General features: G+C 47.3%; 1 protein-coding gene across 3 annotated transcripts; it reads left to right on the top strand.

Annotated features, from left to right (window-relative positions):
• Positions 1-560: 560 nt before the first annotated feature.
• LOC310756989 (G-protein coupled receptor 22-like) lies at positions 561-47,106 on the top strand. 3 transcript variants are annotated; one of them, XR_014545007.1, is made up of 3 exons: positions 561-668; positions 42,729-44,706; positions 44,739-47,106. XR_014545007.1 is itself a non-coding variant. In XM_083602043.1 (2 exons), exon 2 carries the CDS (start codon positions 42,802-42,804, stop codon positions 44,092-44,094), a length of 1,293 nt encoding a protein of 430 aa, XP_083458169.1. In that variant the 5' UTR covers positions 562-1,022; positions 42,729-42,801; the 3' UTR covers positions 44,095-47,106. The 3 variants fall into 3 exon arrangements, 1 of the variants encoding a protein (XP_083458169.1); XR_014545008.1 differs by lacking the exon at positions 561-668 and adding an exon at positions 705-1,022; XM_083602043.1 differs by having other exon boundaries at positions 562-1,022; positions 42,729-47,106.
• Positions 47,107-71,751: the final 24,645 nt, after the last annotated feature.

Here is a 71,751-nt window from a genome sequence, read left to right on the forward strand (position 1 = left end):
GAAGCTGTACGCCGGCTCCCTCGGCCAGTAAAGCGAGATGAGCGCCGCAACCCCAGAGTCGGCCATGACTGGACCTAGTGGTCAGGGGTCCCTTTACCTTTACCTACTGCATGTACAGTCCGCTACTTCTCCAAGGAGTTCCAGACCAGGTTCTCAGCCACCCTGTGAGGTAGGCTTGGCGAGCGACAAGTCAAGCGGCCCAGGGTTCGGGGGGGGGGGAGCTTCAGACCTCTCCACTCCTTCTAGGGCGCAGCGCTGAATTGCTTCGGCGGGAGAAGAGCGGGGACTTTTCTGCTGAGTTGCTCAAGGGGGTCACACTTCCTTTCGCTCCCTACCGGAAAGAAGGCCTTAGAGGGCCGCTCGCGGGTCTGCGGCCAAGCGCCCCACGGAGCAGCAATTAAGAATGGCTGTCCAGGGGTCAGTTTCATATATCCGCGAGCGCACCCTGCAGGTGGAGAGGGCGGCGGAGCAGCGCCCTTGGGCCCTCCCTCGCCCTGTGGCTGCGCGGAGAGGGCAGGAGCTCGCGAGGAGCAGCAGCAGCAGCAGCAGCACGTGCCAAGCCCCTCCTTCCCTCGCGCTGCTGCGCGCCATCCAGCCCGGACCGTGGGAGCTGCCGGCTGTTGGCAAGAGAGGCGCGAGGCTCTCTGCGGCGGCGACGGCGCGCCCGGGTTCGTCCTGCTGCGAAGCGCGAAGGAGGTTTTTTGCGCGCGCGCGCGCTTGCTTTTTAATGTTTTGCGCTCTCTCTCGCGCAGCTCTCCAGATGTGCAGGCAGGCAGCGGCGCGCGGCGCGGCCACGAGCCCGTCGCCGGCTGCACAGGCTGGGCCAGGAGGGAGAGAAAGCAGCGGAGCCCGGCGAGCTGGAGGGTGGCGCTGGGGGGAGGAAGAGGAGGAGGAGGCGAAGCGGCAGTGCTGCTGACGGGGATGATGGCGAGCGGCAGCTCCTGGGCAGCCGCACGGAGATGCCGCAGCCGGGCTTGCGCCTTCGCCTCCGCCGCCGCTGAGACACGAGCCGTCGGCCCCAGGTGAGCGCCCCCGCTGCTCCGGGGACGGGCGAGGGAGGCAGCAGGGATGTCCGCGGCCGCAAAGGCGGGCCAGGCCGGGGCTGCAAATCCCCAAGAGTTCCAGACGGGATAACGAGCCCGGTTGGAGGGTGGAAGGTGGCCGGGAGAGAAGGAGGGCGCTCCCCCACCCCGGGCTGGCTTAAGAGAAAGGCAGGGGGTCAGCGCGCAAGGAACGTCCCTCGTCAGGAGGCTGCTTTCTTCTGGGGGGGACGTGCCTAGGCGGGAGGAGAACGGTGCCCGTTGGAGAGAGACGCCTTCTGCACATGCTCCGAGGCACCGTGGCCTCGGGGCGAGCCTCGTGTTTGTAAACAGGTGCCCGAGCTCAGGCGAAGTCTTGCCCTTGCGCAAAGAGCGGGGGGCAGACGCCGCTGCCCCCTCTGCCCGCCACCCACCCACCTGCTGTCCCCCTTTTGGCGCCAAGCTGGCCTCGTCGTCGGGGCTTCCCAGCAAAGCTCTGGCTTTCCTCCGTCGCGGAGGGTCGAGGGAGTAGCCCGGGAAGGCGAGGAGCTGCGGGCCGGCTGGCAGCAGTCCTGGCCGGGAAGCAGCTCTGGGCTTCTTCCCCGCTGACCTTGGGAAGCGACCTGCGGCTGCGGCTTTCTGCGCGAGCGGGGAGGGCAGCCGGGCAGGTTGGGCAGCAGGAGGGGGGGCGGCGCGTTGCCCTCTAAGGTGGCTCCGTCCGGGCTGGGCCGGCGACGGGCACTCGGGAGTTATGAGGGTGGATGGAGGAGAGGGGGGAGCCCGCCCGCGCTTTTTGCTTGTTTGTTTGCCTGGAAGGAGGAAGGGGCGGGTTAAAAAGCCGGGACCGAGGAGAGAGGGGAGGCGGTGGGGGTGTCACGACTTCAGGGCAGTCGAGGGGGCGGAGTGGCAGCTTAGCTGGGCCTCCTCTGGAAGGGATGGGAGAAGGTAGGTTTGGAGCGAGCCGGGTCTCCTTCGAAGGAAGTAGCAGCCTGGATACTTGGGGAGATGCTCCCCTATAAAATTGATGGGCATTGCCATTCAAACGGTGTGGATGCACCCCATCATGTGCTCGATTACGCAGGGCGGGGTTTACCTGCCCCCTCCCCAATATTATTTATCCAAGTTGGCACCCCTGGCTGTGGGGCAATCTCAGAATCCTTTAATTTTTGAGGTGGAGAGATTTCCACTCTTTGAGGGAGGAGGGAAATGGGGGCCAATGAGACTCCCTCATCCTCTGAAGGGAGCAGGTGAGGATTGGATTGGAGGTGCCAGACTAGCTGGAAACCCCTTGCAAACCTCTGCTGGCCTGCCACCTTATGGGTGCCAGCTGCCCCATAGTCCTTGCCATTCCCCCCTCCATGCAGGGGCCAAGATTCTGACCAGGGGTTGTGCCACGTGGAACAGGGAAGGGTGGGCAAATGAACCAGGGACAGACGCCAGCTATGCTTCCACTCCGCCATTGCAAGCTAGGTCACAGAATCATAGGGTTGGGAGGGGACCATGAGGGTCATCTAGTCCAACCCCCTGCAATGCAGGAATATTTTGCCCAAGGTGGGGTTCAAACCCATGATCCTGGCCTTAAAAGTCTCATGCTCTGCCAACTGAGCCATCCCAGTTCCGCTTCAGCCATTACATATTTATCCCTCTCATCAAAGGTGCTTTTCTGGGTCCCAAAAGGCCCGCCATCCCAGGGTGGGTGGGAGGTAACCAGAGGGGGAAATAGCACCTTTTTGGTTGTGGCTCCCAGTCTGTATAATTCCTACTTGATTGGAGCCAGTCCAGGACCAAGCAAAGATTCCCCACCACCACTACCACCAAGTTGCCTGAACATTTCAGCATGTTCTGTATTTTTGTTCTATGGTATAGTTTTGCTGGATTGTATTGGGTTTCTGGTTGCTTATCTCTGTACTTTAATCTTCGTCATTTCTTTGTTTTGTAATCTTAATAGGTTGTGTGGCACCAAGGGAGTTTTATATACCGAAGCCTCCTTTAGCATCTTACGATTTAGGTGCATGGTGTACACTCTGAGCGGCTTAAAAGTCTACACCTAAATTGCAAGATGTGGATGCAATAGACATGTTTGCAAACAGGCATATGCTAGTCAGGGGTACGTGGTTGGCTGCATCTGCCTGTTGAGCGTGCGTTCACTGAGCAATGTGTGAAACGTACCTTGGGGCACCAGGCATGGCTGTGCTTGTGTTTGACTCGGAGAGACACTAGAACACAATGTGCCTGTGTCTAGGATCCTCCGTTGGCTGGCTGTAAGAAGAGATTATCTATAGGCAATTGAGAGGTGATCTACATACAGTATAGCTTTTTCCTGTGTGGGAAGTGTTTCTCTGCCCTGAGAAGTGCAATGTGCGAAACAACCCCCTTGGATCTCTGAAACAGAAATCGGCCTTAGTGTGCACATTTCGATATATGTATTGGGCACCTGTAATTTCCCAAAAGTGGGTTTTAAGGCATAGATGGTGGGAGGACAGGGAATAGGATTTGGGGCTTCCGTTTGTCTCTTTTTGTCTTAGTATTTGACTTAGGAAATGTCTTTGGGTGAGGAAAGGGGAATATGTAGGGAGTTAGGAGTCCAGATTTTAGTCTTCTGTGAGTAAAAAGTGTGTTCTGTCGAGTATATGTGTGTGTTTTTTGGAGGGGGGGGAGTTGACTGTCTTTGATTTATTATTGCTTGCAACTCTAGAGCAGACTCATTTTTCCAACGTGGCCAAGTCAATCTCACTCTGTGCCTCACTTATAAAATGAAGATAATGATGTTTCTTTGCCAAGCTGCAGGGCTTGGGAGGATAACTGATTGGTTGGGAGGTGCCCTGATACTGTGTTAGCATTGATGTTGCGGTTCTGTGGCTGCCAGGCTCCTGGTCTTCCTTTGTAGCCCACTGCCGCGCATGTTAATGGAGAGGGGAGAAGGGGGAAATGTTTATTTTTGGAGTCAGTCCAGCCTTGAGCATAAGGATAGCTTTTACCATTTTGCCGTCTCCTCCCTGAATTATTCTACAGGTTTCGGTAGTCAAGATTCTGAATATTTAATGCGCTTTAATCCTCCCTACCATTCTCACAGTTGAAGTGTTACATGGCTGGCATTTCTCCCCAACCTTTCAATGTGGTCTTATGGACTAGGAAATGGGGATTCTAGTCCACATTATTTTATTTATTTACTTATATATTAAAAATATTTCTATACCACTATCTATTAAAAAATAATAATTAGAGTGGTTTACAAACAATTACATATAAATAAAGCCATACGACTGAAAGGTTAAAAAACAGAAATCAGCTAAGTATTGCAAAAAGATTGTATACTTAATTGCCTGCAAAAACCTGACAATCACTTTAGAGATTGCACCAGAAGCGGTTTAGTCCTGCTGGCCACATGACCTGGAAAGCTGTCTGTGGACAAATGCAGGCTCCCTCAGCCTGAAAGCGAGATGAGCGCCACAACCCCATAGTCGCCTTCGATTGGATGTAACTGTCCCAGGATCCTTTACCCTTTTTTTAAGGGTAGGTGGGTAGGTTTGGGTAGGTGATCCAGGCAATTGCCTGAGTAGGGTGGCCCAGACATGAAGGCTGGTGTGCGTATATCCCTGTCTCATGCTATCAATCCAGTACAGTACCAACATCAGGCATTGCTTCCTGGGAGAATTCAAGATGGCGGCGGCTTGCCACAAAACAGGGCTAAGTGGCAGCTCATTGGCAATAAAAAAAAGTGTTGCTGGGTTAACACATACGTGAGTAACTGCTGAGTGAGTGAGTGACTGGCAGCCAGCAGCCATACTGCATGGGGACTTTGATGGGAAGGGCACTGTCAACAGCACTGGGCAGGGAGCCATAACTGGGGAATCTTTTAAAGTCTGGCCCTGGCAGTCAGGGTTCTCAGTTGTGCCAGAAGCCTACACACAAGCTAGCCCAATGTTTCCCAAACTTGGGCCTCCAGCTGTTTTTGTACTATAGTTCCCATCATCCTTGCCCACGGGTCCTGCTAGCTAGGGATTATGGGAGTTCTGGTCCAAAAACAGGAGCAGACCCAAGTCTGGGAAACACTGCACTAGCCTCTCTGATTCAGACCTTCTCCAAAGTGTAGCTGCTGACGAGAGACACAATGGCAGGAGGAAGGCCAGTGAGCGCACCTTGCGCTCTTCCCCTTGCACGATGCTCATTGCACAAAGGGGGTCTGGCTGAATTGAGCTATACTGACTGACCCAAGGAGTTTCGTGGCTGGGATTTGAACACAGGTCTTCTCCCAGCAAAAGTCTGATGCTGTTCTCAATACATGCAGCTGTCTCTCTCTGTCCCTCCCTCTCTCTCAATTTTTTTCTTCACCTCTTCCAGGGTTAAGCCCTGGGATTTAAGCTAGGGAGACACCCTGTCTTAATGGGTGTACAGTGGTACCTCTGGTTACGAACTTAATTCGTTCCGGAGGTCTGTTCTTCACCTGAAACCATTCTTAACCTGAGGTACCACTTTAGCTAATGGGGCCTGCTGTGCTGCCGGCGCGCAATTTCTGTTTTCATCCTGAGGTAAAGTTCTTAACCTGAGGTACTACTTCCAGGTTAGTGGAGTCTGTAACCCGAAGTATTTGTAACCTGAGGTGTTTGTAACCAGTGGCGTAGCGTGGGTTGTCAGCACCCGGGGCAAGGCAAGTAATTTGCGCCCCCTAACCCGTGGATTTGCGCCCCCTAACCCATGGATTTGCCCTAACCCCAGATGTTGCGCCCGGTGCGGCCGGCCCCCCCTGCATCCCCCACGCTACGCCACTGTTTGTAACCTGAGGTACCACTGTATAGGGTTATGTAGCAGTTACATTCCTGCTGTCCAAACTCTACAGGGATTCATATGTATTTTGTAACTGGATTAGGAACTGGGAAAGTGGGACCGTGAGGTAATAATAATAATACCTTTATTGTCAATGTGCAACCTGTGTACAATGAAATTAACCAAGCCTCCCCCCCCCCCAACACTCAATCTCATTGCACTCTGTGTGCTTGTCGCACAACAGACCAACCCCGAAAGTCAGTTGCACTGGATGCTGTTATGGTTCTCCCCCCCCCCACACGCAGAGATATGTACTTGGACAGCTCAAGTGGTGGTGGTCTAACTAGACAGATTTCATCATCTTCACAGCAGATCATCTTCTCTTGTGGTTCGGTCTATGAGACTCCGCGGGCAGCATGGGGGTTAATGGGCCGTGCAGAGCGGTGCTTGGCATCCTTATTTCATAAGTCTGTGTCTATGCCCAGGGGTCATTCGGCACATTAGCCGAGTGCCCATAAAGCGCACACACACAGTGCAGCTCGCGCACGGACCCTAAATGGTACATATTGGTTTCATAGTTCATTCCAAGTAACAGAGAGATTTGGGGGCGGGGGGTTGGATGGCTTGACAGATCTCTCTCCTTTTCCTGGAGTGTAGGGCTGGGGCAGAGGGCAGTAGAGTTTGAGGGTCCACAACAGGGAAATCTTGCATGTTTCTGATAAGAACCAGGCATTGTGTGGGATGCATCGCAGATGATGCTGCTTACCAATATAACACAGCAAGTCTTCGCTCCCGTCTTTCTCCCGCTCTGTCTCATCTCTGTCACTTCAACACCCGTTAATAGTTGGTCTCCTTCCACTTGCTGGGGGCGAAGAATGGAATTTTCAGATACTGAGTGATTGACAGCTTGCTGCATTGCATCCCCTGAAGCCTACTTCACGGCCCCTCCCCCTCCAATTTACATAGGATGCGCTCAGTCAAATTTCATTCGCTTTTCTGCATAAGAGTCCCATAACTTTAGACCATGGGTAGGCAAATTAAAGCCCAGGGGCTGGATCCGGCCCAATCACCTTCTAAATCTGGCCTGCTGATCTGGGAATCAACGTGTTTTTACATGAGTAGATTGTGTCCTTTTATTTAAAATGCATCTCTGGATTATTTTGGGGGCATAGGAATTCGTTCATTCCCCCCCCAAAAAAAATATAGTCCAGCCCCCCACATGGTCTGAGGGACAGTGGACCCAACCCCCTGCTGAAAAAGTTTGCTGACCCCGTCTTAGACGATGGTCTATACAGTATGCAGTTTCATACTAACCCAGCTGAAAGCCCTTTCCTTTTCACTGTGTTAATTGCACACTGGGTCAAAGGGGGTGTGCTCAAGAGCACCATCCACCAAATGGTTTTCACTGTAAAGAGACAGTGTGGTATACTGGCTAGAGTGTCAGACCAGCAGCTGGGAGAGACCAGGGTTCAAATCCCCACATGGCTCTGGCGCTCGCTGGGTGACCTTGACCCAGACACGGCCTCTCAGCCCGTCCTACTTCACAGGGTTGTTGTGAACATTAAATGAGGAGGATTGGGGGGGTTGGGAACTATGCACGTTTCTTTGAGCTCCTTGGAGGAAAAGGTGAAGTATAAATGCAATCAGTGAATGTTTGCTGCAGAAGCCCAGCTGTGTCCCAGAGCTTTCCCATAACAAAATTCTGCAACAGAAACCTGTGAAAAGTGGGTTGTGGGGTTCTTGGTCTTGGTGCAGCTGGCATATGAATACTTTCTAGAAACCCCTTCCAGCACCACCACGCCAATCCTGGCCCATCATCAAGCACTGGAAGACTGTGCAACACATTTGCACCTTGAATAGGGAGATGGGAAGTTGCCTTACAATGAATCAGATGAGAGCCAGTATGGTGTAGTGGTTAGGAGCGGTAGACTCGTAATCTGGGGAACCGGGTTCGCTTCCCCGCTCCTCCACATGTAGCTGCTGGGTGACCTTGGGCTAGTCACACTTCTCTGAAGTCACTCAGCCCCACTCACCTCCCAGAGTGTTTGTTGTGGGGGAGGAAGGGAAAGGAGTTTGTGAGCCACTTTGAGACTCCTTCAGGTAGTGATAAAGCGGGATATCAAATCAAAACTCTTCTTATTCTTCAGTCCACCCAGCTCAGTGCTGTCTGAACTGACTGGCAGCAACCCTCCAGAGCTTCATGCCCCCAGCCTTGCCTGAGGAAGATGCCATGTCTTGAATCTGGAACCTTCTGCATGCAAAGCCGGTGCTGTCCCCCTGAGCTACGTCCATTTTGGCACTCGCTGCCCAACAGCTTGTCTGTTTCTCATTGAGGGCAGCGAGTTTCCTACCCCGGCCCTGAATTAGGTCAAGAAAGCCGGTCCACTCGTCACAAGCCATACTGTGCCTTTCAGTCACCTGCAGGCTGGTCTTTTTTTCCGGAACGGAAAGGTATTGAACGGTGACCTTGGCTGCGCAAGAACAAGAGCGCAACACTTTTGTGCAGAAACGTTGGCCCCCACCCCTTCCATCTCTCACAAAGTGCTGCCTTGTTCGAAGGATTAAAGAAGAAAAGTCATTGCTGATGAAATCTCTGCGCATGTAATTGTTTTGGTTAAATTAAAACTCTGCTTATTCCTTCCCACCCCCCGCCAGCCTGTGCACACCTTGCTGCCTTTGCCTTGCGCTGTTTCTGTCATGCTCAGTTGCGCAACATGAAAGGCAAGGGATTGACTGGTGTCCTAAATGGGGGAGAGGCAGGCGCTCAAGTGCAGCCATCGTTGTTAACCCTTGTTTAGCAACCTGGATGTTCTTTTCAACAAGAGAGCAGCCTAGGCCACTCTCAAAAAAAAGTTGGGCTCCAAGCCAGATCATTTCATGGCCCGTGCAAAGGATGATATACCGTTTTCATTTTGGATTAGCCTGGAATATTAACTGCAGTGTCCCTGTTCCATGCTTGCAGCGCTGCAACCGTCATTGAGCCAGTGCAGAGAGTAGCAGGACAGAGTATTGTTTGGCTTGGTGTGGAAAGGCTTCTCCCCAAAGCCATGGTGGGGGAACTGGAGTGCTTGGTATTTTTTAATTTATTTAATCGTTTTTTTCAATACAAACAACAACCACAAAAAACACATACAACAAAAACCGCAATAACACAATTTAACATTTCAGATTTGAGTACTGGTATACAGTGGTACCTTGGGTTACATACGCTTCAGGTTATATACGCTTCAGGTGACAGACTCCGCTAACCCAGAAATAATGCTTCAGGTTAAGAACGTTGCTTCAGGATGAGAACAGAAATCGTGCTCTTGTGGCGTGGCGGCAGCAGGAGGTCCCATTAGCTAAAGTAGTGCTTCAGGTTAAGAACAGTTTCAGGTTAAGAACAGACCTCCGGAACGAATTAAGTACTTATCCCGAGGTACCACTGTACCTATGACTACACCTTTTAAACAATATTTCCCCACCTCTCATCCCCCTACTTCCCACCACCGTCCGCCTTATCGCTTAAATATTCCTTCCAGATTTCTTCATATTTATCCATTCTTAATTTGCGTCGACATGTAATTCGTTCGTATGTGGCTAGTTCTTATTGTCAATCCATGTGCTCAGTGGAATCTTTTTGCGGCTCTTCCAATTCATCAGAACAAGTTTTTTTGCTTCTAATATGGCACAGTGCATCCATTTTTTTTGACGAACTGGAGTGCTTGGTACGAAATGAGACGACTGGAATAGTGGGCATATTGGGAACCTGGCAGAACACAGAATAAGTTTAGTACAGGATTATCCAAAGGAGAAAGTGGTTTAATAATGGGCAATAGCAACTATCTTGCCACATGGAACACAAATTTTTGAGATAGCAACTAACTCTGTCACATCGCTTGGATAAATATACACAGCTTTTCCAGATAGTTTAAATGACTGCTACTGTGGACCATCTGGCTAAGGAAATTATTAGATAACCTAAGGAGAGCTTTGCCCACATAGCAGTCTGCTCCCACGGTGGCCAACTTGATGCCTCTGGGAGGCCTACCCCCCCCCAAAAAAAAGAAATTGGGGGGTGGCATTCTACCTCTCCAAATTCCCAGAAACTGATTTTCAACGAAGTATACAGCCTCTGACCCTGGGTGCAGTACAGTGGCACCTTGGTTCTAAAATTTAATCCGTTCCGGAAGACTTGTTCCAAAACCAAGGCACACTTTCCCATAGAAAGTAATGCAAAATGGATTAATCCGTTCCAGACTTTTAGAAACAACCCCTAAAACAGCAATTTAACATGAATTTCACTATCTAACGAGACCACTGATCCATAAAATGAAACCAATAATCAATGTACTATACTATAAATAAAACAGTATTGTAGATTATAAAAATTAATATTTTTTTTCTTACCTGCACTGATGATAGTCATTGTTTGGATGGGGGGCTTTTATCCATTTCCACAGTCAGTCAATCAATCAATCAATCAATCAATCAGTAGCTGAACTGTGATCCGCACAATCACAAAAACAAATTAACTGAAAATGCCTCAAAACAAAAAATGCAAAATAAATAGCAAAAACAAAAGCACCAAATATAAACTCCAAATATCACCTCAGAACACTGCAATCAGAAACAGAAAGCTTGAATTACAATGGGGGGGGGGGACTCAAATTAGCAGCACAACAGGAAACACGGGAGGGGGGGAATCAAAATGGAGCACATTCGGCTTCTGAAAAAAACTTTGATAACCAGAACACCTACTTCCGGTTTTGCAGCGTTCAGGTTCCAAGTTGTTATTGGACTAAGCTGTTCGAAAACCGAGGTGCCACTGTATTGATATTATGAGCTATCTTTCAAGGGCTGTCCCATGGAAGATGGAGCAAGCTTGTTTTCTCCAGCTCTGGAGGGTAGGATTCGAACCAATGGCTTCACGTTACAGTAAAGGAGATTCTGAACTAAACGTCAGGAATAACTTTCTGGCAGTAAGAGCTGTTTGACAGTGAAATGGACTCCCTCGGGAGGTTGTGGACTCTCTTTCTCTGGAGGTTTTAAAGCAAAGGTTGGATGGCCACCTATTGGGGATGCTTTAGCTGAGATTCCTACACCGCAGGGGGCTGGACTAGATGACCCTCAGTGGACCCTTCTGACTCATAATTCTGTGAAATGTTTAATACAGTACAGAAACTCAATTTGTTCAGGAGACCTATGTACCTTTTACAGTGCTGTGCTTTCAAAATTCATTGTACACGGCAAGGCTTCTTTACCGATTCATGAGATGTAAATCACTACTAAGGGGGCGGGGGGAACTCCCTCAGGTAATTAGTAGGCCTGTCACTAAAGAAAACTTAGTTGATTAATCTTATAAGTTGCAGCTGATTAACTGATTAATCAAAATATTTCTGAATTTGCATATGGGGGGGAACCAAAACTAATGAAACAATGCATACTTCTTTTGCTTCCAAATGATGTGTGTGTGTGTGTGCATGCATCACGAAGACATCTGAAGGCAACCCTGTTTAGGGAAGTTTTAAATGTTTGACGTTTTACCGCGTTTTTAATATTCTGTTGGGAGCTGCCCAGAGAGGCTGGGGAAACCCAGCCAGATGGGCAGGGTATAAGTAATAAATTTATTATTAATAATAATAATAATTACAGGGAACCAGGCAGAGGGCCTTCTCGGTAGTAGCACCCGCCCTGTGGAACGCCCTCCCACCAGATGTCAAATAGAACAACAACTACCAGACTTTTAGAAGACATTTGAAGGCAGCCCTGTTTAGGGAAGCTTTTAATGTTTGATGCATTACTGTATTTTAATATTTTGTTGGAAGCCACCCAGAGTGGCTGGGGAAACCCAGCCAGATGGGTGGGGTATAAATAAATTATTATTATTATCATTATCATTATCACTATTATACCTTCATAGAAACACACACACCCTTTTGCACACAATGCAAATAAAACGCCTCCAATAAGAATTGCCTTTCAACTCATGCCTTGCCATTTTCTCTCTTATATACCTGCCAGCTAAGATTCCACTTCATGGATCTGACAAAGGAATCTTGAATCCCTGAAAGCTTATGCCACGATGAATTTCTTAGCTTTTAAGGTGCCACCAGATCCTTTGTACTTGTTGCTGCAAGAGACTTAACGCTAACAAAGATGCTTGTTTGAGACTAACGAGAGACTAATTTCCTCTCTGGAAATGCTAATAAGACAGGGTTTGTTTGCCATCTTCAGTTTTTGTACGCACTTGTATTTAAAAATAAATCAAAATCCCCTGCTGATTATTTGGTCTTTTCTAGTCAATGAAATCGCAGCTGATTAATTGAATATTGCACTCTTAATAGTTCGGCTCAGTCTGTGGAAACGCAGCCTCCTGCACAGTTCCCAGCTCTTTCTAACTTCCCCCTTGCTGGTTCTGCAGTTGGATTTCTTCATCTTAAAAGGCACAAGTAGCAAATATTCATCTCTCTGGGGAAAGCTGGCATTTGACTCACTGGAGATGTGCTAGTGTCCACCATCTCTTACCAGCATCTAAGTGCTGTTTTGTAAAATAATAATAATAACAATAATAATAATATCTCACATCCTTCCATGTATTAATCCCCATCTTTTCGATATTTTAAGATGAAATGGATTTCCCTTTTCTTGCAGGGGGCTCTGTCAGGGTTCCTCCGCATTGTGAGCTTTGCAGCATATGATTTCCCTCTCTAAATTGCATGGGATATAAAACTCCCTTTCCCCAGGGAAATGAAGAGTAGACAATCATCCCTCTCCTTCCTTGGGTCCGGGCGGGCTTTATTTGCCCAGCCCTCGAGGCATGTGTGTCACAGTACACTGTCTTGCCTCATGAGCGGCTGCTGAGCTCGTTATCCTTGAAGCAGACACAGTTGACATTGCTTCATTAGCCTCATTAGCAGGTTGCTGTGGTGCCAGGCTTTGAAGGCTTTGTATTAATTTACATGCAAACACATATTGGGGAGGGTGAGTTGACACTGCGTCCTGGAATGGGGGAAAGAAGCTGGGGGTATGCTTCGTTTAACCTTAAAAGCAGAGGCCCTTGCAGCTCTGTGCTAAGGCATTCGGAAATTCTGCAACCACAAAGCCCCTAATCACACCATGGTAAGGAGCGAATGTTACTGTATGCATAATACAGTTCATTCTTTTTTAAAAAATGGCATTCAGATTTTATTTTATTTTACGGTGGTACCTCAGGTTACAGACGTGGACTTCAGGTTACAGACTCCACTAACCCAGAAATAGTACCTTGGGTTAAGAACTTTGCTTCAGGATGAGAACAGAAATTGTGCCACTGCGGCAGCGGGAGGCCTGATTAGCTAAAGTGGTACCTCAGGTTAAGAACAGTTTCAGGTTAAGAACGGACCTCCAGAATGAATTAAGTTCTTAACCTGAGGTATCACTGTATTTTTATAAATGGCTGGAGCAGGGAGTGCTGGGATTTAACAGAAAATCATGATGTCGGAGGATGAGTGTACAAGAAGAGGAGAGGAACAGAATCCATTTTGGAAGTCCGTTCGACTTCTGAAACGCTCGGAAACAAAAGCACGGCTTCTGATAGGATGCTCCTGCAGCCAACTGGAAGCCGCAGAAGCCCTGTCAGATGTTCGGCTTCCAAAAGAACGTTTGAAAACTGGAACACTCACTTCCAGTTTTCGATTGTTCGGGAGCCGGAACATTCGACTCCCAAGGTGTTCTGGTGCCGAGGTACGACTGTACTCCCTGGCTGTGGGAAATCCCATCCTAAAGTCTCAGTGGTTTTCCAGGGCTGCAATCCTATGCATACTTTTTTATAAAGCCCTACATGGCTTGCGTCCAAGCTATTTAAAATACTATATTTCCCTCATACAAACCTACCTGAGATCTTTGGGGAGGCCCTTCCCTTGGTCCCACCACCCTTACAGGGTGGGGATGCAGGACAGGGCCTTCTCAGTGGCTGCTCCCAGACTGCAGTACTTCTTCCCTAGTGAAGCTAGACTGGTTCCCTCCATGTTGTTCTTCCACCGACAAGTCAAGATTATTTTTGTTCCAACAGGATTTTGGGAACTGACTGCTTTTAATTAAAGGGCTGATGCCAGGCTGTTTTTATAGAAATGATTTGTTATGTTATAAATATACGATGATGGTGATGATAATTGGGAGTAAACCCTACTAAATATGAACAAGGTTGCAGCCTTTTTTCTTTTCTTTTCTTTTTAAAGTAATAGACAAGTTTGTTTGGTCCTCAGCCATTACCTACCACTTATTTGGTTTTTTGCATCCTTTAAATATGCAAATTATTTCACAATCCTTTTCTTATCTGGGGGTTACCAGATTTTCAACTGGCCAGTGTGCAGTTAACAGTTGCTTGGTGTGCAGACAGACAAACTGTGAAAAATGATGCCTGCTGGTTTCTGCACCTCATTGTTGCTGTTAAAAGAAAGCAGGAGAAGAGGTTAGAACATGTTATCCTAAAACAACAGCCCTGCAAGATAGATCACGTGTGTTTATTTAAAGAGACATGCATGCAGGTATGTTTCCTATGCCCATGGAGCAAATTTCAGCTTTAGAGAGATAATTTAAGCGAGGAGAATAAAGATAAAGGTACCCCTGACCATTAGGTCCAGTCGTGGCCGACTCTGGGGTTGCGGCGCTCATCTCGCTTTATTGGCTGAGGTAGCCGGCGTACAGCTTCCGGCTCATGTGGCCAGCATGACTAAGCCGCTTCTGGCAAACCAGAGCAGCGCACGGAAACGCCGTTTACCTTCCCGCCGGAGCGGTACCATACTGAAAGGTTTCTCTGGAACTTTAGGTGCATTCTGATTCCGCTCTCCCTTGGGCCACTATAATTTATTTATTTCTTTTCAAAAATGAGATTCTGATCCGTCACATCTAGCAGCTTGTGCCCTTCTTCCGCATTGTTCAGGAAGGAAATGCAAGCTGCGAGAGTGTTTTCTTCCTCAAGGCCATCTTGTAAATTCATGGCTGAGCAAGGATTTGAGTCCATTTCGATCTCCCAACTTACTGGACCATAAGGGAGAGACTGCCTCTTCGTCTCTGGATTCTTCACACTCTGCTTGAGAGACGTCCCCGCGTTCCATGCTTATTCTCGGGTTTTGCTGTCCCAAACAATTTTTGGTGGCTCTGTGCCCCCCTGGTCTAGAAGGAACCCCACACAGTGGCTCTGTGCAGGCTGGTCCATTAGGCCTCTGCGCTCCAACCTCTGTCGGCCCTCAGCCAGCTGCTACCTGCCTGGCTGTAGGCCTCTTTCATTAATCTCAGCTTCGCCCATGGTTAGGGCAGAGCCCTAGTCATGCCAAGGGGCCAGCCCCTGTCACTGCTTTCTTTTGTGACCTTATGTAATTTCCTCTCATCGATTCCAGAAGGTTTCTCACCTTTCCTTGCTCTTGGGATGCTTAAGAAAGCGCTGCTCCCCCTGACTCATTCTTTTCCCCCCGATAAAAAAAAAATCCCGATAAAATATTAGCTGCACAATAGCTCCTTTCTGGGTTTGGAGGAGTGAGACTCATCCCTTGTCCCTGACACTCCCAGCATCTTACAGCACCTCTATAATGAGTCACGCGAGCGAGACACACACAAACACCCCACCTTCCACGCTGCCACTGTTGACGGATGGGTCTGTTAGCGGCTGTGGCCCACGTCCCCTCCTGCCAGCTCCGTGGAGATTTATGCCTTTAATATCCCCAGCCGTACAAGGGTTCTCACAGCAGTGAAGCAGCCCCCAGGACAAGTCAGCGTGCGCAAGGGACTTCTTGCACCAAGAGTCTTAGTTAACATCCTGAAATGCAGCAGTCTGTGGCTGGGAGACGGGGGGAGGAGAAGGGAACGAGGCTTGCTTCACAGTCAACCTTTTTCCTGTGTGGATATTCTTTGGGTAGAAGGGGGAAAGTGTCTTAAGTCCTTATGTGTAATGAGCGCATGCATGTGCAGCGAAACATGCGCACAGGTATGTGTGTTAAGGGGGGAAGGCTGTAGCTCAGTAGTGGATTCGTTCAGCTTGTTTACAGACAATCTGGGGTTCAGTCCCTGCCATCTCTAGTTGTTGGTGGTTTTTTCGTTGAGGATTAGGTAGCAGGTCATGGGAAAAACCTCCCGTGTTTTGTAAGATCCTGCACATCTGCCACCATCCGGAATAGGCAGCGCTAAGCTAGGTAGACAGATAACCTGATGATATAAGTAAAAAAAACTGCTCCTTTTCCCTTTTGGGGTACCCAAGAGCCCATATAGAGTCCTTTTGTAGGTTCTCTATCGGTCAGAGAAAATAACAGAGACCAACTAGAGAATATTGAGAAGCAAAGCAGCTAGTAAGCCTGATCTTTATTAACTGTTGCAACAGGGTGCTCCCCGACACGCAGGAGAGGGGAGGAGGACCCAGAGCCATGCGTACAAGCACTTATATAGGCATTTTCAAATTGCCCGCCCTTGAGTCCAAGACCACCCCAGAAACATTATACATACATCACAGAAAAGGTGGTCTACAATAGAAATCTGAGTGCATTGTTTATCTCCTGTCTGGCAAGTTACCTGATTGCATTATCTGGGTTTTGGCCACTCTTTCATTATCATAACTACAGTGCTTAATTCCTGAATCTAGGTCACAGGTCACAGGCTCACACTATATCTTGAATGTGCCCTTAAGACAGGATTTGTGAGGAAAGAGACAATGGGGAGGTTTCCCACTTTGACCTTGCAGAGAAATATTTGAGGTCAATTTGTTCAAGACCTTTTCTGTGGGGTTTCAGACATGTGGTTTATATATACAGTTATGAACATTTTATATATATATATATATATATATATATATATATATATATATATATATATGACCTTAAAATTCTTATAACACTGATCTTGTACAATGTTGCTTCCCTATGTACACATGTCCACACACAAGCTTTTCTTTACTACATGGAAGCAATAGTCATGTCAGGGGGGGAAACATGTGTGAAACTACCTAATAGTATTGCCACTATCCTGCAGTCACAGCTTTTCACTCCCCAACTAGCTCTTCCCTAAGACATGGCCACACTGAGCCAAACCAGTAGCCCACCCAGTTAATATGGACAGATGAAGCTGTTCTTAAACCAGTGGACGAACTCCATATATTTGGTAAGGGTGTGCATCAGATTTGGACAAATCTTGAGCTGAGGCAGGGTGCTTCGAGGGGTTTAGGGGCAGGATCGATATCGGGGGTTTCCCAAACGGTCTCCCGCTGTTTTCGGACTACAACTCCCATCATCCCTAGCTATCAGAACCAGTAGTCAGGGTTAATGTGAATTGTAGTCCAAAACACCTTGGCACCCATGGTTGTAAACCTTGATCTGTATGAAGCTGCGAGGGATGTGGGTGGTGCTATGGGTTAAACCACAGAGCCTAGGTCTTGCCAATCAGAAGGTCGGCAGTTCGAATCCCCGCGACGGGGTGAGCTCCCGTTGCTCGGTCCCTGCGCCTGCCAACCTAGCAGTTCGAAAGCACATCAAAGTGCAAGTAGATAAATAGGTACCACTCCGGCGGGAAGGTAAACGGTGTTTCTGTGCGCTGCTCTGGTTCTCCAGAAGCAGCTTAGTCATGCTGGCCACATGACCCGGACGAGCTGTACGCCTGCTCCCTCGGCCAATAAAGCAAGATGAGCGCCGCAACCCCAGAGTCGGTCACGACTGGACCTAATGGTCAGGGGTCCCTTTACCTTTATATGAAGCTGCATGAGTTGAAGCAGGGTCCCGTGAAGTGCTTCATTGTGCCTTGGTGGTTCAGTGGTGGTGGTAGTGAGCTTTGCAGAAACCAAAAGTTATTTCTCTAGCTTAAGGAAAATGCCAGACTGAGGCAAGGGGGGATGGAATGTGCTCCTTTGCACCTGACAGGTATAGCTTGTAATCAGATGTATTTATTTCGCAAGTGCTCTCCAATCCCAATGCTTTGGGGAAAGGAGCATCTTTGCAAGAGCAGAACTTGCATCTCTAAGTCATCGGCATGGGGTGGAGAGCTCCTTCACGACTGACAGACCTAGCTTATGATCAGAGCGAATGGTTTTACCCAGGAAGCAAATCCCTTTTAGTTCTTCCCACCCCGAAATCAATGGTAAAGGCACTTAGCACAAAAGTCCCTGGGGCTATTTGACTGCAATTTGGCAGATTTCTTATCCAGAGGGCCACTTCTCACTGATGCCTGTAAATTTCATTTTAATTCTGCACAAAACACGTGGGAAGTTTAAGTGATTCCTTTTTCACCCTAAAACTGTAAAAGCTGCCCTTGCAGGAAAATCACTGTACAGTGGTGCCTCGCAAGACGAAATTAATTCGTTCCGCGAGTCTTTTCGTCTTGCGCGGTTTTTCGTCTTGCGAAGCACGGTCAGTCGCAACTGCACCTCTTCAAGCGGTTTTAGAAAAAGAAAACAAACTCGCAAGACGTTTTCGTCTTGCGAAGCAAGCCCATAGGGAAAATCGTCTTGCGAAGCAACTCAAAAAACGAAAAACTCTTTCGTCTTGCGAGTTTTTCGTCTTCCGAGGCATTCGTCTTGCGAGGTACCACTGTACCTATCTATCTGAAATTTGGCAGTATCTGCTCTCAAAAGTGGCAACCTTGCCTGCAAAGGTTATGTAATTGAAATACTTTATTGTCACTTGTACAACTTGTACACAGTGAGATTACACGAGCACCCCTCCACTCAGCTCTCTTAGTCTTAATTCCCCTCGTTTACTGACACACACACACCAAACCCAAAAGTCAGTTGCCCTGTTGTTATCTTTTCATTCAGCAGCCTAACAGCCCACGGATAGAAGCTGTTCTTTACCCTGTTGGTGTGACTAATCACGCTTCTATATCTTCTGCCCGAGGGCAGGAGATCAAGAAAGTGCCGGCCAGGGTGTGAATCATCCCTGAGAATTTTCCTCACTCTCCTGAGGCAACGTTCTTCCGCAATCTCATCCAGTGGATTCACAGGACAGCCCATAATATCTTGTGCTGTATTCACCACCCTCTGTAGGCACTTCCTATCAGTTGATGTCAAACCACCGCACTGTGATGCAGTATGAAAGGACACTTTCTATTGTGAACCGATAGAAGGAGATCATCAAATGTTGATTGACATCGTTCTTTCGCAATACTCTGAGGAGATGGAGTCTCTGTTGGCTTTCTTAACAACCTGGGTTGTATTGATTTTCCAAGTAAGGTAAGGTATTCACTGAGTTAAACTCCTAGGAATTTAAAGGAAGAGACTCTCTCCACACAGCCAATAAATAAATAAATACTGTAAATTCTGCCCATAAATAAATATTGAAGTGTTGTTGTTTTTCCCCCTTGGTGTTTTATTTTCTTCCGAAAGGTGTCTTGCACAATAGCCCCTGGGCCTGTTTGTCTGGAATTTGGCAGGCTTTATCCACTTTGGAGGCACTAGTGTGCCTACAAATTTCATCCACTTTGGCTGAAAGGGGAGGGAGTTGAAGCCTTAAAAAAAGAAAATCCCAATAGTGAATTAAGGGTGGATTGGGAGAGAGAAACTAACAGGATTTGAACAGACTCAGAACAAAATCAGACAGCCTACAAAGCAAGGTGAGCTGTTTCCCCAAGGCACTAAATCATGGTCCGAACTGAATCTAGTGGATGGCGCATACTCCTGTTTCAGTCTGGCGCTGCCTATTCCGCATGGTAACCTGACAGCTGCGTTTTGTGGTAACCGAAGTTTCTGAGAAGTCTTCAAAGGCAGCTCTGCATACAGTAGTACATTGTCAGTAGTTCACTCTAGAGATGACCATGGTGTAGTTAGCTGTGGCCAGGCTACTGCTATCTTATGCAAAACAGCCAGTACAAGACTGCAGTAATGGGAACTTTGCTAAATAGCAGCAAAAGTCAAAATGAAAACATCGAGAGGGAAATTATGCAAATTGTGAATGTAGGTGTGGATTCATTAGATGGCCCCGCCACCCGGTTAATTAGGTGGCCGATAGCTGTCAATTAAATCAAGGATTATGCCCACGTGTATCTATCAAAGTAGCCTCTGAATGCTTATGCTGCAGTACATTTGCTAGCTTTTAAGGTGCCACAGGGTTTCTTGTTTTTGCCCTCTAGCCTCCAGGCCATTAATCCCACTGTTGAATAAGTTCTTTGTATAGACCAGGGTGCAGCCTTTCTTCCTTCCTCACTTCTGCCCCATCCTGAAAAGCCTGCCGCTGACTCCTGCACACCTGAGATTGCTGGGCATGCAGAGCCTGTTCTGCTTGGTTATTGTGGTAACTACCTTCTGATGCATATGGGACGCGGGTGGCGCTGTGGTCTAAACCACAGAGCCTAGGGCCTACCGATCAGAGAGTCGGCGGTTCAAATCCCCGCGACGGGGTGAGCTCCCATTGCTCGGTCCCTGCTCCTGCTAGCCTAGCAGTTTGAAAGCACGTCAAAGTGCAAGTAGATAAATAGGTACCTCTCAGGCGGGAAGGTAGACGTCGTTTCCATGCGCTGCTCTGGTTCGCCAGAAGCGGCTTAGTCATGCTGGCCACATGACCTGGAAGCTGTACGCCGGCTCCCTCGGCCAGTAAAGCGAGATGAGCGCCGCAACCCCAGAGTCGTCCGCGACTGGACCTAACGATCAGGGGTCCCTTTACCTTTTACCTTCTGATGCAGTACATGCCACCTGGGCTCAGTCCAGCAGGTCACCCAAGCCCAGCGTTCCACCAGTAGGTGCCTTCCTCACTATCCCCTGTCCCTTGGTGCAGAAGTGCCCTTTAATGGCAAGTTTTGCACAGGGACAAGAGCTTGTGCTAAGGTGCTAGCACCGCCCCCGATGATGCCCAGAGATGGGACCCAGCTGTGGCTTGAGGGCTCCAGTTGTGCCTTCTGTTGGCATCAGCAGTTCCCTTCATTCCCAGCTACATAATACCATCGCACAGAACTGGAGGCTGTTGGTGGATTTGATCCCAGCCCCCACTAGAGATTTAGGAAAAACCAATCCACGTTTCGTTAGCTTTGTGTTCAGTCAGGGGAAGGGGATTTCTGTCTGCCTCTTTGGGATTTTATAATGCCGGGAGGTAAGCGCTGCTTGCAGCCCTTATTGGAGTTGGCCTGGCATAGCTTGCAGCCCTTGCCCCAGGCTTTCTTGGGAGCCTTCTGCAGAATTATACCTGGATCAGAATTATGCCTTGCACAGCCATTTTATGAGCCAAATCTGCTTTGATCCTCTTGAGTTTGGTTTCCAGTTTCCAGCAGTGCACCCTTCTCCCCTGACGACGCTGGTTAAACACCTTCCTCATCTGCACGATTTCAGAGTGTGGCAATTTCATTCTCATTCCTTCCGAGTGTGCCGTGCTCTGCCTGCAGCCCCTTCGCCCTTGTCTAGCAGTGCACTTTACACAGATTGCAAAATCGGGATGCCTTGCATCTTGGTTTCTCCTGCAGCTTTTATCTTTTGAATAGGATCTTAATCTTCCTGCCACTCCAAGGTTCGCAGCAGTGCCATTATTATTATTTTGCCTCTCCATTGTCTGCAGAGCATCTGTGATGTTGTTCCATTTTCAAATCCAGCTTTCTAACAATTTCTCTCTGCATCAGTTCATATGTTCCATATGCTTTCACACTGCCACAGTTCTTTCCCGTTATTGAAAGCTGAAATAAAATGTTATTGAAGCGTGCAGAAGGAAGGCTGTAGCTCGTTGGATAGAGCATCCGCCTTGCATGTAAACGCTCCCAGGCTCAGTCCCCAGCGTCTCCAGGTAGGAGCTGGGAGACCAACCTGCCTGAAGCCCTGGAGAGCTGCTGCCGGTCAGTGTAGACAGTATTGAGCTAGATGGAGCATTGGTCTGACCTGGTACACAGCACAACAGCTTCCTATGTTCTTGTCTGCAGGCAGTACTGCTGGGCATCATGCTAATTACACTGATTACCTGGGGCCTGCTGGGAAATTGACCATAATCCACCCTTCACGCAGGACAACTTTTCTTCCAGTTGGTTGGAGGGCAAGAGACTCTAGTCCAGGGCTGCACACTAAGCCTGTGCCAAAGGTGTGAATAAAACACACACAAATAACTCCTCTATCAGAATGAGCAGGGATTCTTCCAGTGGAAATCTGGGACCTTATTGCCCACTGGCCGCCATTGAATCAATTGCTTTGCATTTTGGGGGACTGGTTAAGTTTTCACAGACAGTATCAAGGCCAAAATGGAACAGATAGCCTTTGAATGAAGCAAAGAGCAGACTGTGGGAGAGCCCAGCCTGAAGAAGGTTAGTCAAACAGAGTGGCCCTGCCTTTCGGGACATAATGATGAGCAGAACGTTGCTGAGTCAGGCTACATAAGGCTCCCAGTTCATCAGGGCCTGGGCAGTGCCACAAATTGGCAGAGGAAGGATGAAAAGAAGGTGTGTAGTATAAAAGAAAAATAGCAAATTATTCAGTTATGGTGTGATCTGCCCAACTTTTTCCTGGCATCACAGCTGAAACAGAAGCATGAAGACCTTCTAAGCAAGTGCTGGTTCAGCCATCAGCCTGGCCTCTTTACCTTCATTCCATGACAAATGAATGTTGTCATCCCCCCAATTCATTATTTGCCTTATTAATGGAAAGGAAGGCTTTTTCTTAATGTGTAAAACTGCTGAGGGTAGGGAATGGGGGAGTGACGAGGCTTCATCATGGGGAGCAGTTACTCAGCATACATAACCATATCCTGCTTTAAATATACAGAATTGTCCCTTGAGTTTAACACTGGAGAGGTAAAGGTGTGCTTCAGTTTAAGGCAACGAGGGCTTATCCATACTTTACCTTTCCTCCACTTTTTCCAGGCACGGTCCACACCTAAAAGATGAGTGAGCGTTTTTCTGTTGCTCCAGAACTTTCCCCACAAAAAAACCACTCTTTAAAGCTCAATCGGAGCAAACAGCAATCCACAGAGAACCCAAATTGACATTTGTTCCAGTAGAGCACTAAAGAGCGGATTTTTGCAGGGAGAGCTCCAGGGTTTAACAACAACAACGAGCGCTCAGACACTCAGCTTTTAAGTGCAGGCCTGTGCCTAGGAAGAGTGGGGGGAAAGGTAGGTATGTGTAAATAAGCTCTCAGCGTGCTTCCCACGGACGCCCACTGCTTTAAAAACACTGCACATCTTCTAACACACCAGTTTGACTCCACCCCAGAGATGCACTCAGTTGTCTCTCAAGACAGACGGATGCCAACGACTTTGCTTTAAATTGCCTTCTGTGTCCAATAACCAGTGGTGTGGTGGAAAAGGAAGACTAGGGGAGAGCAGCGCTCTAGGAAGTTTTTCTGAGCAGGAGTGGTGATGCCATCTGCCAGAGCACTGGGGGTAACCACGGGATCCTCCTTGCTCTGGCAAGTGAATAAAGCAATAACAAGACTTTCCAGTTGGGTTGTGGTTCAGATCAGCATAGAGGAAATCAGAGAGTGGAGAAAACTATGCAGAAGCTGGGTACCCCTTCCTTATGGTGGGATTCCATTGCATCCTTTGCTGTGGGCTTAAGGGGCTGCAAGTTCCATGGGGGCATTGCTCCACTACAGAAGGCACCTGCATGGGCTGTGTTCTGTTGCTACGGCCGTGCTTGGCATTGTGCTCTGGGATGGATGTGGGATGTTCCTTTGCCCTGCAATGCTTTGCAACGCAGCTCCCTTTTTCTTTGGTTTTTCCTTTCCCCACCACTACTCCCATCTCAATGTGCATATATTTCGTATTGCGGCCAGATGCTCAAGAGCAGCTGTCAGCAGCCCTAGGCAAAGCAGCTGTGCAGAGGACAGTGCCTTCTGCTTTGGGGTCATTAGGTTGTTTTCCTTTGGCCTGTTCCAGCAGGTCCTTTTTCCCCCCTAATGCAATTTAAATAAAATGTTGATAGACTTACTTTCTCCATTCATCTACTTCCAGGATTCAGGTCTTCAGGCAGTAGAAAGTGATGGATTGATTGCAAAGAACAAGTACGACGTTACATGTGCTTTAACCAGCTTTTATAGCTTTATTGCTGGTTTTAATTAGTTTTTGAGCATTTTTAAATAACTGTATTACATTGATAAATTTAATGGGGATTTTTTTTGTTGTTCATCACTTTGAAGTTTTATTAAAATCAAGCATTATATACACGTTGTTAAATAAAACGAAAACAGATGAAGAAGGGAATGACAAATGGCAAGAAGACTCAGATTAGAAAGGAGATAACAGTATTGATTAGCGGGGCTGTTCAGAGCAGCCTCTTCAGGGTTAATTCTTTTGCCATAGGAGGGGGAGGGGGGAACCAACGTCCATTTTACAAATTGGCAGGCTGGGAAGAAATAGGAAAAGGAACAGCTGAGGCAGAATTCTTCCAGGACTGAATCAAGCCAAGCTCTTGAGTACAATTCATGAGCCTACTAGACTGCTTTTGCCAAGTTTAGGATTGCACTGTTAATCAGTTTGAAGTGTTTCCATTAATCAGCATGTTCTACTCTGTATATCTGAGGAGTTCATTCCTACACACTGTAGAGAGAAGTTCTGCATGCACACACACTATACATTTAAAAGCACATTCAAAGCACATTTACCCCTCAAAGAATTATGGGCATTGTAGTTTGTTAAGGGTTACTGGGAATTTTAAATTGGTGAGTGGTAAACCCCAGTGCCCAGAAATATTTGAGTGAAGGAATGTGCTTCAAATGTGATTTAAATGTACACAGCTACATCTGGGCCTGTAATTCCATAGGCATTGAGTGGGCAACGTGGTCCTCTGAATATCATTGGACTCAACTCCTGGCTTCCCAGCCAGCATGACCAGCAGTCAGGAAAGACGGAAGTTGCCGTCCAATGACAGCTGGAACGCCACAAGCTCCCCACATCTACATAAGAAGGACCAGAAATTCTTCAAGGCCCCGAAACCCCCTATCTAAAACTTCCTTAGGAATAACAAAACTATGCAGAAATTCTCATGAACTTTGCTCAAGTACATTGACAAGATTCTGAATTTGAGCAGGAAACTCTCATGATATGCACCATTCTCAAAATCTGCTCTTTAACAAATCCTGTGGCTGGAGAATGTTTGTTGTAGTAGTGAGCTGGTGGAGAGGCAGAGAGGCTTTGGGTCCCCCCCACCCTGGGGCAAATAATAACAATAATATTTGTACCCCACCATAGCTGTCAATCGTCCCTTATTTGGCGGGAAACTCCCTTATCCCAGCGCCGTGTCTCGCTGCTGTCCCTTATTGATGATGTCCCTTAAATTTCCCGGGTTTCAAAGGAAGCCGCTCCTCTCCCTCCCTCCCTGCCGGCCAGGGAGGAGGGAGGCTCCAACTATGTTGCTTGGCTGCGTTGCTCACCCAGTAAAGGAGTCTTAGAACAGCTGGGGTGTGGAGCTTGCATGCCTTGTTCCGATCAAATCGGCCGTGTTGCCTGGGGACTTGCCTTTGCTCAGCGCTTCCCAGCGGAGAGGTGATGGTAGTTTTCCTTGCTGCATCCCCTTTGCCGGGTTGCTGCGCTGTGGGAACCACCGCTTGAGGCTTCGTTTGGCTGCTGGCTGGGCTTTCTGCCTTTGACTTGGAGGGGCTCAGAAGTTGAACGTACCTGTGCCCTGAAAATCCCTTATTTTGGCTGCTGATCCCTTATTTTCGAGGCTGCTGGTCCCTTATTTTCAAATCTGTAAGTTGACAGCTATGTACCCCACCCATCAGACTGGGTTACCCCAGCTACTCTGGGTGGCTTCCAACAGATATAAAAAGATAATAAAATATCAAACATTAACAACTTCCCCATACAGGGCTGCCTTCAGATGTCTTCTAAAAGTCAGATAGTTGTTTACAGTGGTACCTTGGGTTAAGTACTTAATTCATTCCGGTGGTCCATTCTTAACCTGAAACTGTTCTTAACCTGAAGCACCACTTTAGCTAATGGGGCCTCCTGCTGCCACCGCACCGCCGGAGCATGATTTCTGTTCTCATCCTGAAGCAAAGTTCTTAACCCGAGGTAATATTTCTGTAACCCGAAGCATATGTAACCTGAAGCGTCTGTAACCTGAGGTACCACTGTATTTCCTTGACATCTGATGGGAGGGTGTTCCACAGGATGGGCACCACCACCGAGAAGGCCCTCTGCCTGGTTCCCTGTAATTTCACTTCTCGCAATGAGGGAACCACCAGAAGGCCCTTGGAGTTGGACCTCAGTGTCCGGGCTGAATGATGGGGGTGGATTATACAGGTTATACAGGGCTGAGGCTGTTTAGGGCTTTAATTGTCAGCACCAACACTTTGAGTCGTGCTCCAAAATGTCCTGGGAGCCGATGTAGATCCTTAAGGACTGGTGTTATATGGTTCCGGTGGTTGTACAAGTGGCATTTCCAAATGTTAGCACCCTGGGGTGTATTTGTGCTTTGCTGTGCGTGCTTAGTCACCCTTCTCCTGTTCTATATGACAAGGAAATCATATTCCCCCTCTGGGTCAATGTCAAAGGCATTTTATTGGCAGGAGAAAGAAGACAAGTGTTCCCGGAATTTAAGGGGTAAATTCTTTTTTTGCTCCAGAATATGTCAACACGATGCCTGGAAGACAGCCATCCCCAGGGACCTGACCTGATGGGTGGTTTGTTTTGGGGTTTTTTTTAAGTTTTAAAGGTTCCTTTTCCATCTCTGACTCAGTAACAGGCACCTGCTGTTGGATAACGCTATATCCATTGCCTGCTTCTTCCTCCCAGGATTGCGCATTAAAAATAATTATTCTCCCAATCCATCTATTTTAAGGAAGTTTCTTTCGTGCTTTGGGCGAATTGTTGCGGGGAGGGTGTGTGTGGGATACCTGGCTCAGTCAGAACCAAACTAATGGTGAGGTCTGGAGATGTCAGGTCTCCTGAAGTATTATTATTAATAATTGTTTAAGGCTGGCCTGTTTGTGCCAGTATGTATTGTGGAAAGAGGTGGAGTTAACCCTTTCCCCTCTCACTGTTTCTTCCATTTAACAACACCCCAGTCCTGAATTTTGTTTCTATCCTGCAAGTGAAGGGGCAGTGGGGAATTCTGGTACCTTTATGCAATCAGACAGCATAATCAGAGATTCGAGGACATGATTTGTGCCTGGCGTTCTCGCTCCTTCCCACTCTCCCGCATTTATACATGCTCAGTTATTACTAGATATGAGCGTGCCTTAAGTTCCACATATTTCACTATAGCAGAGCCGTTTTCTACCATAGCGGTGCTGTGCTGTTTTATTGCAGCACACAAAACTGACAGTAGCTTTGATTCGTTCTCTCCCCCCCCCCCCCCCCGATAATTCAGAAGTTGTCATTTTAATTGGCGGCCTCGTGATTTGAGCGTTTTCGAGATTTGATTGCTGGCTTGTTTTGCTTCTTGAGTCACTGGGAGTTGCATGGCGCCCAGTGGGGATTAAATGTATATATGAGTGGATTGTGTTTTGATTAGCACTAGTTTTGTTTTTAATTATCTAGCGCATGGCGGGGGGGGGGGACAGGACACACACACGCCAGGAATCTTGAAGGCTTCAGTTTAAGGGAACGTTACAGATGGAAAGTGTTCCCCTCCCCCTTGTTTTTTTATTAGATGTCTCACCTGCCCTTCATCACAAGGTCTCTGGGCAAGATACAGCAATGGAATATAAAATTATAAAAACAAATAAAACCATTGCAGCTATAAAGACACGCAAAACAGCATAATATTTAGTATATGCTGTGTCCGACATCTTCCTTCCCACTGCAGCAAATCAGGTCGCCACCAGCTACATTTGGGTCTCAAAGCTGGTACAAGTGAGCGCAGTTCACACTTGGCCAACGTGTCAACTCTCATGATACTTATGCCATGTTGAACCTTCATCGGATTTCTGCAGGGATCATGAGACACACCGACCCCTTTCATTTTCCCCATGATATGGAACTTGATGCTGAGCCTCTGTAAAACCTCCCAGCCTTGTTCCTCCCTTAAGGCAAGGCAGCCTCAGTCCCAGGTGCCAAATGCAAGCCTCTCTGGCCCTTGAAGCTCTCCCCAGACCGCACAGCCCTCACTGGACTTGCTTCCTAAGAATGTTAAGAACAGCCTGCTGGATCAGACCATTGGCCCCTCTAGTTCAGCATCTTGTTCTCAAAGTGGCCAACCAGAGACCTATGGCTTATTGTTGAGCTCCAATCTTACATTTGTTGTTCTGCTTTTGCATCTGGCCCCATCCTCCACTGCCATGTGGCCCTTGGAAGGTTGCAAAGAACAGAATGCGGCCCTCAGACTGGGGAAGGTTCCCTGTCCACATGGCTTTAAGGAGCTGGAGCAATCCAGTCTGCTAGTAGAACTGAGCTGAGTGCGCATGCAGCCCGCTGGGTCAAGGGTCATTCTGAATATACAAGCACAAACCTTCTTTGAGGACCCTAAACTGTGAGGAGAGACTTCGTGCCGCTGTAAGATGGCCTGTAGGAAGATTAGGTTACATTAAGCTGTAATTTCTTCAGTGTCTTTCCACACACACAAACTAATAGTGCTCAGAGCATCTTACAATATAGGTAGCGGGTGGCGCTGTGGTCTAAACCACTGAGCCTCTTGGGCTTGCTGATTGGAAGGTTGGTGGTTTGAATCCCTGTGACGGGGTGAGCTCCCGTTGCTCTGTCCCAGCTCCTGCCAACCTAGCAGTTTGAAAGCACACCAGTGCAAATAGATAAATAGGTACCCCTGAGATGGGAAGGTAAACAGCATTTCCGTGCGCTCTGGCACTCGTCGCGGTGTCCCATTGTGCCAGAAGCAGTTTAGTTATGCAGGCCACATGACCTGGAAAGCTGTCTATAGACAAACACCGGCTCCCTCAACCTGAAAAGTAAGATGAGCGCCGCACCCTACAGTCAAGTTTGACTGGACTTAATCATCTAGGGGTCCTTTACCTTACAATATACAAAATAGAAACAACAATAGGAATAATACATAAAAGCCCAGGAAGGCTGGGGAAACACTGGTCCCCAGATCATTCAGTTGGTAGAGCATGAGACTCTTTAATCCTTGGGTTGTGGGTTTGAGCCCCAGGTTGGGCAAAAGATTCCTGCATTGCAAGGGGTTGGACTAGCTGATCCTTGTGGTCCCTTCCAACTTTACAATTCCACAATCTTCTACAAACACCTGTGCCTGAAACCCTGGAGAGCTGCTGCCAATACTGAGCTAGATGGTCTGACTCGGCCGTAGGGATTTAATCTTGTTTTAAATGTATTTGGGTATTTTGCCTGTGTTTTTTTTTTTTTAACTTTTTTGAATTATCTCATGTGTAAATTGCCTTAAGGTTGTGGTTTACAAATCCCGCTACAACTAAATCTGGCCATTGGCCATGCTTGCTGGGGCTCATGGGAGTTGTAGTTCAGCAAAGGTTTCCCACACCTGCTTCAAATCATACTCACTTGGTGAATACCAGAGAGAAGCCTTTTCCGCAGCAGCAACTCAGAGAGCCAGCGTGGTGTAGTGGTTAAGAGCGGTATTCTCGTAATCTGGTGAACCGGGTTCGCTTCCCCGCTCCTCCACATGCAGCTGCTGGGTGACCTTGGGCCAGTCACACCTCTCTGAAGTCTCTCAGCCTCACTCACCTCACAGAGTGTTTGTGGTGGGGGAGGAAGGGAAAGGAGAATGTTAGCCGCTTTGAAACTCCTTAAAGGGAGTGAAAGGCGGGATATCAAATCCAAACTCTTCTTCTTCTTCTTCTTCTTCTTCTTCTTCTTCTTCTTCTTCTTCTTCGATATCAAATCCAAACTACTGTTCTTCTTCTTCTCCTCCTCCTACTCCTCCTCCTCCTCAGGAATTTCCTCCTCAGGGGGAATTTCTCTGCGCTTTTAAGCGCTGCTTGAAAACATTTTGATTTATGATTAGTTTTAAAGCTGTGTATGCTGACTTGCTTTTCACAGATTTTCTTAGATTGGCTAGTGTAGGTGTTTGTGTTTGTGTTTGTGTATGTGTATGTGTATGTAGGATATAAATCAATCCATCCATCCATTCCTGAAAAACAAAAGCCTTACCACCATTCAGAGGCAGAGTTTCAAAATGACTTTTCGGGGCCATCTGCCGAGAATCTGATATCAAGATGCCCAGAAAGACCTTTTTATTGGATTCTACAACTTTTTTGCCTTCCTTGGGGACTGCCAGCCAGCCAGTGTGTGCTAATGAGCAGAGTCGGACTGGAATTTGAGGTCTCTTCCCTGCCACAGGCATATTTGTGACCTTTGGGAAACCACTTTCCATCCCAGTTCCCCCTCTGTAAATTGGGAACAAAGAATGATAATACACATATAGCGAACCACTTTACAAATCGAGGCGGCAAAATGCTGTATATAAGTGATAAATGATGGTACCAGGATCACTTCCATGGGCTGTTAAAAGAAGGAATCGCAACATAAAATGGAAGAGGGTGTTTAAATTGGCTTATTCTGTTTATATATAGAAGGCAATGAACAATTGAACCATAAAAACAATTACTAAAACAGAATGCCTGAACTGGAGCAAACGACAGCAGGAGAATAGTAACCGCCTTAGATATTAAGAGGTTGCACAAATAGATTGGCTTTTATGTAAATGTAGCTAGAGAGTGAGGGCTCGGTGGAAAACTTTTATGGAAGCTGTTCCAAAGCTGCAGTAGCTCAAGTTACGAGGCCCTAACACAGATACCGCAGTGGAAGTTCAAAGAAAGATGACACCCAAAGCAAGTTTATCATGTGAGGATTGGCAAGCAGTTTGTGTTAGGATTGTCCTACTCTCGTGTAGGACCCTGGCAGAGACACATGCCCGACTGGCATGTTCTCTCCCTCCTGGTCGGTTGTTTGGGAGCTTCAAAAGCTTTCTTCAGCCCAAACTTCACAGCGACTGATACCAAGAAGCATCAGCAGAGTATTTGCAATTTGCGTAACAGAACTCAGTAGCACAGCATTTTGGCTAATCTACATTTATTTACATATACAGTCATACCCCAGGTTACGAACACTGTGGGTTGTATGTTTTCGGGTTGCGGACTGTGCCGAACCCAGAAGTACCGGAACGGGTTACTTCCGGGTTTCGACGCATGCGCAGAAGCACAAAATGACATCATGCGCAGAAGCGCCGAATTGCGTCACGCATGTGCGTAGACACGGCACTTCAGACTGCGAACGCTGCGGGTTGCGAACGTGCCTCCTGCACGGTTCACATTCGCAACCAGAGGTATGACTGTAATACACCTGGAGCATTCTGCTTTAGCTCCTTCCTCTTTCTCACCAGACACCAAAGAGAGAAAGAACAAAGGACAACAGTCCCACTTCACGGAACACAGTAACACAAACATCCTGTCTCTGTCACTTCCCACACTGTGGAATGAAAACATACACCGTCATGTGATAGACAACAATCCCATGACTGCAAGCACGGAGGAAGAATCCTAACAGTTTGATCATCAAGTTCCGGGTGGGTCACGTTAACTATGAGGAAAATACCCCAGTTCTGCTTTCTGGCCCCCATTTTTGACATACAGGGAATGCTGATTGCTGAACTTCTGACAGCAGCCTAATCTGTGGGGATTTTGTTTCAGCTAACCTGGTCGCTTGGCATGTTTGGTCTTCAGATTCCACTCCCCTGAAGTATAAGGATTTGGATAAGCTCCAGCATTAATTTTAGAGGGGGGTAGTGGTGGCGGTGGTGGTGCCTAATTAGTAGCTTCTTCAATGTGTAGAACATTGAGAGCTTTCTCCTCTGATGCACTGATGGCTCCTCTGAAGTTTCCCAACCCATTTATAATTAGTCCCAGGTATATATAACTGAACATTTTCAGACTCTCATTCTCTCTGTAGGGAAGGTAACATACAGCTTGTTCTTTGTGACTTGCAGTCTCCTGGTGTTCTTAACATTCTATTATGTAGAAAAGATGACGTTTTCTTTTCCTAGCTGAAAGAAATTTAGAATGAAAAGACAGGTGTAACATTCTTTAAAAAGTCACTGTGGTTTTATTCACTGTGGCTTCAGTTTCCTTATCGTGTACATAATATTTGCAAGTCATATGCTGGGTCAGCTCCCAGTATCGCCCTTCATGTTTCAGAAAGGCATGTTTCATCTTTTAAAAATAGTTAACAAACAAACATTCACACCTCACTTTACCAGAACAAAGCATTCCCTCACAAATATTTCAAAATCAGCTGCATAAATGCTCCAGGAATGATTTGTGGAGGAACAGGTTGCTGATGTTGCAGGCACTAGCCAGTTAAACCCACCATGAACTGGTTTCCCTGGAAATGCCAGAAACTTACAAAATCAGTTTGTTTTTCTGAACGTATTCTACGATGCTAAAACGAAGGTGTGTTTTCAGGGTGTTGAACCAATCACCATCATAATTCCAATGTTGTGTCCATCTTTACTCTGAAAACTCATCAAAACTGGAATAGTTTAACCTGTTTTTATGTTGGTGTGGCAATTTAATGGGGTGGGGTGGGGTTTGCCACTAGTTCCCCTTCCATCCGTTCACTGACAGCGTATTATAAAAACCAGATTGGCAGATTGGTTTGGGAACAACGAACCATGACTAGACAGGGATTCAGATTTCACCTTGTACAGTATATGACATTAGCCTGAAGGCCTTTTCTCAACCGTAAAGCAGCCTTCTGAAGGGGCACTTTGTGAGACGGGAAGAGAGTGCGTAACCCGTTTATCTCTGAATCTGTCCACCTACCCACCTGCTTTTTCCCTAATGGGGTCCCATAACTGTTGGGAGTAAAACAGTCGGAGGCAAGTTGCAAAGGAAGAGTACTTTCCAGTGAAAAATGGGCTCTCAGGGTATATAACTGATAGCTGCAGTTCAGCTCTGACATGAGGCTATTGACTCCCCTTTCACCTTAAGGATCTGTTCCAGACTCACAAGTCCTCCCATCTTAAAAAGCCCTTTTGTTTATGACCCGTAGGGCGCCAGTATTACAGAACATGGAAGTTTCGCTGTAGTTCATCTTAGGAAGATGATGGTGTAACTATGCCATGAAACATAATATGAGGCATTTTCCTGGAGCCGTTTGTGAGGAAAGGCCAGCAGGCCGATGATGTACAAGCTGGAAAGCACTGGGTGCAAGTTACATCAGCCTCCTTTTTAATTGTGTATATATGATTTAATATGCAAATCTTTTTGCATATTTATCCAAACTATTCATATTCATATTATTATTATTATTATTATTATTATTATTATTATTATTATTTAGATGATTTATAAACCACCCTTTGTAAAAGCCACTGGGGGGTTTCCATAAAATCGATAAAATAACACAATCCTTCAAAAACACACAATAAGCTTAAGACAGTTCTCAATTTTTTTATGTTGATGAACAGAAGACCTTCGAATTAAGGCATAATTACACACACACACACACACACACACACCCAGCAACTGTTATAAATACATAAATGCATTTTTTTATGTTGATGAACAGAAGACCTTCAAATTAAGGCATAATTCCACACACACACACACACACACACCCAGCAACTGTTATAAATACATAAATACATTTTTTTATGTTGATGAACAGAAGACCTTCAAATTAAGGCATAAACACACACACACACACACATATCCAGCAACTGTTATAAATACTGATATACTGCCTCTGCACATGAGGGCTTCAAAAGGGCCACCGCAGCAAATAGCCATGGATAGGCACATCCTCAATTAGAATGGCCTTATCTCTTTTTAAAACCGTCTTAAGTCTAACCTATTGGCTGCCACATCTTGTGGAGTGAATTCCCTGAATTGATTATGTGCTGTGAGAAGACGCACTCCATTTTGTCTGCCCTTAATCCCCTGCCTATCAGTTGGGTTTTTTGTGATCCTGAGTCCGAGCATTTTCAAGAGAGAGGGACAACTTTCCCAGCATTACGTTCTAAAGCAGGCAGCGCTTTCTCCTTTCGAGGGTGTTACCAGAAAAATCTGAGGGCTCCCTTGGACAAAAAGTAAAGACACCAACCAGAGTAAATTGAAGCAAATCAGCAGCCTGTAGGCTTGGTCTTTATTGAAGAAAGACTGTCGCGACAGGGTGCTCCCCTCACTTGCAGGTGAGAGGAAAGACCCAGAAAGATGGTGTGCAAGACCATATAAAAACTTTTGAAATTCCCACCATGTAGATCAAGCCCACCCCCAGAAACATCATGCATACATTACAGAAAGGAGGGGTTGAGGGAGGAGTTGTGGTGGTAACCTGAGTGTCCTGTCACCTGGCTGATTCCCTTCTCTCCCCCTCCCCACGAGTCACTTCCAGGAGACAAAGGGGAGTTGGCAGTTTCCTGCCCCCAGAGGGAAGATCTGATCATTGTCCTTTGTTTCAGTCCATGCTGAATCCACTCCCATATGCAAGCTCTTTGTGATCTTGATTGTCTTCTGTCTAGGACCATCAGGGTTGGCATAGCAACTGGGCAGGGCTCCTGTGGATGTGCTGGGATGGTGAAGGGATTATGGCTGGCCTGTATCAAACCTTCCCCATTTTGTAGTCCTTCCTTCATGGAGTAAAATAAAAGTGGAACAGTGCAAATCCGATGTATGGTTGATTTTCTATGAATTTATAACAGAAGCGTAGCGTATGTAGTGTGTGAGTGTGTGTGTGTGTGAAGTTTGTACAAACTGAATGATGGGGGGGGGGGCGGGTTTCCAGCTACAAAGGGTAAGAGGACTTCGGTTTGTTTATTGACCAAACCAGAGGACTTAATTTTGGAAAAGAGGCTCATTCCTCTAACGTTTTAAAACCTTAGTCCAAAAAGTTGCACCAAAGGCTTAAAATTGGGTGAAGCAAGCAGTTGTGTGTGGTTTTTTGTACACATTTTGTTGGTAAGCAACTATACCATACAGATGCAGTCGGTTACATTCTTTACAGATGAGAAATACATTTAGCTGTTGTGAATTAAAATGTGATTAACAGATTCCAGATTGGACTTTGAGGAGGGGGAGGAGCAGTTGCTGCTGCCGCCATTGCAGCAAATGTGTGCAATGCCAAGGTTCTCTCAGGTGAAGTCTTCTCTGCTCTTGGATAACCAGTCTGTTCCAGCCGAGATTCATCCAAGGAAACCATGCTTCAGCTCAGACATGGGATCACAGGGCTGCTGGTATTTATTATTCACACTATTTCAAGGCCTCCCTTTGCACACAAATCAATTGCAGGGTGGTTCACCACCTATTATGCAACCATTATACGCAGCCTAAAATGCAAGTGCGTTCATTATATGCTTTCACAGGCGTATTTCTACTCACTTTGCATACACACACACACACACACACACACCCAAACCTGACTGCATTTCAGACAGTAGGTTATATTAGGGCTAGATTAAGCAACATAAAAACAATAACAAAACAAAAACACACCACAGGAATATTCCACAATCCACAAAGATTATTAAGGGCCTAAAATAAGTGCCACAAGTGCAATAGAAATAGTAAAATAATCCCTGAAGGGGTACTTGGAAGCAGGCATGAAGCGGCTCAGGACCGCAATACCTCAAGGATCGCCTCTTTCAATATGAACTTAGCCGGACCCTGAGAGGTCAGGAGGGTGGCAACAAGAGAACGGGCCTTCTCTGCAGTGGCTCCCCGTCTGTGGAATGCTCTCCCCAGGAAAGTTCACCTGGCACCTTCATTATACACCTTTAGGCGCCAAGCAAAAACATTCCTTTTGAACCAGGCCTTTAGTTGATCTGATTTACATCCTATGCCCTTTTAAAATGTGGTTTTGGCAGGGGGAGGGGGGCGGCGCTATTGGATTGTTGTTCCTATTTTTGTTATGTATTTTGTGGTTTTATATCTTGATTTTATTCTGTGAACCGCCCTGAGACCCCCCGAGTATAGGGCGGTATATAAATTTAATTAATTAATTAATAATATCACAAAATTAAAAAATGATGGTGGAGTAGACCCACTGAAATTAATGAACTTGACTAAGTTAGGCCCATTAATTTCCAAGTACAACTTATTTGAGATATCACCCAGTGCCATCCAACTCCATGAGCTTTTTGCTATCAAAATGTCATATCCAGTTGATTTTAGAGATGCATAACTGAGGCATAGCAAACAAAGAAAAGGCACGCTCTTACATATAAACTTCTCTAGCCTGTTACGACTTCTTGGAGAAATCTTATATGTATGTGTTTCTCCTCTGCATGTATTTCTTCACCCTACCTTTTTGTCCAAGACCTACATGGAGGCTCACATGGCATTAAAACTCCGCAGTCTTCTTTCTCAATTGCTGAATTTTGATTGGGATAATTTGGCTCTGGCTCATTCTAAAGTGCCAGAAGGAGCTGGTGTTGGTTGGCATCTCCCTCAGTTTGTGCTAATTTTTGCCTTGTGTTGTGCTTTTCGTTTTCCTCCCCCTTCTGGAACGGCACCGGTCGATAGTCACACAATATGTTACAATAAAATACGAATCCGTTTGTGTCCAGATTTTGTGTATTTCATTCTGGAAGTGGATCTTTCCCCCCCGAGTAACATCGTATAGGTAGTTTATCCAGCAGTTTCTCTTTCTTTTATTTTTCCTTGTGTTTTCTACAGGCTGCTGATTTGCTCCAATTTACTCTGGTTGGTGTCTTTACTTTTTGTCCAAGGGAGCCCTCGGATTTTTCCGGTAACAGGGCTAAGCTCACAGTAGCGGCAAACGTACGTATATTAACCCTTCTAGGAAAAAGCAGCTTCAGAGGGAGGTGGTTTTCAGCAAATAAGTGGCAGGCAGAGGGTGCTTAACCCTTCTCTCACCAATTTTTCTGCTGTGAACAGCTTTTCTCCATCATAAGATATTCTTGACTTCTGTTTGCAGAGGCAAACACATCTGGCTTCCAGAGTTGGAGCAAGTGAAGGGGGTCGGTTTACAGGGGGGAATCATCAGGTGGGGAAGGGTTAAACACAGCCTTCCTCCTTCACTTTACCACTGAAAAATGCCCATTCCTCTGCCTTGAAAGGAACAGCAGTTGGGGGTTACATATCTAAAAATGTGTAGTTTGACCAGGAGGCAGATTAGTTTAGCTCTTGGGGAAAGCAGAGTCTGGAGTCTTCTCCACCTGTGCTAATGCTTTCCTGATTTGTGGGGGCTTGGAAGGGAGGGGGCTTGCAGAATGCCCATGTTAAGTTCAGTCACTGCTAGAATCCCATAGCGGACAGTTTCCTCCCTGCACCGTTCAATGTCTCTGAATCCACAAATCCACTCATTTTCCTGCAGGCAACTGTCTTTTCTGTCTTTCATGCCTGCTTCCAAGTACCCCTTCGGGGTTTATTATGGTGGGTAGGTGCGTACAGAATTTCAATTCCTGAAAATCTTTGCTCTCATGATCACAGAGGACGTGTTAGAATACATGCACAGATAAGCGCTTTTGAAAACTTCAGCTGCTCAGGGGTGAGGGGAATACACAGTGGCTCTGCATCTCTTATCAATGCTCTCTTAACTGCTCCTTACTTAGATAGTGAGCTTGACTGACAGGGAAACCTCATCCACTAAAGGGGGGGGGATGCCAACGATTACTGCATGGCAAAGGAAAGGCATGAAATTTCCAGTGAAGTTAATGCACAGATTGCATATCTGTTTCACTCCATGGTGGTGGTGCATGTTAGTTTAAAGCAGAGTCCCGTGCACAGCAGAAGGATGAGGAGTACGTGCTGCATACTCTATATTGCTTTATTTAAAGTTCAAAGCGATTATATTACAGAAAGACATCTTGCCTCTGCCGGAGCAGAGAAATGCATCCTCTCTCCTCGACAGCTCGGAGAGAATCACCAAAGTGAAACTGCAAAGTACAGTGAAAAACAGGAAACCAGTGTACGTCACATCCAGTCTCCCTTTCCCGTGAGAAACTCCAACAGTACAGACTGTGGAATGTAAACACCTGTCTCGTGACAAACCCTTTCGCTGCACAGTGAAGGAAAGCAGAAACCAACATCCTCCCCCTTTCTGTGAACATCACTGGGCAGCGTGTTCGTACAATATCAGTACAAACCCAACTTTTGCACATAGGTACAGTGTTGATCCCTGGATACAATCTTGGACAATACATCAGCAGGAATTTCATTACCTGGCATATAGGACACCGTTACGAGTCCCTTCTGAATACATTCCCTAGCATGCTGCAACTTTAATTGCAAGTGCTTTGTGCTTTGCTTACAACCTTCAGACTTCAGCAAAGCTAAACATGCTTTGTTGTCCTGGTAAACCCGGATTGGACATTTGACAGGAATTTTCATATCTTTGCACAATTGTATTAACCATTCACAATCCTTAAGTGAATAAGACAGTGCATTCAGTTCGGCTTCACAAGAACTTAAGCTAACTGTTGTTTGCTTCTTGCATGACCAATCAAACAGACCCTGATTGTACATGTAGCAAACTCCAGACGTACTTTTCTTGTCTGTAGTGTCACTTCCAAAACTTGCATCTGCAAATATCTCAAGACCACCAGACTTTCGATTGTTAAATCTCAGTCTGTAATGCATAGTGCCTTTCAAATACCGCGCTATGCGTTTCAGAGCTTTCCAATCCTTGATACTAGGATTGTTGACTTGTCTGCTTAGCAAATTACAGCTAACAGCAATGTCTGGTCTTGAACATCTGGCAATGAAGTTTAGCTTGCCTAGCACACTTCTGTACAATGTAGTGTCAGAAAATGCTTCTTCAGTGTCATCTATCTGATAACCTGTTGTCATCGGTGTGTCTACAGGGTTAGCATCCATCAGATTTAGTTTGCTTAACACATCAGCAATTTTCCGTGACTGGTGTACTAGAATGTTACCATCTTGATCTCTCTCTATTTCCAGAGATAGGTAGTTGTTTACCTCACCAAGATCTTTCATGTCAAAGTGCTCTTTCAGTTGAGCTAGGGCGTTATTGTACATTGCGACATCTTTCCAAAAGAATAATAAATCATCAACATAAAACAAACAGTACAGTTTCTTCTGCCCCTCCTCTTTGACAAATACACATGGATCAGCTTTCCCTTGCTGAAAACCTAGAGAAAACAATACTTCAGTGAGTTTTGTGTGCCAACACCGTGCACTTTGTTTGAGACCATAAAGGGATTTCTTCAGAGCACAAACAAATCCCTGTTTTACCTGTACGCCATCAGGTGGAAGCATATAAAGTGATTCATCTAGAGATCCATACAGAAAAGCTGTATTAATATCATGGTGACTAATGTGTAGATTTTCCTCTGCAGCTAGCTTGAGCATAAGCCTTATGCTTTCATACCTCACTGTGGGTGAGTAGGTCTCGTGATAGTCTTCACCTGGTACCTGTGCAAAACCTCTGGCTACCAATCTGGCTTTGTGTCTAACTATCTTGCCATTTTGATCTGTCTTCGCTTTGAAGACCCATTTGCTTCCAAGCAGTTTCATTCCTGGAACTACTGGAACTAGCTCCCATGTTTTGTTCCTTTCTAAGGAATCAAGTTCAGCCTTCATGGCATTTAACCATGGCTCAGCTTCCTTTGAATCCAAACCCTGGATTTCTTGGAAACTAGAAGGTTCAAATACCTTCTTGGAGCTTTTAACAGCTGTTACTGCTATCGTAGCAAATTCATCAGCAAATCTCTTTGGAGGTCGGCCTTTTGTGGCTCTCTGTGACCTACGAATTAGCCTTAAGTCTTCAACACTCTCCTCTTCCTTCTTAGGAGAAAAACGACCTATTGTGAACAATGGTTCCTCCAATTCTTGATCAGAGCTTTCAGAGGGTCGCATAGAGGCTTTCGCACTCTTGAAATCCTCTGAATCACCCGATTCAGTTTCAGATTCAGACTCAGAACCTTCATCAGTGGGTGTGGGTTGTTGTGGCTGCTTTTGACTTTCCTCAGTCTCATCACCGTCATCAGGATAACATTGGAAAATTCCCACATTCTCCCCCCACTTTGCATTGTACTCAACACTTCTCGTGAGCTTAATTGCCTTAGAGTCAGTCATCATTATTCTGTAAGACCCTTTCTGATAACCTAGAAAGATACCATGCAATCCACGCTTGTCTAACTTGGAATTTTGTGGTGAATGAACCCACATGTCAGAACCAAAAATTTTCATGTGTTTAATGTATGGCTTCTTGCCAAACATCTTCTCATAGGGGGTACAACCAATCGCTGAAGATAACCTGCGATTGTAACTGTAAACAAAACACGAGAGAGATTCGGCCCAATAACTCTCTGGAAGATTGGCATCATGCAGCAAGGTTTTTAACCCTTGAAGCAATGTCTGATTTGCCCTTTCCGCAAGTCCATTCTGCCATGGCGAGCGAGGACTAGACAAATCGTGTTGAATTCCTTTCTCAGTCAGAAAAGCTTCAAACTGCTGAGAAGTGAATTCTCCCCCGCGATCACTGAAAAGAGTCTTTATCTTCTTACCATGCACATTTTCCAACCAAGCACAGAATTCCTTGAACCTAGGAAAAGCCTCTGATTTCTGCTTGAGATTGTACACAAAAATATATCTGGAAAATGCATCAATGAGAACCATGAAGTACCTATTGCCACCCAAAGAGGGCGCTAGTGGTTCAACCAAATCTGCATGAACAATCTGGTATGGTTCCGTAGCTTGCCTACTAGACACCTTACCTTTCGCAGCCATTTTTACCTTGTTTGCTGCGCATGCTTTGCACTTCATGTGGTACCTGCAGGGTTTAATAGTCATACCTTCAACCAAGGCAGGCATTTTAGATACTGCCTCAAAATGCAAATGACCAAATTTTCTATGAAAATCATGAATACATTCTGCATGCAAACTTTTGTTAGAACCTGCAATGCAACAAGTGTCATCCTGCACAACATCATCATAATACAAAACAAACAAACGATCAACATATTCAGCATGCAATACATAATCATTTTTCTTTGTGATGATGCACTTCCTGTTCTTGAAGGAAACGTCAATGTTCCGCTCATTCAGCTGTCCAACGCTGAGCAGATTATGTTTGGCATCTGGCACGTAAAGCACATTCTGTATCGATAAGTCCAAACTGTGAAGAACAACAGTTCCGTAGCCTTTACTGGGAATTGTGTGGTCATCCGCCTGGTGAATCGCACCTTCCTGCGGTGTAAAAGACACAAACAGTCTCTTATCGTTGCACATGTGGTGGGTCGCCGCTGAATCAACAACGAAGAAAGATCTAGACGTCTTCTGGACCTCTGCAACCTTTGGAGTGAAGCGTGAAACCATAGCCTTGTGCTGCGTTGTCCTTGACACCGGACCTTTGCCTTTGCCTCGGCCTTTTCCGCGCGATGAGCTTTCGCTGCGCTGCTCTGTCTTGGCCCTGGGATATCTGCATTCCCTCTTCATATGGCCTAGACGTCCACACGAGTAGCATTTCACTGCCTTCAAAGCTTTGGCGCCATCTGGTGGTTCCACTGCACTATGGGACGACGTCTGTGAAGACTCCCCCTTGCCCATGCAGCTAGCACCCCGGCGATCTGCTTCATTTAAAATCACGGCAGTAACATAATCCACTGTTAGCTGAGCTGTTGGTTGCACAGCAATCTGGGTTGCAACAGACTCCCAACCTGAACCCAAAGATTGTAGTATCATGAAAGAATACACAGCCTCTGGAAAGTTGAGTCCTCTCTGTTGCAGCTCATGTCTCAGATTTTGCATCTCCATCAGATGTAAACGCACATCTCCACCTTCAGCAAGAGCCATATTATGCAGCTTGTTGAAGTAAAACATAGTGGATCCAGCTTCTGTCCTTAAGTGAGCCTCTCTCAAAGCGTCCCAAATTTCTCTGGCTGAGGTCTTATCACGCAACAGACAGAGCTCTTCCGGGGATACTATCAATGTAAGAGTTCCCCTTGCTTTGGAATCCTTAGCTGCCCATACATCTGTAACTGGAGCTGGGGGGTTGTCTGTAATCACCTCAAACAAACCCTCTTTCCGCAGAATTGCCTCTGCATACAGAACCCAGTCCGCGTAATTCTTCTTATTGAGCTTTGGAATCCCACAAGCATCCTGAAGGGCCATCATGACTCTGGCATTAGCCTTCAGCGTCATATATGCTGCTTTAAATCTTGCTGCGTCACTGCTGCAGCTGCCTTATTCCAAAAGCGCACTTAAAAGTTACTTTCGATTTCCCCAGCATAGTAACTTGTGCCTGGGAGCCTTTTGCCTCTTCCCAGCAAAACGGCTTTAAAGTTAAAAGTCCAGCCATAAGGCCATTAACTAGAAGCTGGCAGGCTGCCCGGAGCAGTAGCACATACCTCATCAATCATCTTGACACGCAGAGCAGATTCTGATCCGATCTGTCCCTCTGCATTCCGATCCCTTGCCGGCACTCCGATTCGACTTCTGGAGCCCATAACCACGTGTTAGTTTAAAGCAGAGTCCCGTGCACAGCAGAAGGATGAGGAGTACGTGCTGCATACTCTATATTGCTTTATTTAAAGTTCAAAGCGATTATATTACAGAAAGACATCTTGCCTCTGCCGGAGCAGAGAAATGCATCCTCTCTCCTCGACAGCTCGGAGAGAATCACCAAAGTGAAACTGCAAAGTACAGTGAAAAACAGGAAACCAGTGTACGTCACATCCAGTCTCCCTTTCCCGTGAGAAACTCCAACAGTACAGACTGTGGAATGTAAACACCTGTCTCGTGACAAACCCTTTCGCTGCACAGTGAAGGAAAGCAGAAACCAACAGTGCAGAGATCTTTCACTTTGTGGTAAAATGTCCCTGGTGTTGCTTTGGTGGGGGGGAGCAAAACAAAACCCATTCTGCCTATTGGGGTTAAGCTAGGATGCCTATTTCATCCCCCCCCCGAACTTCCCATCACCTAGGCCAGTCTTCCGAAACTGGGTGCCCCCCAGATATTATTAAGACTGCAATTCTCATCCTCAGTGAACCACAGCCTTCCCCAGCCCCCTAAGCTGTGGGAAGGCTGGCCTAGGTGATGGATGGGGTGCCAATGGCAAACTTTGTGACATGAGGAAGATTTCTCAGGGTTCTAGTTAGCCCCAGGTGTAAACACCATCCCAGGCTGCTGCTGTCAGTGCAAAGGTTCGTCTTGCTGCTTTGATGATACTTGATGGTACCTCTCTCTCCCCACAGGTGAAGGAGCTGCCTGCAACCCCAAGCCCATTCATTCCACGGACTATGCCCACACCTCCATGCCCTCTCAGCCATGGAGACTCCCATGTTCGACACTATCCTGGAGACGACGGACGGGGTGACCCCTGACCCCAGCTGGACACTGCCCTACCCGCTGGGCTTCCAGGTCTCACTGACGGGCTTCCTCATGTTGGAAATCGTACTGGGCGTCAGCAGCAACTTGACCGTCTTGGTGCTGTATTGCCTGCAGGCTGGCCTGGTGGACTCTGTCAGCAACATGGTGACCATGAACTTGCACGTGCTGGACGTGCTCATATGCGTGGTGTGCGCCCCGCTTACCATGGTGGTGGTCCTGGTGCCCCCCGACCGGGCCGCCACACTGCTCTGCTGCTTCCACGAGGCGTGCATCACCTTCAGCAGCGTAGCCACGGCCACCAACGTGCTGGTGATCAGCCTGGACCGCTACGACATCTCGGTGCGGCCGGCGCAGCGTGTGCTGACCCCTGGCCGCGCCATCCTTCTCCTGGCTGGCGTCTGGGTGCTGTCCCTGGCTGTCTTCTTCATACCCTTCCTTGAGGGCGAGCTGGGCCACGCCAGCACGTGGCAGAACCGCACCGTGCTCTGCGTCGGGCCCGAGGAGTTCCACGCCGAACTTGGCACCTCCTACCACCTGGCGATCCAGATCCCCACGTTCTTCGCCGCCGTGGCCGTCATGCTGGTGACCTACGCCAAGATCCTGCAGGCCCTCAACATCAGCATCGGCAGCACCTTCAAGCGCAGCCAGCGCCACAAGACCAAGAAGAGGAAGCGGCGGAAATCGGCAGAGCCAAGCGGTAGCGTGGCGGCCGGCGGAGCGGAAGCCAAGCGGCTCTCTCAGCCCGTGCCGGCGCTGCCGACGCCACCGCCCATGGGGGTGCAAGCCTCGGTCTCTGTGATCATCGCCCTGCGGCGAGCGGTGAAGCGGCACCGTGACCGGAGGAAGCGCCAGCGGCGGGTTTTCCGCATGTCCCTGCTCATCATCTCCACCTTCCTGTTGTGCTGGGCGCCGCTGTCTGTCGCCAACCTGCTGATCCTGTGCCTGGGACCCAGCCCCCTGATGGGCAAGCTGCGCGTCTGCTTCCTGGCCATGGCCTACGGCACTACCATCTTCCACCCACTCCTCTACGCCTTCACCCGCCAGAAGCTGCGGAATGTGCTGCGCAGCAAGCTGAAGAAGCGAGTGGTGTCGGCCCTACAGGTGGACCCCGCGCCTGGTGGCACCGTCATCCATAACTCCTGGGTGGAGCCGCCCCGCAAAAGCTGCAAGGGCCAGCTGCGGAGTAGTGACGGAGCCGAGCGCTGTCTGACTGAGGCCGCTAAGGAGTGAGGCGTAGGGGGCCGAGCCCTCAAAATGGAGGTTCAGCAGAGTTTGGGGGTGGGCGTATGAATCTTCCGCCTCGCCCAAGCTGGTGAGCGGCGAGTGCCAAACACTGAAAGGGGAGGGAGGCACAGAGGCCGCCAGAAACTACAACACCAGTGCTAACCCCTCCGCCCGAAGCCACCGAATGAGAGAAGTGGGGGTGAGCTGATGTCTTAACAAAGCAGCGAGGGTCAGCCATTAGCGCTTTGCTGAAACCCCAAGGGTTTCTGGGTAGGGTGCGATACTGATCCCTCACAAAAGGCCCTGCGCCCAGAGTGCAAGGCCTTCCCGTTGCCAGCGCTGAAACCAACCGACTGTCTGAGGTAAAAGACGAAGGCTCGAGCCTTCCCACTCACAGCACCGGCCAATTCACCACACTGAGACCCAATATGATGATCACTACTACTACTCCTATTTAATGTTTATATCGGTGCCAAGAGTTGTGCTAAAGACATCCACTCGGGTGAGGTCCCCTGCATATAGGGTCGTTGAGCCCACATGGCAGTGAGCAAGTGAGCTTCCCCATGGGCCTAATCAGCTAACACATATTTCTCTTTATTGCTGGCTAAGTCCGGGAAGGCTAGAACAAGTTCTCTGCCCGCTGATGGAAGTGGAGGAAGAGGTCTAAGAAAGCATTTTGTGGCTGTGGGGGAAATGCAGATTTGGGGAAGGGGTGAGCCTCGCGTAGCTCTCGGCCCCACTGTTTTGCTGTGCTTTCCTCTCCAGAACCACTTAGATTAGGCAAGCGACACACTGTTCTGTTGCATCATCCCAGGCCCCTGCCGTCTCCAGAACATGATATGGTTTGGGGGTGGGTTTATGTGCAGTTGTAGATCTCCCAGTACAATGGCTGGAGCCTGGCAAACATACCTTTCTGCAAAGGTTTATGTTAGGCTCTGCGCCCACACACCACTTCCATATTGGGACCAGTTTCCCAACAACCTACTTGTTGTTTTTTTTAGGCTTCAGTACTGCAGACGCTGATTTCCTTGCCTCTGCCATCGCTGATGGCCACTGACTCCCAGCATCAGATGCTAAGTGCAGCTGCAGTTCTGGATTTGAAGGTTCACTACTGTACCAAACGGCAACAGCTTTTTGGGGGGAAAGGGGAGGGGGAAATGGACCGGTCCAATCAGAGGAACAGGGACTGTAGTTGTAGACATGCCCCAAGCGACCCCGGATGTCTCATTTAAAAAGAGGCCAGACATCAATAGCTGCATTATACCAAGCCCACACCACTGGGTTCCATCTAGCTCAGTATTGTCTGACTGGCAGTCCAGGGTCTCAGGCAGGGGATATTCCCAGCCATACTGGGAGATACATCAGGATTAGAATTGGGCATTTTCTGCATGCAGAGCAGGTGCTCTGGTACCGAGCTCTGGCCCCGCCCTCCTTGCAGCCAGTATCCTCTAAGTAACATGGTCTGGAAAGAGGACCTAGGCATACATCAACAGCAGAGTTGGACCCAGCCCTTTCATACTGTGCCTCTGGGGGAACAGAGGGGAGTGGGGGAGACGTTATGCCAAATGGAAGGTGCCAAGGCTTGGGATTGGCCTTTATGGAGCAGGCAGTGAAAGGGCTGCCCAAGGGTGCTATTTGTGTACTAGGGGAGCTGAGCTGGGTGCAAGTCCCACTGGACTTGGCGGAGCTTACTTCTGTCAGGCACTAACGAAAGTTGCAACACTGCCCAAGATACAGGCACACACCTGCCCAGCCACTCGCAAGAGATCATTTCCTTGCCGCTGTTACGTTGAAGGTTGTCAGGAGGGAAGGAGAAGAAAGCCCTCAGTCTACCAGCTACAATTCCGCTCCTTGCTGCTTCCCAGAAATGCATGAGGAGCATATGGTCAGCTGCTAGGCAGTCAGTTCTCTCCCACACTCTCCCTTAGAATAGGCCCAGAATCCTCTGGCTCATCAGCACCCAATGGCGGGAGGAGCAGAGAAGTGCCCCTCAAAAGTGTGTGGGCGCGTGGCAAACGCTGAATAGATCACGAAGCTGGCGAGCGCCTCTAGAAGGACTTTTTTTTTTCCTTAACGGGTCAACGGCAGCTCACTATAGTTCCTTATTTCCGAGCTTCTTAAAAACTTGGCATTAGACTGGTCCTTTACCTAGACTTACTGCAATACAAGAATACACACCATCAGACTGTTGGTCTATTGCAGACGAGGATTGGCACCTATTGGCAGCAGCACCTCAAAGCTTCAGACCAGGGTTTTCCCTAGCCCTAACCAGAGACTAAACCTGGGATATTCTGCATGCAAAGCCACAGCCCTTCCCTGGTATCCACACAGCCAGGCAGACAGTCACACAAACTGGCCCTGTTGCATCCTTCCTCCATGCCAACCGCCAGCACAGTTATCAACAAAAGACTTGCTATGTCTTCCTCATTCATCCCACGTGGCAAAAGAAAAAGGAAGGGGAGGGACCTGCTGGAAGTAACATTTGGGTGCCCAGCTTCTTCCTGCCGGGAGTCTGAAGGCGGATTTCACATGACTGTCTCGTCTCTTGTGTATCGGTGTAGTCTAGCCATAGGTGTCATATTCTGGAAGCTGTAACATGGCCACAGTTGAAGGCAATAAAAGAGCTGACGAGTTGTGTGTGAAATGTGTCAGAAATCGCGGGGGGTTCCCAGAGGGTAGAACCAGTTGGCATCACATGAACAACCCATTGCCCCTTTTAGATAAAGCTAGAAGTTGCAGATTCATCCCGGCAGGATGGGAGCATCTCAGTGGTAATAGATTGTGCCCGTATTTTCCCAGAGGTAGTCTCACTGGAAGGGAGCAGCAGAAACAATTGCCAAACGCCTCACATCCATATTTTCCTGTGATGTCCTACTGATACACCGAAGCCTTTCTGAGTGTGGTTCTTCCTCTTGACTGTGCTATCTGCCAAAGGCGTGTAAGTAGGGAATTCATGGTGGCTTTCCCCCATTATAGAAGAACTTTGCCTTGGAGAATAGTAAACCTCTTGAGTCTAAACCTCTTTCAGGCTGCTTTATTTCATCTGGGTTAAAAGACTTGGCTTGACGTTTTGCCACTTTGCGTCCGTCTCATTCACTTGCTCTGATCTTTAGCCTCAAGCTGCCCTGAGACAATCCAAAATACAGATGAGCAACCTTTTTTTCTGCTGTGGGTTGAGGCAGGAGCAGGGAACCTTTGGTCCTCTGAATGTTTCTGAACTACAACTTGCACCATTCCTGGCCATTGGCCCTGCTTGCTAGAGTTGATTAGAGTTGCAGTTCTGCAACATTGGCAGTGGGCAGGGCCAGAGCCAAGACTGGGCAATGTCAACCTCTTTTGCCCTCTCTCCTTGCCACTCTTTTCTACCTCTTTATAGCGCCCCTTTACCTCCCTCTGCCCAGTGGGCTGCCGAACAGCTCTTGCCAGAGGTCAGAACTAATCCCTTACAGAAGGCTTTTTGAAATTGGGCTGGGGTCCGCATAAAATGGGCCCCACTCCAACAAATGAATCATGAGATGTAAAGAGCAGCCACAGTCTGTGACCACATACCGGCTGTGGTTCATAAAAATAAATAAATAAATGGGGAGGGGTGACTGATCTTTGCAATTCTTACGTTGCTTTCTTACGTGACATCAAACCTGAGTTGTACAAATGTCAGGATGTTAGGTTGATGTATGGTGAGAACAGTTGTTTGCTTTAAAAATGTACAGTGGGAGAAGATCCCTATTTGGCACTTCATAATTATAGAGTCACTCCTTTAGAGTGTGGGAAGGCACCTGCCAGCTCCTTTAGAACAGGTGCATAAATACAAAAAAAAATCTAGATATAGGACTACAGCAAAATAATGTGGAGGGAAAAGGGGGGGTTGGGAAGAATGGAAAAGCACAAGAAATAGGCAGTGTTTCCCCCCACTAAGGGCTGGGTGTTTATTTTCTGTGCTGGACACTGCCCTGTCACAAGCAAGCCGCATTCAAGGAGGAGTTGACTTGCTCATTATAGTCAATGGTGGCAATCAGTTTTTTGAGGAAAAATTGGAAGAGTCTGCTGTCAAAATGCCAACAGTCTCCCGCTAAGGCAACTGCTGTGGCAGCACAGTGGGGCTCTTCGACATCATTTTCACATGGGGAGTGTGTTTTCTGAATGTGCTTCCACCTAGTGAGATCTCAGCTTTGCTTTTCAATGGATTGCCGAGGTGCAGTAAATCTCAGGTCTCACCCAGAAGGGGGAAAAATACCTTGAACATCAAGCCAAGTACAATTTTTCATTTCTGTTATCAACTACTGGTAATTGCTGCTTCTTAACAACACATTCTACCCTTCCAGAGCAAAACCTAGTGACTGCAAAAGCTGAAATATCTTTTAGAATCGAGCATTGTTATTTCTCTCTTCTGGGGGTAGGGCAGGTATCAAAATAAGTAGTAGTATTAAATAGGAGGTTCCCTTCCGCCCAATAACATCCTTTTCATTTATCACCCATCATTTATGCACTGTTCCACCAAACAATAAACTATGATTTATTAGGATCGGGCAGTCTTAATCCCAGTAAGTCTTTAACCATGGTTTACCATTACATGCAAACAAAGCCAATAGCTTTTTATATGTGATATAATAATTATATGCGGGTCTGCTTACATGAAATCAGATCACTGATCCAAGTAGCCAAGCATTGGCCACTATGACGGACAACATTTTGAGGTCTTTGGTGAAGGGGCCTTTCCAAACTTCAGTTGCCTGTAATTCTGTAACTGGAGAGCTGGCAAATTTAAGTTGGGGCCCTGGACATGCAAATCACACGGTATACTACTGAGTTGGTGCTATTATTGGGAGCAGATATTTGGTCGATTACGTTCCTATTCCATTCTTTAGAAAGCTTTGGGCTGTTACCAAAGCCCAGTCACTACAGACATATATTTCTAACTATGGCCCATGCTACATGCTATCTTAAGGGTTGCAGCTTTTCATAACCAGAACTCTGTAGTTGTGCAGATGCAGATCTGCAGAATAATTTTACACCGGCAGCTCTGCTGTGTGCATCTGGAAACCAGTGTGAGAGTGCAAACCTTATGAGGAATGGTTGAGGGAATGTGGTATGTTTAGTCTGGTAAAGACAAGACTCGGAAGAGATACGGTAGACATCTTCAAATTAAAGAGCTGTCGCCTGGAAGATGGAACAAGCTTGTTTTCTCCTGCTCCAGAGGCTAGGACCCAAACCAATGGATTCAATTACAAGAAGGGAGATTCTGACAAAGTCACAAAGAACTTTCTGACTGTAAGAGCTGTTTGACAGTGGAACAGGCTCCCACGAGAGGTGGTGGACTCTCCCTTCCTTGGGTTTTTTAAAGCAGAGGTTGAATCACCATCTGTCATGTGCGATCTAGTTGAGATTCCTGCACAACAGGGGGTTGGACTAGATTACCCTCTTCGGGGTTCCTTCCAACTCCACAGTTCTATGATCTGATCCATCTTCCCTTCAGCATGCCCTAGGCTCTGCACAGCAGGCCAGTATGGCTGCTCTGTGGCGCCGTGCAGGTTATCCAGAACAACATTGGCACTAGTTTGCCCTGTGCCATTCTGCATTCGATTTAAGATGCATGAGATTTACCTTGACGTTTCCTGCCATATCAGAGCTGCGGCTGCAAATTATGCAGACGTGCGGTCTAGTTGTCCTTGATGTGGCTGCAAGCTTTTAACAAACATTTGCAATTATTGCTTCGCAATGTCAGCAGAAGTTAATTTACGTAGCCAAACCCAGGGACAGAAGACAGAGGGGCTTAATACATTTTCAGAGGAGGAAAAGCCTTACTTCCCAGCTGCGTGACACTGGTTAGCTTCCCTGTACTGTGATGATTCTTCACCTAGTCAATTTTTCATGAGCCTTGAGAGGACAATAAGAGATCAAGGGTATGCGTCTCAAAGTCAGTTTTTTTAAAATTCCAACTGCCTTTGATCCTTAAAGAATTGCTTGTGGCTGATTTCATTTCGGATTCTCAGCAAGGGCACATTGCTCACCAAAAACGCACCAAGCTTTTCTCCTGCAGACTATTCCTGCCTTGTACATTCTGCCTAGATTGTAAATGCTAGAGTGGGTGCTCAGTGCCAGTCAGTATGGGCATTCCTCAGTTTGAAAGCAGTCTATTCAGGGAAATTCAACCTTTTCGGTCGGCCCCACCATAACTACAATGTTTTGAAATTTGCTGCTGATGTCAAACACCATCTCTCCCTCTCAATGAATGCACTTCACGTTTGTTGCAATGTGCTACCTGTACCAAGTGCTGCTGCAGTAAGGTCACATTGTAATTTACGGTCTCCCACGACACCTCTCTCTAAATTCCCCACGAGCCCTCCTGTACAGCTCTCCACACTGTTCCCTGGTGCCTGGTCTCCATACAATGCCTTCCATGGAGCCCAGATTCCACAAATGCATGCAATTTCACAAATGCTTCCCCCCAAAGCTTGCAATTCCACAAATGCTCCCCCCACATACACTATGCTGCCCTTGGAAACTTGTAAGCACTGTTGGAATAAGGAGTCTGTGTTATACCGTCAAAAGCACTCCACTCCTCTTCAATTCTAATATCCTCTGCACAGGAAAATAACCCTTCTGCCTTTGTGCTTTAACTCCTAGCTGTAAGTGAAATAGTTATTATTCTGCTCCTGCAGCTAGGGGAACCTATTTCCTGTGCTCAGACTCAGCCCTGGAAGGAAGGAAAGGAAGAAAGAAAGAAAGAAAGGGAACAGCATGTTTCTCTGAGGTTGTGCAGAAAGCTTTCCTCATGCCACTGCGTAGCTTTGGCCTGCCTTCTTGCTTGTGAGAGGAAGGGACCAGTGCTTTGAGGTTAAAAAGCAGGTCAGACACATTTAGGCCCCGTCTGTGTCGTACAATTAGAGCTGTATCATATGAATTTAATCTGTCTCACAAATAACCCTGTAGTTTCTTAAGGGAGCTGTGTGTTGCCAGAAGACCCCCCTATTCCCCTCACAGAACTACAATTCCCAGATCCCTGGGGAAAGGGCAGAACTGTTAAACCCCTCTGAGGGGACGGGGGACGGCTGCCATACGTCCAGAATTTCCCAGATGTAGCCAGGATTTGTCCGTTGAAAACGGCGTATGGCCGCTCGTATCAGAAGTGTTAAATTTTGGGCAAATTTCTGGGGGGAAATAGCTTAAAAACATCTTTTTTTTAGATTTTACAAAAAAAAAAACCCCAAACCCTCAACAATTGTGGCAAAAACAAAACACAAAACCTTCTGTGTCCAGAGTCTCACTTCTAGAAATATGACAACCCTCCTAAAAACTCACGGCGCCCAGAACAAACTACAGTACCCAGGATTCTCTGGGGAAGCCATGAAAGTGTTCACAGTGGTATGGTACTGATTTAAAGGTATACCGCAGGTGACGCCTGATTCTCCAGAGGTCATCCCTGTGCAAGGAAGAAATTGTTTTTCTTTGCAGAATCCAGTCTTAACTGGAACACAGGTTTCTCAAACCCTGGGGTAGTAAGGGCTCATCCATGACTGGGGTACTACTGCCCCAACTAGGCAGCCATCAGCCAGGCCCTCCTTTCTTCCTGCCTCCCTTATTACAAGCAATCCAGGAGGTGTCACTGCCTGAAATCCTCCTCAGCATTTCCCCCTGTAATTCTCAGCAAGGAAGAGTGATGGGGAAATGGGTTGCCTCTTGTCTGTCACTGACTTTGCCTCAACCTACTGTTGCGACACGGGTGGCGCTGTGGGTTAAACCACAGAGCCTAGGACTTGCTGATCAGAAGGTGGGCTGTTCGAATCCCTGCGACGGGGTGAGCTCCCGTTGCTTGGTCCCTGCTCCTGCCAACCTAGCAGTTCGAAAGCACGTCAAAGTGCAAGTAGATAAATAGATATGGCTCCGGCGGGAAGGTAAACGGCATTTCCGTGCACTGCTCTGGTTCGCCAGAAGCGGCTTAGTCATGCTGGCCACATGACCCAGAAGCCGCTGGCTCCCTCAGTCAATAAAGCGAGATGAGCACCGCAACCCCAGAGTCGGCCACGACTGGACCTAATGGTCAGGGGTTCCTTTACCTTTACTGTTTGAGTCTCAGCCCCTCTGCCCTACCAGTGAGCACCAGCAGGGGGGTTTTCCCCACTGAGGGAACAACACCCCACTCCATTTCCAGGTTTCTTCCTCGTCAAGGTCACAAAATTTGGGGGGAGAGGACAAATTGCTAAGATAAGGAGACATAACTGTAGATGAAGCACACCAAGAGGCCGAACATCTACGGTCCAGAAGACATATACCAAGGAATGAGCTGTGACTTGCGCCAGCTATCCTGTGAGGATCGTATGGGTTTAGGATTCCTGAGAGGATTTTGCAATGACGTTGCATTGAGACATTGATCTGCAGGGCCCGACGTTATCCTTAAATCTATATTATGCCCCACCTGCTTACTCCCACCTTGGCAGTGGCAATGTGATCTCTGTCAGGCCGGTAACAGAATCCCTTGGTGTGTAGAGGGAATGGCTGTACTCTGGATGGAAAACAGTAAAACGGCTTTTTCAGCTACATGGATCAAGTGACTTTTCCTGTAAATATCTTCTTCCCGCTCAAACACCCAGAATCTCTGTCAATGACAAAGAATTTCAAAAAGGTCTGATTCTGTGGTTTTATTTCGGTTGGGGTGTGTGCGTCTTGCTGCATCATGCAGGAAATGCCACAATATTTTTGTAATGAAATGACCAGACACACACAAAAAATTACAAAGCATCCTCCATGCATTATTGATAGGCTTTTATGACGACTGCTGCTATTGCAGTACTGTATTGGCTCTTAATTCTTAGAAAACACAGCAATACTTCAGCCAGGATGAAGCGCTGGTGCCATCTAGCGAGTCCTGGAAGAACCTGCTTCCAAACTGCTCTGTTTATTGTGAGCATTCACAAGCGATGCTCACACAAATCCATTCTTGAACTTCTTTCAAACCAATGAAAAACCTCCGTTCATTTAATACCTTTGACTTTTGAAACAATTTTCTTCTGCCTGGCATAAAGTTAGGGTGTGAGTGTTGGTAACTTTCCAATAATCTCCTCACTGCAGGCAGACATACATGCAGTAAACCGAGCATACTTTCCTGTCCATAGGATTGGGCAAAGAATAATTATCTTCAGAAGGTAAATGCAAGTGCAGAACCATAGCAGGAGTAAAAGTTACAGGGGTGGGAATAAAAGGTGGCCAACAGGTTAAATGCTTCCCCCCAACACACATACAAACACCTTTCTGCTGCAAAACATCTCTAACCAAGGAAAGGAGAAGAGCTGTCAAAGTAACATTACACACAGCTTTACAGCAATGTAGCTTTGGTACTCACTGTAATGCCTGTCCTTTGTCCACCTGTGATGTCATTGGCTACCGTGATTATTATTACTTTAAAAGGTAAAGGGACCCCTGACCGTTAGGTCCAGTTGTGGCCGACTCTGGGGTTGCGGCGCTTATCTCGCTTTATTGGCCAAGGGAGCCAGCGTACACTTCTGGGTCATGTGGCCAGCAGGACTAAGCTGCTTCTGGCGAACCAGAGCAGCGCACGGAAACGCCGTTTACCTTCCCACTGGAGTGGTACCCATTTATCTTCTTGCACTTTGAGGTGCTTTCAAACTGCTAGGTTGGCAGGAGCGGGGACCGAGCAACGGGAGCTCACCCCGTCGTGGGGATTCGAACCGCCAACCTTCTGATCAGCAAGTCCTAGGCTCTGGTTTAACCCACAGCGTCGTTAAATCTGTTGGCCGCTTTATGTTGCCCAGAGCAACTTACAAACAACTAAATGAAGCATTTACTCAGCAATTCTCCCCCGTGAATGAAGAGAGAGCTGGTGTGATTCTAGTTTACAAACCTAGAAACCGACCAGTGTGTTAATGTGCTAGGATAACCCCATCCACCATCTCTCCCTCATGCTGCACTTTGGAAGCAGGCCTCACTTTGAAGAGCGCACTCCACTCTACTTCCAGGCTTCTTCCATAATATGAAGTTCTGTTTATAGTTGCATGGCAGGAAGTTCCACCACTGCAGTTTACGCCCCAGCAAGCGCTGTTTGGACTGCAGCCAAAATCCCAAAACATTCCTATCAAAGATCTTCCAGAAGAGGTCCTTAGAGGTGGCAACACACACTGCCCCCTGCTGATTAAGCTAGTAACACCCCACCAAACTGAGGACAATTTGGATGTGGTATTTGGGGCATTGTTCCTCTTCACCATGGGGGCTGGATCCGACCTAATCGCCTTCTAAATCCGGCCCGCAGATGGTCCGGGAATCAACGTGTTTTTACATGAGTAGAATGTGTCCTTTTATTTAAAATCCATCTCTGGGTTGTTTGTGGGGCCTGCCTGGTGTTTTTACATGAGTAGAAGGTGCCCTCTTATTTAAAATGCATCTCTGGGTGATTTGTGAGACATAGGAATTCGTTCATTCCCCCCCCCCAAAACAAATATAGTCCGGCCCCCAACAAGGTCTGAGGGACAGTGGACCGGCCCCCTGCTGAAAAAGTTTGCTGACCCCTTCACACTCTGGTTTCTGTCTCCCTTAAGCAGCATCTCTAGGTCAGCACCAAGAACTTCAGCCTCCCTTAAGCAGGTTTCTGTCTCCCTTAAGCAGGTATGTCCACATGTCTTTGCTCCTTACATCTCTAGGTCAGCACCAAGAACTTCGGCTAGAACCTCTTCTGTGTTCTCCACCCTTTTCCTAGTCCAGGCTCCTTCCTAGTCAAGGCAGCAAGGAGGGCTTAAAAAGGAGATGGGGGAAAAAGAAATGGCTCAGGTTGCTAAGATAAGGAGGTAGAATTGGAGATGAAACACATTGAGAGGCCGAAGAATACAAAGGAGGACCTTGGCCACCTGAGGAGGTTTGGTCCACCACACCACCTTTCCAATAACTGATCTTCTGAAAGAGGGAGACCAGGAATGAGCCTCTGCTAAGATGTGCTGCTTGATCGTCTGCCCACCTTTCATCATGCCCACTTCTGCCCACAGAGTTAGGAGCACACCAAAGTACTGTAGTCACATGGATAGATCCAGCATGGAACTGGTGAAGATGCTGCAAGCAGGAAGAGGTAAGCTGGAATGTCAAACCTGGTGAAACTGACCTTAAGTAGCTTTCTCCTTCAAACTTTGGCAGTCTGCTTTTGCAATTGCCGTTTTTTCACTGCGAGCCTGATAAATTAGTTAATTCACCTCACAAACACGCAGCCCGGTTCTGTTTATAGCTGCATGGCAGTAAGTTCCACTGAGTTCACTGCGGCTTGCTTCCAAGCAAGTGTGTGCTTGGACTGCAGCCAAAATCCTAAAATCTTCACATCAAAGAACTGCTGAAGGGAGGAAGGACTTAGAGGGTGAAGAGGAGCAATGCCCCAGATTATCACCTCAAAATTGTCCTCTGGGGGTGGTTTGGTGGGGTGTTTACTAGCTCAGCCAGCAGGGGGAGTTATGTGTTGCCACCTCCTAAGGAATTTCCCTTCTGGTAGTGTGATTTGGTCTCCTTTCACAAAAGGCATTTCCTCCAAGTGTTCCTTGAAACAAAAGAGAAATAGCAACAGGAAGCCCATAACCCAAAGGCTCGCCAGGGAGGGCGTCCACTGCTGACACCCTTGACCTCTTGGCGGTGCCAGTGCAAGCAGAAGGAAACAAAACAACTCAAATATCTGAAGCACGTGAAGCAACAAAGCTAAAAATAACTGTCCGTGCACATCAAAACAAACACCGCAGGTCGCCATGTTGGACCGTTGTAGTAGGGGCAGGGAATCCATAAACCACGATAAGGTTATATCTTTAAAGGGAGTAATCAAAATGTCACAAAGCCACGAGCAAGGTTTTGAATAGTTCGGATTAAATGTTAAGCAAAATAAAACAAGTGGGGAGCAGAAGAGGGAGGGAGGGCTGAACACGATGTTAAAGGAGCAACGTACGAATGGTTTTTAACCCTTTTGCTTAATTTTACTTATTTATCACATTATATATCCCACTTTTCCTCCAAGGAGCTCAAGGTGGCAAGCATGGTTCTCTTCCTCCCCGTTTTATCCTCTGTGAAGGAGAATCCACAGTTCCCACAGTCCTTCCCACAAGGGAAAACAGAAAAGAGGATAAATTCTCCACCTTCCATTTGCTTGGGTGAATGATAACAGGTTTGAGCCTTCTTTTCTCCTTCTTGGGGTACTTCTGCCAGCCACAGGGAATCTATGGCCACTTAACAGTGTAAGAAGCACAGCCAGGAATAATTCCAGGGCAGGGGATTCCAAAACTGGTCTGCGGACCACCAGTGGTGAGCAAGATTCATTCAGGTGGTCTGTGGCATGTCTGTGGATAGAAGGCTGTCCTATTAAATCCTTATATTGTTTTTTAATTGTATCACACAGCATCTAGCGTCGTGCATTACAATTGCTACAGCAGGTAGAAAAATCATTTTAAGTGCTCCACCAAGATGCTTGGCAATTTTCAAGTGGTTGGGAGTGGGGTGTGGATTTTGGGGTATCTACACAAGACTGCACATGATCCTTCCGAGGGAAAACCAGTATTGCATGCCGGAGCCAGCCCTAACATTAGAGATGGTTATATACAGCTTGTCTCAGGCAAGGTATTTTAGGTAATCACAATATCAATTATTCAGCGTATACGGTATATATATCTCCAAGAAGGAGGCACTATTTGGATTCCCTGGTACCAAGCATCTAGGAGGAGTCTTTAAGTGGGTTTCAGCATTGAAGAAGCAAAACAGATTAGGCTGGGGGGAAAGCCCCACATAAAACCACCCCAGAGCTGTTTGCTTCTGTTCCTAGGACTGCAGCTTTGGTGTTTCTAAGAGCTATCCATACACCCCATTCCTTTAAGTTCTCCATTAAGACAACTCAAATGTAGCTCACTTAAGCTACGCACAAATAAATAAAAACGTTGGTGATTTTGTGTGGTGCTTCTGTTTGTGAGTTTTGTTCCTTGCGTGGCGGTTGAACAAAACCGTTTGTGGAAGTTTTCCCCCTTATGTGACGGTGTTATTTATAGAGTGTAGATCAGCCTTTGCCCACCTGATGCCCTCAAGGTGTTTTGGATCACAGCTACCACCAGCCCATGCAGGCTCTGTATGGTGGGAGTTGTAACCCAATCACCTGGAAGGCACCAGGTGAGCGAAGGCTGGTGCAGGTTGTACCTTTTCGAGAGGGCTTTGTGTGGTCGTGTCGGCAAGTTCCGTTTCCTAAGAGCCCATCTACCACTTTACACACACACACACCAACCTCTTTCAAGTGTTGCAAAACAATGTGGTTGAACTGCAGGAGCCCATCATTTATGTAACCGGGAAAGCCCTCCTAAGCCGCTGTTGACATCGACAGGAATTAAGTGTCTTACAACAGTGTGTGGCATGCACTGGCCCCTCCCCAAAAAGGGCAGGGTTGAGACCTGGGCCACCCCTGGTCTGCTACATTGCCACCAGAGGGCAATCTTGCCCTTACTGAGAGCGAGAGGGCACTGCCAGGCAGACCTGCCATCCCAGGGCATATTCTGTGGACCCTGCTCTCACCACCATCTGACCAACAACACAAAATTTCTTGTGGGGTCTTTTTCTCTGTTGGCTGCCATGTACCTTAGGGTGGCATAGCCATCTATCACCAGGATTAGAGAAACCTGGCGTAGGTGCTTGCAAGATTTCAGGTCAGGCAAAGACCTTCATCAACGACAATGGGCAGGCGGCTAAAGTGGGAACAGAACAGTGCCTTGGCAACCTAACCCAGGGAAAGGCTAATGTTGGCTGTGGGTGTGTTCATAGGGAATGGGTACTTCATGCTTCCCTTGCTCCCCACATTTCCCCACAAACCATATCTTCAAGCTGTGCCCCAACACCAGCAACCAGGCCCATTGCCAGCCTTGGCACCCAGATTGGCGGAAGGTGGAGAACAGCTGGAAACCTGGTGCAAGAGAAGAGTTCATCACCCCATTTCCTGCTCACTGAATCTCCCCTGCCAGCGCCTCTTTTGCCTTCACGTTAGATTGAGAGTTTTCCCTACCATTAGGCAGAGTGAGACATCTGCCCCAAGACAGTGGTTCTGGGCATCACAGAGGGCGCCAAATCGTTGTCCTTTAATATATTGCATCTTACAATATTGCCTGATAAGGGAGTGGGAAGAGGTGCTTTACTGTCTTGCCTCAGCTGCCAAAACAGTTTCCACCCCAGGGGCCCAGAGAACTTGACCAGCATGAGACACTATGTCCCTTGACCTGGGTGGGAAGGCAGTTTCGCTATCAGGCCAGCCCAAGCATTAGTGCCGCCGCCCCTGCAGCAGTCACAGGGTTGGAAACCCCATCCTTGCAGCATAATGTGTAGTTCTAATTTAATTCTCCGTTACGTAACATAGGTCACCAATTCAGATCATTTGACTATTACCACTTCTCAATATGTTGAATGCGTCTGAAGTGTGTTTTGGTGGGGAGGGTGACACGTTGGGACCAAATCGCAATCCAAATGGGGCATCTTGTGTCCCTCAGGCCTAATTTTATGCGGCCCTTAGCCCAATTTCAAAAGCTCTCTGCAAAGAATCAGTTCAGGCTTCTGGCCACAGAGTGATCTTTCTCTCCACTGACTTGCTGGGGAGGAAGAGAGAGGGACTGAATGGGAGTATCAGAGAAGTAAGGAGTGGCCCCACACACTTGTGGCTGGCCCTAGTTGCCCCTGCCTCTGGTTGCACAGCTGGCATGCAACACCTGGAAGATTACCCTCGCAAAAGAAGGTGGCTCTCAGCAGGAAAAAGGTTGCCCCCTCATGCTGTAAATCAAGAATTGGGGAACCTCTGCCTGCCCCCACAAAAAACACTGGGTGATGTCAGCTGATGAGTGGCATTCCCATCAATGTTGAATGCACCCACCTGTCAGCCAGCTTCCCACAGGGAAGTGGTGTGCACTGCCAAAGCAGCAGGATTTAACCACTCATCAGCTGCTCAGGCCCTTACCCAGAGCAGGACTGAACACACTGCTCATCAGCTGAGTGGCAGGCTAGCCAGCACATTCCCTATGGGGAATGTGTTGACAAAGCAGACCTCCCTCCCTCCATGGGTCAAATCTGACAGGTGGGCGAGTCCATCCACCTATCAGTCGCCTGGTGCCTTTGTGATGTGAGTTGATTGACACGTGGGTGGCTCTGCCCACCTGTCACAGTTGGCCGGTGCGGTGGGAGGAGATAAAAGATCTGGCCTTCTGGGCCAAAAAGGTTCTAAATGGACCAAGAAATATTTGCAAGCTTTCGTACCCCACATCATTTCCTCTGCAGACACGACTGAGGCTTAACTTCCATTCCATGCTGCCCGTGTTTCTATCTCAAGAGCTTAGGCACTCTTTAAACTGATAGCCTTTATTGTCAGAGTAATTTGTAACGAATCATGGAGCTCAGCCAAGAGAAGGGCACCGTGTTGAGAGAAACGCAGCCAAATGACCAAATAAGAGATTGGGAAGCTGGGGCCTCTCTGGCACTCTGTAGCAGTGGAAGTAAGACAACCCAGAGCTCAGAAGGGCAAAATGAGGGGCTGTCTCATCCCTGCAATATGGAAAAAGTGCCCTGGCTAAGTCTGTCTATGAGAATAAGATGCAATTCAGTACCTAAAGTGTCTGTATCTATGTGACTCACTGAAAAATATGATGCCACATTTCCTACACTCTGGAAGAAGAGATGTTGGTGAGTTCACAGTGGAGTCTCGCTTGCTCATGGATCTTTGCCTTGAACACAGCTCCAGCTGCAAGCTACTAGCAGCACATCAGATCACGGGCCTTGAATTGCTAATAAAACTGTCACTATAATTCAGTCTTATCTTCCTATATACATAACAATCTAAGGCTGTCGTCACGCTCTTCAATTCGCATGGCTGCCACTAGGTGACCATGCCAACACCAGCAGGAAAGTGAGGAAGCAGCGCTGGTGGCAGGTGTTAAAAGAAGTGGGGAGAGGTTATTCAAAGAAACACACATCCCTCTGTTATTATTGCTGTGTTTTTACGGCCAGGGAGGGGCAGGTGAACCAGCGGGAATCTTTGCCTCAGTTGCCAGGATATCTCAACAGCCTCAGGTACTACTGTGTACTTGACTTGGGCTGAAGGGTACCACCTCAGGCAGCTACTCTTGCACAAAGCAGGGCTCTTTAACGCAGATTTTATTAGCACACAGTTGTATTGCTGGTGAAACAGCACCTATCGTGCTGCAATTATAACGACACAGGAACTCTGCCAGGAAATAATAATATAATGACAGCCCTGTTTTCCAGCTGTGTTTTGGAGTACCATTAATCTGGGTGTGTTTTTCACTCTTCTCCTTCTTCTTCCCACCTTGACTCTCGTTTTGCCTCTCCGACCATGGCTGTGGGGCAGAGGGAGGGACAAAAGGACATGTTTTCCTTTTCTGTCCTCTCCTCCCACTTGTCAAACACAAGCCCTTTGATCCTGTTGACAGAGTAAACGGGAGTCCCAGACAAACAGTCCCGCTGCCTTGACATGTGAGTGCCCGACTCGTGAGGGCTTGCTGACCTCCATCACTCCAGGCCCAAAGAAGCTTATTCACTGCCAGTCCCAGGGCCTCCTGAAGGCAGAAACATTCAGGCCTAACTGGGGTGCCTGGCAAAAGACACTCCGGTGAGGACAAGGGAGGCTTCTGTAAGGCCAGGCAGAGAAAGGAAGAGCTTCCCTTTAGAGCGTTGGGCATCCAAATAATGATGGCGATGAACAGCAGTCTTCCCTTTGAAGCATTGGGCCTCAAAATAATAATGTTGATGTTTAAATACTAATACTACTTCTAATAATCTCTCCCAGGGGTTGGGCCTCAAAATAACGATGGCAATGGTTAAGGAGCAATGCAGTGGAACCCCGGTTGTTGAAAGTAATCCAGTCCGGAAGACCCTTCGACTTCCGAAATGTTCAACAACTGAGGCACAATTTTCAGTCAGCAAATTCCTTTTTTAAAAATGGAGAAATGTGCCTAGGAAGCCGTTCAACTTCCGACACGAGTTTGAAAACAGAAGCATTCATTTTCAGGTTCCAAATTGTTCAGCTTCTGAAGCAATCGACCACCAAGGTTCCACTTTACTAAAAATAATCTTCCCGTTAAAGTGTTGAGCCTCAAAACAAAACAACAACAGCAAACTTTTACACAGAGGAAGCCTGCACTCCAATTACGCTTGGGTGAACTGCATGCCCCTAGTGCTTTTTTCTGTGGGTACTCAAGAGTACGCTAATCCCAAGCTCTAGCCACTACACCACACTGTTTCTGCATACACACATATATACTCCATACGTATAAGACAATTAATCTGCTTCCTTAGCCAGGGGTCGGTGGCCTCATTCTAGGAGGGTGCGTATGTTTTCATCTTAGAACTTACAATAAAACAAAACCGAAAGCTCGGGAGTAGCTGGTTCCCAGAAGGAGACGTCTGCCCAGAAAGATTCGTGATCAAAGGTCTGTTTGGATCAGCATTCCTTTTCCAACAGTGTTTCTGGGAAGCCAACAGGCAGGGTCTGAAAGAAGAGCCTTCCCCTGATTGTTTTCTCCAGCATCAACAGCCACTGGCAAACCTACCCTCCCAAGAATTTGCCAACTTTCCTTTTCAAGCCATCTAACCACCAATCTTTGTGAGCTACTGGGAGTTTTTTCAGCTAAAGATCAGGGTGAAGTGCTTTAAATAAATAGATACACCTGCATTCATGCAGCTGTGGTGATCAGGCACACACCTCAGCTGTCTCTTTGCCAGGGGTATGCAACCTAAGGCCCGTGGGCCGGATGCGGCTCAATCGCCTTCTAAATCCAGCCCACGGACGGCCCGGGAATCAGTGTGTTTTTACATGAGTAGAATGAACCCTTTTATTTAAAATGCATCTCTGGGTTATTTGTGGGGCCTGCCTGGTGTTTTTACATGAGTAGAATGTGTGCTTTTATTTGAAATGCATCTCTGGGTTATTTGTGGGGCATAGGGATTCGTTCATATTTCTTTTTCAAAATATAGTCCGGCCCACCACATGGTCTGAGGTACGGTGGACCAGCCCACGGCTGGAAAAGGTTGCTGACCCCTGCTCTTTGCCAAAGAACCAGCTTGGAGGTGTGTCCTGTTCATTATTACCTGCCAACAAACCCGATTATTCCCTCTGCTGGGCCTACTGCAGAGCTATACAAATTCCAAAGAGGGGTGAGGGGACACTTGTCATGTCTGCTAGCCACTACCAGTCCAGGCCCTGGCTTGTTATTCCTTAAAAGAATTATAACACATCACAGTGCAGTGAGGTGCTAGCGGGTGGGTCAGTATATGTGTTACACAGCACACCAAGCGCTCCCAACAGCTTCATTTAAAGGATGTTACGACTGAAGGGCATATAGAAATGAGACACAGCTTTTAAAAGAAACATGCAGTTGGCTGTCTGCTAGTGCTTACATAACAGAAATCCTGGGTTTCTGTTGGTGGAAGAGGACAGGCAGAGTTTATGTGGACCATCAATGAAAAAACTATTTCCAAAACCATGTTAGTTTCAGAGCAGGCAAGAGTACTTCATAAAAGATTTTGTGGAACCCATGAAAGGTGATGATGGCTTTACAAAGGAACTGGACAATTAGCTATATAGGAATGTCTCTGACCTTCTCCTTGAGGGCAAAACAGAAGGGTGCAGGGATGTCAAGCCTTTCAGTAGCACTCTGGTCAGTGACCAAAATAAATCGATTTTTTAAGCCTTTCACGACTGAAGGGCTTAAACAACTTCTTAGCCAGGAAAACAACTTCTTAGCCAGCTTGTGTGTACCAAAGCATCTACTTGTTTGCAGTTAGGAATTTGTCGCTGGACTCCTGGCACCTTTGATCTAGCTGTTGGTTCAAAGGAAAAATGGGTATAAAAAGGAGTCCTGGATGCCCAGATCCAAGTTTGGGGCAAGTACTCTTTGGTGAGAAAACCCCAGGAGAGACTTAAAATCACAAAAGATGCAGCAACGTAAAGAGTGGAAATAGAGGCTGCTAGACTGAGCTGCAAAGTTTCCTTCTTCCCCCAGCATAGGAAAAAGCCCACACGTTTGGTAAGTTAAAAAAATGATTTACTTACAAACTCTCCAAAGGTCAGGTTCATGTGCTTCAGAAAAGGTTGCTTGGCTTAGTTACAAAATGGTGAAATATTGGTATAGAAACTCAAGAGTGGCTTGTGAGAGCCATGCGGTCTGAGCTGGAGCAACCAGCTCAAACCTCTTTACACACTAAGCTTCTCAGGCGGACTCAGTGGCGTAGCGTGGGTTGTCAGCACCCGGGGCAAGGCAAGTAATTTGCGCCCCCTAACCCGTGGATTTGCGCCCCCTAACCCGTGGATTTGCCCTAACCCCAGATGTTGCGCCCGGCCCCCCCTGCACCCCCCACGCTACGCCACTGGGCGGACTGGAGGTTGACCAATAGGCTTGATTACTCATTTCCTTTGAGGTAAAGGGAAGTACAGTGGTACCTCGGGTTGCATATGCTTCAGGGTACATATGCTTCAGGTTACAGACTCCACTAACCCAGAAACAGTACCTCGGGTTAAGAACTTTGCTTCAGGATGAGAACAGAAATCGTGCTCCGGCGGCGCGGCAGCAGCAGGAGGCCCAATTAGCTAAAGTGGTGCTTCAGGTTAAAAACAGTTTCAGGTTAAGAACAGACCTCCGGAACGAATTAAGTACCCCAAGTAACCCAAGGTACTATTTCTGGGTTAGCGGAGTCTGTAACCTGAAGCGTCTGTAACCCGAGGTACCACTGTACTTAAATTAAAGCAATTATTTTTACATTTGCATATGCATGTCTAAATTAGCATGTGCACATTTATTCAAATCTATCTCCTCTTTTGTCCTTTCTCCTGGGGCTGCATAAATGGTCATCTAACCGCCCGCCCTTCCTGCAAATTGCACACACAGGGAGCCCAATCCAGATTAGGCAAACCGCCCCCCCCCCTAAACCTGTCTCCCCCTCTAGGGTCCCAAGCTTAAACTAGAGGTCCCAGGCCCTGCCCTGGCAACGTGTGTAAAATAACCCCAGCCCTGCCCTTAACGTGTAGCTTGACCCTCAGTTCCTTGCATTTCATGCTCTGGCAGAGGCTTGGCTGCTCCAGGGCCCCACCCGCCCTGGAAGCAGGTGCCTTGGTCAGCTGTCAGCTGTATAAGCAAAAGCCCAGGCACACCGCAGGCAGCACAAGATAGGCTGCAGAGAGCTGCCCCCTCCCGCTGCCCCGCACCGGCAATGCTAGGCCCAAGCTGCAGCTGTCAGTTCCTATCTTTAGTAGGCCGGGTGTCCCCTTACAACCCCACACATATGTGCTTCTCCTGCATGCTGGCCACCTGCCTGCTGGCAAGCTCTGCCCCATCCTCTCTCCCTCCTCCTTCCCCAGGCCTCAAGGGAAACAACAACATCAGCACTGGGCGCCCTGGCCTCAAAGCACCTACCATGCACCTGCCTCTGTCAGGGGTAGTGTACTGAACCCTGCATGGAGTGGCTGGACTCAGTCCCCGCCCTTGCCTTGCTTTTTGGCCCACATTGATTGGGTGTCCCTGGTTAAAGAGATTTCTATGGCCCTTGAAAAGCAATGACAGCATCTTAAAAAGCAAAGACATCACCTTGCCGACAAAGGTCCGTATAGTTAAAGCTATGGTTTTCCCCGTAGTGATGTATGGAAGTGAGAGCTGGACCATAAAGAAGGTTGATCGGCGAAGAATGGATGCTTTTGAATTATGGTGCTGGAGGAGACTCTTGAGAGTCCCATGGACTGCAAGAAGATCAAAGCGATCCATTCTGAAGGAAATCAGCCCTGAGTGATCACTGGAAGGACAGATCCTGAAGCTGAAGCTCCAATACTTTGGCCACCTCATGAGAAGAGAAGACTCCCTGGAAAAGACCCTGGTGTTGAGAAAGATGGAGGGCACAAGGAGAAGGGGACGACAGAGGACGAGATGGTTGGACAGTGTTCTCGAAGCTACCAGCATGAGTCTGACCAAACTGCGGGAGACAGTGGAAGACAGGAGTGCCTGGCGTGCTCTGGTCCATGGGGTCACGAAGAGTCGGACACAACTAAACGCAAATGGCCCTTGAAGGACTGGCAGGTTCACAATCCAGCCCTCCAGGGTTGCACTGGCACCATAGGTAGTACAACTGCACACCGCCAGGAGAAAAGCTAGGCTGGGTTTAAAATCCAGGCAACACCAACATACATTCTGTTCCAAAGTAGAAAATGCCCTGTCGTCACCAGGCCTCTATTTGAGAGTATGTGGCTGACAAAAAAAATCCCACCATTTAGACTGGCACACGCCATGATGCAAGTTGAATGAGCTATGGAATCCTGACGACCATTTTGCAGGAGGATCAGTGTGTTTATTTTTAATCAGTGACAGATAATGGTTAGGAGATGGGTCTCCTGAAAGCTGGGAAACCTCCCTGTGTTTCTGAACGAGATAGGCATCAGGGCTTGGAAAAGTTGATACACCTCTAGCTGAGGGAGCAGCTGTATGTATGGGTGAGAAATAACTGGCTGTTTTGGAAGAGGCAAATGTTGATTGATTGATTGATTGATTGATTGATTGATTGACTACTTGGAGTCTGCTGAAATTGGGCATGCACTCTGGAAGGAGTTGACCAGGCTGCTCTCTGGAGAACCCTGGAGTGTCGCCCACTGGCCTCCCCTTAAGCTCTGCTTGTATATTTGTAAATAAGGGAAAATATAACTAAGACACCTTAGCAGTCCAGTTCTATGAATCTCTGCTCAAAGATTGGCTGCATCAAGTCCCACCATGTAAACTTGAAAAACAGAAACACAAAACACAGCATAACGGAAGCAACCTTGAAGATCTCCCTGGAGAAACAGCTGGACCACATCCAGCCTTGGGCAGACCCTAACAGAAGACCACCACCTCCATGCCCGCCTGCCCTTTTCAGATTAAATCCACTTTCTGTCCCCCACAGTCTGAAGACTAGGCTCTACCCCAGTAACTTCTGCTTGGCATTTCAATGGCATCAGGTGCCTCTCTTGCTTCTCGCTATTTGATCCAGTAATGGATGGGAGGAGGGGGGGGAGCCTGTTAGAAAAAGAGAGGTCAGAGCTGGCAAGGCTGGGAGGTGCTGCATTGCCTGTGAATGTATGTGCTGAGTGAACAGGCCTGGGGGGGGGGAATGGAGGGGGGCAGTGCCTCCCGCTGCCGCCTCCCTCCACCCCACCACCAGTGCTGTTCTATTCTTAGCTTCCGAGCTGTGTGAGCCTCACCTAGTGCTTGTTCTCTCCATTTTCAGATATGATCCAGCACGCTTCCCTGCTATGCATCCTTCCTGAGAAGCTGATGACATCACAGAAGCCGGGGCTGGAATGCTGGGCCTGTCCCATCCATCTAGCCTCCAATTCCAGGGAGCTCTTCTGGGGAATTAGGGGTGGGAAAGGGAGATGGGTGTCCTCCCTGCTGGGCTTTTTAATCCAGTTCCTGCAAAGCGGAATAGAGCTCCGGAATCATTTAGAAAAATGAGTAGCCTTCAGGCAGAAGTACAGAAAGCTCTGTTGCAGGTTTGGGGGGCTCTGTCGTAAAGGGAATGGGGAAAGTCAACTGGGGGGGTGGCTTATCCCAGAGTGAGTCCCAAATGTAAATTTGAGTTACAGACTGAGAATTTTTTTGCGGGGGGGAGAGATTAACAGTACAAACCCAGCCATGTCTACTCAGAAGCAAAGCCTATTAATTTCATGGGTCTTACTCCCAGGTAAATGGGATTAGGATTACAATCTAATTTGTCATATATTATTCCAAGTAATTTCCAAGGAACGGGCAGAACAAAACACAAGGCTCCTGCAATACAGTGGTACCTCAGGTTACATACGCTTCAGATTACATACGCTTCAGGTTACAGACTCCGCTAACCCAGAAATAGTAACTCGGGTTAAGAACTTTGCTTCGGGATGAGAACAGAAATTGTGCTCTGGTAGCGCGGCAGCAGCAGGAGGCCCCATTAGCTAAAGTGGTGCTTCAGGTTAAGAACAGTTTCAGGTTAAGAACGGACCTCCGGAACGAAATAAGTACTTCACCCGAGGTACCACTGTACTTCAATGTCAACAGTTCTTCATTATTAAAAAATTTTTAAAAAAATCTAGCACATCATAAGCACAATATTTTATCTGAAATCGTGAGGAATAAATGTGTAAACGATTGTTTTTGTGGTTGTACATTTCAGCAACACCCTTTTGCCCCAGGTTGGAATAATTGCCATCTTCTACAAGTTTCCTACTCACAACTGCTCTGTTTTCAAATCTCAGCTCTTTTCACCAACATGAACTGAACCACTCACCACTTTTTAATTGAGCTGTTTGTGAGCCTAAACAGTTTCCATAGTTAAAAGGATCTTAAAGGTTTCCACACCTCCTTGCTTTCTCCACAAACAAGGTAAGGGAGGGGGATAGGAACATAACATTGCTCAAAGTTCACATCCTGCTTATGTCAATGGTGAAATTCCTATTGATTTTATCGGCTTTCAGTTGCATCTTTGACTTGTTTTGCTAGATCACGGAAGATCCTTTCAGATACCCTTTTGACCTTGCCCAGCACCGATGCAAAACATTACATCCCACTTTACTGGTACTATGACTAAGCAAAGTGCTTGAAAACAAATTTCTAGTGTTCAGGCAATGTTGTACCATTTCCCAGACATGCCAGCGACTGTATGGGAGAGGCGAGTTCACGTCAGTGAGCTCCGTCTCTACATGCCCCCTTGACTAAAACCCCCTCAAATGACGTAGCCTTTCCTCGTAGGAGAGTTGCTCCAGCCCCATGAATAAAGGATCAAAGGGACATAAAAGAATTCAGTGGTACCTCGGGTTACAGACACTTCAGGTTACAGACTCCTCTAACCCAGAAATAGTACCTCGGGTTAAGAACTTTGCTTCAGGATGAGAACAGAAATCGCGCGGCTGTAGCAGCGGGAGGCCCCATTATCTAAAATGGTACCTCAGGTAAAGAACAGTTTCAGGTTAAGAACAGGCCTCTAGAACGAATTAAGTTCTTAACCCGAGGTACCACTGTACAAGATGAAACAGCTGGATTACAATTCATGAAGCAGTTCAATACCATCGCTTGTGGGTTCAAGAGAGATTTTTTAAAAAAAAAAAATCGCACTACATGTGTTAATTAGTTTATCAATGCCAGGATATCTGCACTATCTATGACTGGTTTTTTTAATGGTTCTCTAGAGGTGTTACAATAATAATAATAATAATAATAATAATAATAATAATATCATTTTAATGTATTTTTAATCTTTGTTGGAAGCCATCCAGAGTAGCTGGGGAAACCCAGCCAGACGGGCGGGGTACAAATAAATTATTATTATTATTATTATTATTATTATTATTATTATTATTATTATATCAATGCTGAGTAAATTATCAGCAATCTGCTGCTGTAAAAGATGTGTCTGTTTAATATACGGTACATATGAGCTCTATCACTGACTGTAATTTTTTCATCTCACTGCCATTCGGCTCCCACCTTACAATTTTCTCTTTTGTATACCTGCCAGCTAAGATTTCACATCTGACAAACTGGGCTCGGGTCCATTAAAAGCTTAGGCTGAGATTAATTTGTTGGTCTTCAGGATGCCATCAGACTGAGGTTTCTGCCGCTGCAAAAGACTAACATAGCTACCCCTTAATATTATCCGTTTGCCCTTTTCTGAACTTTTCCTAGCAATATCCTATCTGAACCTTTCCCCTAGCTCTAGGATATGCTTTTCTGAGGTGCAACAATCAGAACTGTAAACAGCATTCCAAGTGCAGCTGCATCGTAGCAGAGACTGCAGAAGATGTTGTTGGTTTTGGTTTGTTACTATGGTACGTATTGTTGAGTTTTTATACTGTAAACTGCCCTGTGAGGCCCGGGTGCAGGGCAGTATGGAAAACAAACAAACAAATAAATAAGGGCAGGCAGTGCCAGATTTACGTATAAGCTAAACAAGCTATGCCTTAGGGCCGCACTCTCTTGGTGCCCCCCGAAAAAAATTAAAGGAAAACAGAACTGGATGTATATTCCCAAAATATAAGATAAAAAAACCAAATAAACTAAAGCCTACATACAGCAACAGTGTTTTATGTTGTGTAGGCTCCTAGGATGTAAGTCATGGGCCCCGCCTGCTAGCCTGCTCCCTAAAATATCACTGGTTTGCTCATTTCTTTATATAGGGTGCCTACATTCTGCATGAACTGGTTGCATGGCAACATGTGCAAACGGCTTTAGATACCTATTAGGTCCATAAGTTACCATATAGCATATATTCAACACACAAAAAAGCAATTTGTTGTTGACAAAGGACAGCTGAAAATATAAAGGGCCCCATTACCTTCAGTAGCTTAGGGCCTCATCAAACCTAAATCCGGCCCTGAGGGCAGGACCCACTGCAAGAGGTGGCACTCTGCACACCCATTTACACCATTTTGGGGTCCATCGTTGCCACTCATTCCCCTTCCCTGGGCAGAGGAGCTGAGCGGCAGTGCTTTGAGGAGCACCCTGGCTCCAGCCGAGTTCAGTGAGAGCTGGGGCGCCGTGGTGGACAGAAGGCGGCAATTCCTGTTTCACCTCAGGTGGCGAAATGGGATGGGCCGCCTTAGGGAACTGAGACAAACAGTTGTGACAAGAGACAAAGTTCTAGGCCTTATTGACAAATGATAACAAAACAAATTGCTGGGTTCAGATGTTATCCACCTGAGAGTTCTTAAAACAGCTCAAATGTGAAAATTGCCTCTTTAAGATTAGCCTCCACAGCTGAGGATTGGAAAGTGGCTATTGTAATAATTTTTTGTAAAAAGGGAATATTTTTTCTGGGAGAAATAGCCTATCTTTCTCGAATCTGGATACACAAGCTTGGAAAGATGCGTGCTAGAGACCTGGGCAGGGATGCGGGTGTTGGCCTCTGGGGGTCTGAACTGATTTTGTCTTGGGATAAGTCTAGTCTTGCTTGCCCTGTTGTTTTCCACGCCTTACCTGCACACATCTGCAAATGTTTACAGTGAAGGCTGGTCCGTTAGAGCAGGAGTGGGCAGAAGCAAGATTGAGATCTCTGGGCACATTGCAGTAGATCACCAAGGGTTTCCAACTCCCAATTGTTTAACAACAACAACAATTCTTCCTAAATTAGGCTGCTAAGATGAAGAAACGTTTTTTGAGTGGTGGTGGTGGTGGAGATGGGGATTTTTGCATAACAGGATTGTGAGCTGAGTTCTGTTTGTGAAAACTAAGTCCTGGGCTGAAAGTGTGTTCCTTAATTCTAGGCGCCTCTCTGCCCTAAGCCATCTCAGAAGTCTCATTAAAAAATAACAAAGTAGCCCTGCAAATAATGTAGTGCCCTACCCTGCCAGGCTCAAGCTGGTAGGCTTTGGCCCTAGAATGTATGGCATAGTAGAAAGTGTCTCTGAACATATGCAGAGTTCCTTTACTATGGAGTACTGGCAAGCCATCCAGGAATAAGGGGCAAGTTTCCAGGTTAATGTGTGGTTGGTTTTCAGACAGGCTTGTCCCCTATACCTACCTACTCACAGGTAAAGGTAAAGAACCCCTGAATGGTTAAGTTCAGTCAAAGGCAACTATGGGGTTGTGGCGCTCATCTCACTTTCCGGCGTTTGTCCACAGGCAGATTTCCAGGTCATGTGGCCAGCATGACTAAACTGCTTCTGGTGCAATGAAACACCGTGACAGAAGCCAGAGCGCACGGAAACACCCTTTACTTTCCCGCCGCAGTGATACCTACCGTATTTTTCGCTCCATTAGACGCACCGGACCATAAGACGCACCTAGTTTTTAGGGGAGGAAAACAATAAATAAGAAAGAAACGCAAAGCCTCCTGAACGAAGAGGGAGCACTCCTCCATCTTCGCTCAGGAGGCTTTGCGGCTATCCCTGAAGCCAGGAGAGCAAGCAGGATCAGTGCGCACCGATCCCTCTTGCCCTCCTGGCTTCAGTGAAAGCAAGCCTCCTGGCTTTCCCCTCACCTCCCGCAAGAGCCGCACGTTCTTTAAAGGGAGCACGGCTCTTGGGGGCTTTTCTGGGAGGTGGGGGAAGGGACAAAGCCGTGTGCTCTGTCCCTTCCCCCACCTCCCGCAAAAGCCAGGGATAGCCGTGCGAAGCCTCCGCAGGGCAGCGGGATGAATGCAGAAGCTAGAACAGCGAGAGGGAACGCTGCGCAGCCTGCATTCGCTCCATAAGACACACACAACATTTCCCCTTACATTTTAGGAGGGGGAAAGTGCGTCTTATAGAGCAAAAAAATACGGTATTTATCTACCCGAACTGGTGTGCTTTTGAACTGCTAGGTTGGCAGGAGCTGGGGCAGAGCAATGGAAGCTCACCCCGTCACATGGATTTGAACCGCCGACTTTCCAATCAGCAAGCCCAAGAAGCTCACTGGTTTAGACCACAGCGCCACCCGCGTTTCCATGTGCTCTGGTTTCCGTCTCGGTGCCCTGTTGCACCAGAAGCGGTTTAGTCATGCTAGCCATATGACCCAGAAAGCTGTCTGCGGACAAACTCCAGCTCCCTCGGCTTGAAAGTGAGATCAGCGCCGCAACTCCATAGTCAAGTTTGACTGGACTTAACCATCAAGGAATCCTTTACCGTTACCTTTTTTACGTACTCACAAACGCACATCCCTTTTTTAAAAAAAAGATAGGAAGAGGAGAACAAGCTTT

This window comes from Podarcis filfolensis, assembly GCF_964270895.1.
Source record: "Podarcis filfolensis genome assembly, chromosome: 2".
In the NCBI taxonomy this organism is placed as follows: domain Eukaryota; kingdom Metazoa; phylum Chordata; class Lepidosauria; order Squamata; family Lacertidae; genus Podarcis; species Podarcis filfolensis.

What these genes read in the sequence shown, in the direction of transcription:
- LOC310756989 (XM_083602043.1), top strand. Translation starts at nt 42,802, where the DNA reads ATGGAGACTCCCATGTTCGACACTATCCTGGAGACGACGGACGGGGTG.